General features: G+C 40.6%; 1 long non-coding RNA gene across 2 annotated transcripts; it reads right to left on the bottom strand.

Annotated features, from left to right (window-relative positions):
- Positions 1-2,094: 2,094 nt before the first annotated feature.
- Positions 2,095-21,538, bottom strand: Gm26535. 2 transcript variants are annotated; one of them, XR_871577.1, is made up of 5 exons: positions 21,435-21,538; positions 9,576-10,050; positions 7,856-7,908; positions 3,527-3,659; positions 2,095-3,222 (listed from the first exon to the last, which is right to left on the bottom strand). It is a non-coding gene; the product is annotated as a predicted gene, 26535 (long non-coding RNA). The 2 variants fall into 2 exon arrangements; XR_871578.1 differs by lacking the exons at positions 7,856-7,908; positions 9,576-10,050; positions 21,435-21,538 and adding an exon at positions 7,589-7,812 and having other exon boundaries at positions 2,095-2,760.
- Between the last annotated feature and the right edge of the window lie 39,410 nt (positions 21,539-60,948).

Below are 60,948 nucleotides of genomic sequence, written 5' to 3'. Positions count from 1 at the left end.
ATCTTTCTCCTTTACCACCACCAACCCACCCCCCAACACACACCCAGCAAATAATGCAGGCAATTAGCTCTGCTCTTGCTTACCCATGAGAATGATATAAAAGACCCTGTAGCTGAAGATACCATAACTTGGTTGCAAGACACAGATCAAGTTGTAATTTGGCTGGAAGCTCCCTATCTGCTGGCTAGCTTTCATTGTGCTATACAAGCCAATGAGTGAGAACTGTTTTTAATAGTCTTACTTACTTGGAACCCTGTGATAGTACCAACTGGCCAGGTAAGATGTACTCTTTGGTTCAATGGTGGAAAGTCTGTTGTGGCAGTTACAAACCGCCTTCTGATTGGAATTGAAACCTGCTCAAAAGGGAATTGACATCTGATACTATAAACCCAGTAAAAGTCCATAACTTGAGGAATGGTTATAGGCCCTAGTAGAGAAGCTACCGTTATTAATTTGCTAAACATGGCATACCTGTCAAATTGCTTTCTAATTAATTGTGTTTATGCCCATAAAATAGTGCTGCTATTAATTCTGGCCAAAGAAGCTTTTTTCTTATAGTGGTCAACAGTGACTATAAAGACTCTTAATTGGTTAAAGTGCTGAGCATAAGATGAATATTGAATGTTCATCGAGAAATGGAACATTTACAATACCCCCTTTTAGTCTCAGCGAACATGGTGGAAGATGAGAGAAGAGACCCAAGACCAAGAGAAAGGGGGATAGGGATGACACAACTGTAACACTCCTGAAGTCACAACAGCATAATTACTCAGACATGATTTCCACAAGATGGGGCCAGTTAACATGTGGGGTGGGGATCATGGGATTCTACTCCTCCCTCTGGATTAATAGAAAGATATTATTTAACATGGGGAAGGAGACACATTTTCTTCAGTAGTCACTCATTGGTAAGGTGCACAGGGTCCTGTAAACAGCCCCTCCTGTAAACAGCCCTAATGAAACTTATCGGGTCACACACACACACACACACACACACACACACACACATGCATTCATACACACATACACACACACTTACATGCACACACACAGGCACATATGTACATACACATATATAACCATACACACATATGTGCACACACATACACAAAGCAGCACATACCGGCACATGCATACACACATGTGCACACACATATACACACATACATACACATTCTGCAAGCACTCTGCAGCTGAGCTGCAGCTCGGATCCTGTTTCCTCCTTTATGCTTTTGCAATATTTAATGTTACTCAATGTCATTTCAAAGCACTTAGCACAAAGCTGTATCTTTTCACGTGCTACAGATTGTGCTGTGACAGACCCTCAAGAGGTAAATTCCCTGGTGATACAACATGGAAAACCTGAAACAAACACATATACACATACACACAAAGGTATATACACACAGAGACACAAATATACAAACATACATATATATATATGACACATACACATAGCATACACACAAGCACATCATATAAAAACATACACCTATACATCCATATATATCCTACACAGGCATGTAGATACAAAAATATAAACACACATCTATGTACCATACACACTCATATATACCCATATATACATACCCACAGACATACACAAACATTTATATATATATGTTTATGTATGAACACACACACACACACACACACACATATATATATATATGTATATATATGTCACACGTATACAAATATATGTGCATGTCCATTTACAAACTACACAAACATACAGGCATGTGTCTACACAAACATATACATATCACACACCCATACACACACATATAAATATGTACTGCATACATATAGACATATGCACATATAGCACATAAACATATATACATATATACATACATGTACACCACAAAGAATACACAATTATATACACACATCACATATAAACATAAACATGCCCATATATGCAATGTATTATATAATCACATACACACATATATATATATCCATACAGACATAACCATACCACATATGTGCAAGCACATAAAAAAATACATACACACAAATACTTATACAAACACAGAGATGCAGGCATACATACCATAATTCAATAAACCCATTTAATTAAATTGACTATTTTATTGTGACACATGGCATTTAAATTACAGAAAATTTAAATATAAATAACAGAAAACACTGCAAAAATGAATGAATGTGACTGTGTGTGTGTGTGTGTGCGTTGCAGTTAAAACTCAAAAACAGAATTTGAAGAGTCCACCTATGTGGTAACTCCATCCTGGGGGAGGGCGCCTGCTGAGGTGCTGGGCCATCAATTTGCTTTAGGAATCCCCTGTGATGTTTAGAGGAAGTGAGGACAAGAGCTATACAGCCCCAGAGTTCCCCAAGAATCTCAGAACCCTCTAAATTTCCATTGGTGAGGGAGGAGGGTGAAAGGGAAAGAACAAAATAGGGAAAAGTCAGATGAAGTCATCTGAAGGGGATGATAAAAGGATCAAGGGCTAGAAGCAGAGCCTGGGGATAGTCCCTGGCTACCACCACCGTTTGCCCTATCAGAGGCCTGGAGCCATAGCTGGAAGGGCCAGTTATCTGGAAGAGAGCTGTAAACTCCAGAAGGGAAGGCAATACTTCTCCATGGGACTTCCCTGACAGGGGTTTCAGATCTTTCTCTGAAGCAACCCCAGGGCTTGTGACAGGGTTTCAGGGAAATGAGACAACTCACATGCAAATGTCACAGGAAATTCAGCACTGAGCCTTGCTGAGCAGGAGAAAGCACTCCACAGCCTAAAGGAGAACAGAAACCAGTGAAAGGAAGCCCCAGAGAACCAGAGAACACCTTACCAGGTCCTCTGTAATAATTAGAGTTACTACTGACCACCTACTGTGTGCTTAAACTCTGAGCACCTTCCCACCTATTCTTACAACACGTGTTATGAAACAGACATGATTTCTCCCATTCTCCTCTGTCCAAAGAAAGAAATACTCTCATCACAAAGTTTTATGGTTATGTGTTTCCTTGTGACAAGTCACAGATAAGCTTAGGTCTATTTATCATCCATAAGGTTATAGAATATCACAGCCTAAAATTAGCTGGTCCCTGGCCCAAATCAATCTGTTATCAATTAGTTGTGTAGAAACAGACAACTCATGTAGGTGCTTCAGGTCTCAGCTCTCTCAACATAGAATGGGGCTGCAATGGGGGTCTCTTCAGCCTTTGGCCTCCACAGGAAGTCATTTCACGCCAAACTAAGTAAGAAAATTACAAAATCACCATTAAATATTTTTAAAAACAAACTATGTATTGGGTTTATCATGATCTTGTTCCCTACTGATAACATACACTTCAGGGTAGTTAGCTTAACAAATTAAAATATTTTTAAAGTTGTGTTTTGGAGATGACCATGAAAATGGAGACAAAGTACTCAAAGTTAGCTCTCTGTCAGCAGAAATGAGGCACAGGAAAAAAAAATCAAGTCAACATTCTTCCTCCTACCCCCACCCCCAACCCCGGGAGTAAACCATCACTCACCGTGGGAAAATGATTACTTACAGGAAGTAAGGCTGGTGAGTCATCACACTGTTGTTCTGGGACTCTGAAGTGAAGCAGCAGAAATTAGCAAAAGGACTGAAAGGTTGGGGTGTGGTCTGTGACTTGCCACCAACTCCTTTCTGGGCATTGCAGGCTGAGGAAAAGCAAATAAGCTTTGGGGATATTGAGTCACAAGGCACTAAATCACAATCCTGTGCTGGGCTGAGGATCCCAGGGCAAAACCACACAGCTCAGCTTCCGGAGTCACTCCTTGAGCCTGAGTTCTCAGAACTCCAAAGTGTCATTGATCAGCAAACACCAAGTAATGCCACCTCTGGGCTTGTCCTGACAGGCAACCTGCTAAGTCCTGCCTGTGTAAGAGGCAGCCTCCTTATAGAGAAGATCAGCAAGCCTCAAAGGAGGACTTCAGTCACTTAGCACTACCCTCTCCTTCAATAATGGAATAATATACAGACACCACAATCACACTTCCTATTGTGGTCTTAACAAATAATACTGCACTTCTATTTTCTCCTCTGCAACTAATTAACCTGCTGCGAATGCTTTTTCCACTGGATTTTTCTAGTTGCCCTTTGATGCCCTTAGAAAATGTCTGAACAAGAAGCTGTTCTGTAATCAGAGGAATAGAAATACACAAAAAATTTTAGGATGAATCACCTACTACATATGCAAACTCTTAGGAGCCTGGGGTCCAAGATGGGAACACTGAACTCTTAATGTCTTGGTTTTCTCTATGCCATCTGTGTCTTGAAGCAATGAAAGGAAAAGTTCGGTCCGAAGATGTTTAAAATTCTCACAGGTCAGGACAGGCTATTGGAACAGTTTTTGTTATAGAGCCTGGACTGAACAGGACTCTACGGCTAAGGACACCAGTTCCAGGGTCATTTGCTGTATTTAAGTCTGCCTTACCAAGTTAAAATAATACAATCACAGACCCTAATATGTCCATTTTTTATTGGTGAACTGTGTAATTGTGCTATAGACAAATTATGGGCAATACAAAGCATTCAGAGAATTATTAAGATGATATTTAAGACATATTTGTTTAATTAATTAGTCCTCCCCTGTACCTCACTGAGCCATGGGGTTTCTGTACCTCACCCTGGGCACTAAGGGTCTTATGGCATGACAGAATTAATGTGTTAAGTTAGTTTGTAGACAGTTCCATGTCCAGAGAAATCTTGTTAAACCCATAAATCGTCAAGCCTGCTTGAAAAAAAAACACAATGTAGGTGAGCTTAGACCATGCTCTGGCTGCTCAAAAAGGCATTTCCTCAGATGCTCTGGGATCTTTGCTCCTTAGATTAATTCATTGAAATTTTATACATGTATATATCTTTTAATCATACCCACCTCCATTTTGTCCTGCCAACTCCCTCAAGGCCCTATCCCAACACATTTTCCTCTCCAACAGGTCCCCATCCGAACTTCATGTCTTTCCTTCCTTCCTTCCTTCCTTCCTTCCTTCCTTCCTTCCTTCCTTCCTTCCTTCCTTCATTCCTCCCTTCCTCCCTCTCTCCCCACCTCTCAAATGGGCCTAATTAGTGTTCCTTATATGCACATAAATATAAATATCAGGGCATGGGCCTACACCCTCCACCTCTTCTCCACCCCACCCCCAAATTCTTGGGCCCTCTCTCATCTTGGTACATATACAATTTTCAGTTAGGGGTAGTGCCTCATGAGTCACTCCTACATTCATGCAAGAATGTTGACTGGCTTAATCTTGCATAGATCTGCAGGTATCCACAGCTATTCTGAATTCATGGGTGCAGTGGTCATGTCATATGAAAAAGACAGAATTTCACAGCACTCTGCCTCACGCCCTAGGTGTTATTCTCTTGGAACAAGTCCTGAGTGCGGGGATGGAGTGTTGACACAGATATCTCACTTAGGGCTGGGCATTCAGTCACTTATCCACAGTACTTAGACCAGTTATGTCTTGACTGCTTCTCTCACCAAGACTGAGACAGCCCTGATCCATGGGTTCAGGCACAAATATTCAAAAGGCAGTTTGACAACCTGACCACTTAGCAAAATAAAGAGAGTATAAATTCCCCACCCTCCTAGGACCTATAACCTCTCCAGCTGTGGTTTTGTGGGAACAGCTGAAGGCATCTCCTCGGTGACATCATCCTCCTTCCAGTATATCTAATCTTTCGAGAATTATTTCTACAGAACACCAAGGTCATGTGAAAGTAGAGGATGTTTCACTCTGGTGACCACGCCCTGGTTGATGATTGTGCAGGGCTCTCTACAGTGATGGGGCTGAAGGCAGATGATCTCTCACTTGCCATGGAGAAAACAATGAAGTGTTTCTCATGCCCAGTAAAGGAAATATAGCTCTGTGTCCAAGATGTTGATAGGAAATAGAAAATCTCAGCCCCACACTTACTCTTCACCTAGCTGTCCTGTCCCTGTGCCTAAAATCCTCATGCTCTATACTCATTTTCCACTTAAAAGTGTGTTTGTTTTATAAAGACATCTCAGCAGGGAAACCTACTAAACAGCCACTCACATTATGGTGTGAGTTTTGGGAAGGAGTTTCCTGGGCTAATAAAAGTGCAAGGACTATCAAATCTTGGTGGGGCAGAGGAGGTGGAGGGAGTGGGGGTGTGTGGTGGAGAAGGAAAGATGAAAGGTTAAAACCCATTTGGAAGATCCTCTGATTTGAATGGGGCAGAGGGCAGGGAACTATAGGTGGAAAAAGTAAAACAAACCTGCAGAAGACAGAACACTGCTCAGAAGCCACTCTGGCCAGTCACGGAACTAAAAAGACTACCTCAAAATTAATATATGAAACATGCTGGTTTCCAAAAAAGGACAAGTAGCCCTTCCTTACCCTCAGACCAGAGCAACTGTGAAACAAAGCTCGGGAGCTGGGGGTATGTTGAGGGGGTGGCTCTAAAGGATAGTACACCCAAGGCTTGAGGGCTTGGGAGGTTCTTTCCTCAGCTCAGTAACTCACTTCTACTCTTTAGCTAGTTCTTTCCCTGCTTAATAAGCCATCTCTCTCTACCCATGCCATTTCCTCCTGGTGGCTGCTAGGGTTTTCTTGTAACCTTTGCTGTCTTTTTGTCTTACACCTTGAGTTTCCTTTTGAGTCCATTTCTGGGTTCCTGTATTAATGAGAGTAAGACCATCCCCTCCAAACCTCTACTTCCACCACTGAGGAGATGGAGACAAAAGGAAGATGGATTAAAGGCAACATAGTGAGTTCTAGGTCAGCCTGAGCTACATGAAACCCAGTCTCCAAAACAATAACAATAAAGAAAGCAAAGCAAAGAAACTGAAATCATTCTACTGGCATCCACTCTAAATCTTGGCTATTTGGGGGTCAGTTCCAAGATCACTGAAATGAGGAAAGAAGCCTAGCACTTTTATGGTTTCTGAGTTGACAAGAAGTTACCAAAATTCCCAGTGGGCATGTACTAGACTTTCATAATCCAGTAAGGAAAACCAGGGACATTCCATTGATGAATCACATCTCGAAGACAGGGGACACTATACAAGGCTTTCCCAGACAAAAAATGAATCTTTATAAAGTTGGGGAAAATGTAATCAACTTAACATATTTGCGAGCCATGTGGGCATATTTCCCAGAAAACATGAGAGAACATGAAGTAAGAAATGCTTGAAAACAAAGAGTGGGCCAGGATTGATGCTTGATAAGAACTCGGCGGTACTACAGAGCTGATGCTCAGGCGGATAACGCTGGAGAGGACCTCAGGACTGAGTCAGCCAGGTGCAGGGAGATGCCACCATTTCCTGGAAGTGTTACAGGCCAAGTTCAAGAACTTTGTTAATTTTCTGTTGTAACTGAATGAGGACAGATCAGTTACAATGAATAGTGTTGGTGGGCCAGTTTCATTTCTATGACTTTGACAAAGAGTGACTTAGGGCAAGAAAAGAGATTTATTTTAGCTTACAATTCCAGAACAGTCCATCACTGAAAGAAGTCATGACAAGAATTAGAGGCAGGCCTATTTACTATTCCAGACAGAACTTGGTTCACAACCAAGATGTACAGCAGGAGCAAGGTGAATGATGCTTCCTACCTACCTTGCAGGTAAGTTTATACTCAGCCAACTTTCTTACAGTTCAGGACCACCTGCCAAAGGATGTTACCCCTCCACACAGTAGGCTGGGTCCTCTTACATCAATTAACAATCAAGACAGTCCCTCACAGATAAGTTCATAGGTCAATCTGATTCAGATCATTTCTTTCAGATGAATCTAGGCATTAAGCTGACAACTAAAGCTAATCACAACCATTATTGATGCCATGGTTCTAGAGCCTGGAATGTCCAAGAACATAGTATTGCTTACCTGTTATCACTTGTGCAATGCCTTTTCACTGTGACATCACAAAGCAGGCAACACTACAACAGAGAACAAAAGAAACATGCCTTGGGAACTCTTGTTTCTGTAGCAAATTAATTTGACCATAATTATCCCATAGATAAATTAATTCATTCAGGAAGGCAGAGCCTTGACCAGCCAATTGCCCCCCAAAGGTTACACCTTCAATACCATTTCCCTTAGAGATTCTGTTTCTATTGGATTAATTCTGACAAATATTGTCTATTTAGACAATAGCACTAGAGGTAACACATGAGGTATGCACAGGGTAAGATTCTATAATGTTGAATTTCTTAAGAAAACAGCAGAATATCCCAAGGACAGCAGAGATGACTTTGCCAGAAGTGTTTTGCCTCCAGATCTTGAAGGAGATGGAGACTATCATATCATCAGAGAAATCTGTGTGGATGGAAGATGACTGAAATATGGATGAGAATTTCTCAGAAAGGTTTTTCTGAGAAAAACCTTTTGTAAAGGCTCTGGCATCAAATATGGCATGAGATATACAAATTCAAACTGACAATTAAGCATGTGATGTTATATTGTACATGTTCATAAGTAGCTTTGAACACATAGACTGTCAATGGGAAGGTCTAATCATATCTTGACACTCAAAATATTAGACTATACATGATGTTAAAAGTCTCTGAATGAAAAGAGACAAACACAAGCAACATTTTCCCTGCAAAGACCAAACATCTGGTTATTTTGAATAACTAAACATGTATTTCATAAAACCACTGGATAAAATCTTATATATTACTTTCTATGACCTTGTATTTAGATGTAATTAATTTCCATGGTTTTATGTAAACATAACAAAAATAGTATCAATTCCATAACCAAGAGCTGAGTCCAATGATAGTAATCCACTTGTAACCCTTGTTTGGCTTCCTGTGGGTTGCAACCCCTTTGGGTCACATATCAGATACCCTGCATATAAGAGATTTTCATTATGGTTCATAACATAGCAAAGTTATATTTATGAAGTAGCAATGAAGTGATTTTATAATGAGGGTTCATCACAACATGAGGAAGTGTATAAAGGGTTGTGGCATTAGGAAGGTTGAGAACCACTGCTCTGGAGAAACAGAGTAGACAGAATGAATATATAGATAGACATCTACACATAATTTACTAGAGTGGCTTATAGGCTATGGTCCAGCTAGTCCAACAATGGCAATCTATCACAATCTATCAATGGGAAGCCTAGGAATCCAGTTGTTGTTCCATCCATGAGCCTGGATGACTCAGCTGGCCTTCAGTATATGCTGAAATCTCAAAGAAGTAGGCTCCAATGCCAATGAAGGAGTGAATTGGCCAGCGAAAGGTAGAGCAAACAGGGAAAGAAAGAGCTTCCTTTTCCCATCTGTCCTTTACATAGGCTCACAGAAGAAAGTGTGGCCCAGACTAAAGGTTGATCTTTCCATCTCAAAGGGTCTGAAATAGGAGTGTGTCTTCCTACTTCAAATGATCTAATTAAGAAAACATGTCTCACAGCTGTACCAGGCCACTTGGGTTTTAGTTAATTCCATATGTAGTCAAGTTGACAACAAAAATAGCCTTCACACCCATATTTCATGTGTACACAGTAGCCAATCCTGTCACTCGAAGGCGAGATTTAGAATTACATTCATCTTCTTCTAGAACCCTTGCTTCTCTTATATCTAGTATACACACCATTTACCTTGGATTTGAAGGAGAATATTTTGTCAAGAAAGAAGCGTTTCTGTTGTAATTTTTCATCTCAGGTCATCCTGCTAACACTAGGTCAATCGCTTCCAGTCATGTGTGATAAGCAGCTGATGCTCAGCCAGGGTTCCTCAAAGAAAACTAGGTCTAATTCCCTGAAACAGAGCTGGAAGTTGTCCTTCGGGAGCACAGAGAACAGGTTAGCTCATTCGCATCTTGACTAAAACCAAATCCTCTTCACTTCTTAGCAAAGGAATTTTGTCCACAGTTTTGATTTCGTTGGCTGCTTCATTTCGAAAAAATCTGGAACACGGGGCTTTAGACTGTGTCTGTCATTAAGCTTGATTGGGACTCTCTCTTTTGTGTCTCCTTTTGGTGATTCTTTGCCAGCTTTCAGCACTTCTTACCTTCCACCCTTTGATCTCCTCTGGACAAAGCTAGTTGGTCCTATTTGGTTAAAGATCAAAGTTCTGGGACATAGGGAAAAAAGCAAGCATGATCATTAGTCACAAGGTTTTTCATTTTATTTCCCAAATAAGTTGAAAACAGCTTAACACTATTCTTTTTTTCTTCTCTGACTTGGCACATTGCATAACCTAGACAAGTAGGTACTGGTTTTTAATGTGCTGATTCTGGAATTACAAATATTCAAAACAAGACTCTGGGGGATATTGTTAGATATTTACTTGTTATTCAAAGTCATAATATAGTTAAAATCTTTCACACATACTGGGAAGAAAGAGTGATTTTTGTTGGCCCCTCCTTGCAGGACCAGACTGGAACAGGCTGTGAACTTGCACTTCAGCCTAAGTAGCCCCCACCTTCTTTAAATTCCTTGGTTCTCTTATGGAGAATGGGCTCCATATACCCATGGCAACCACTGGTGTGAATCTCTAATTCCACCCCTTGTACAGGAAATGTAAGTAAAGCTTTTTTTCTCTCTAACTTTGTACAGTTTCTGTTTCAGCCACTCAAGTGTGTAGATTAGAGTAAAATGAGGCCAGACTCTGCCTCCCAAACCATAACTTAGCTGTTAATTCTGACATGTTCTTCAGCTTCATATCTACATGCTAAGTCAAAATGCTCTATGCCATTTTCGACTTCTTTCCACCTCCCGGCTGCCCACCAATCAAAATTAACTCTTAAAAAAAGAAGAAAAAGCATTAGAGGATTCTAACAAAACTACGTGTTGAAATACAAATCTTTCAAAATTGAGCTGCCTCTGATTCAGATCCTACTCCAGAAGGACTTTCTGAGCTGCCTCCCCTCAGGAAGTTCAGCATCTCTGGTCTGTAGCAGCTGCACGGAGCAAGGCTTGGTGGTACTCACCCATAACCCAAGCACTCAGTAGACCAAAGCAGGAGGTCTGCTTGCTCAAAGCCACCCTGGGCAGAAACCCTGTCCCCCAAAGGCAAGAAAAAAAAAGAGCTAGAACTTACTGCCCTCATTAAAGAACTAAATTATCAATGTGTGTGTGCTTATGTATATTTTTATATATAAGCACTACATACACATAGCATAGTCATATGTGTATAATAAATGCACAAATACTTATATGTGGTGATACAGTATGTCATTATATAATACATATGACACACATGAACATGCACACATATCCATAAAGTCACACATACTCATACTCTGTCTTGTGGTGAAGTTAACAGAAGCCATTGCTTCAACATTTTGTAAGTTCTAGGCAAAGAATAATATTCAAAAGGGGTACAATTTTAGTTGCTTCTTTGCAAAACTTAAGATGTGGTTTAAAACTAAAATAAGATTCCTGAACTATAACACATAATTAGGAACTATATTGCATAGATTCACTGTGTATTTTATAGCCATTATAAAAACTATCCATAAAGCTGGGTTATGTTTTTGAAATGTCGCATACATACAAGTCTACTTTGGATATAAATGTCAAGTTATCTAACAGAACCATATCTAAATAGTGTGAAAGAGGTTTCCTGCTTTACTCTATAGCCATGTAGTATACAATTAAGCCCTGGGGACAATGTATATCCAACAGTGAGCTCTCATATCCTTTCCTTTTTTTGATGTTCAGTGGCATCTAACTAGTCTCAAAGACAGTCAGATAAGAGATGTGAGTCTTAAAATCTTACCCTAGCATAAAGCTACTGAACAGATGTCAGTTTTATATCTTTATCCTAAGAATTTAGGACCTTGCACACAATTATCTATGTGGGCTTTTTACGTATGTATTTTATCTGAGAGAAATTAAAATTTTATGAGGGTCTTAAACAACCCCATAATTCATAGCCTGGGTGTGGTGGTTTATACCTTTAATCCTAGCCCTTGGGATCTCTGTGAGCTCCAGACCAACCTGGTCTACATAGTGAGTTCTAGGGCAACCAGAGCTACATAACAGAGACTCTCTCTCTCTCTCTCATATACACACACAGAGAGAGAGAGAGAGAGAGAGAGAGAGAGAGAGAGAGAGAGAGAGAGAGAGAGAGAGAATTACATACCTGTAATCCCAGTTTTCAAGGGATGGAGACAGGGGGATCAGGAGTTAAAGGTCAGAAGGTCAGCCTCAGCTACATCGTAAGTTCTAAGATATCCTGGCTTACAGGAGATCATGCCTTAAATTAAAAAAATAAAATGATCAAGTAATGAAAACAAGAGCAATTACCACTGGACGAACTCGTGTATTTGTTCTATTTGTAAGCAGGGAGTGTCCAGTTATCATTCATTAATTAGGCTAGAAAATGATGCAGTGCTAAAGAAGTAATCAAGTAGGGAAAACAAAGAACAAAAAAGAGAAAGAAACAGAGTAGGATGTCTGGGAATCTCCTATACTCTGGGCCAGTCAGAGATGGCTACTCAGCATGATGTTTTGTTTGGATTATCCAGTCATCCATCCTGCTGTGGAGAGCATCTTTATGCAGGTAATAATCACAATATTGTAAGTACCACAATAGTACATTTATAAGTTCCTTGGGAGGCACATAATTTCAGAAGACATGTCAAACTTGGTAAATGGCAGGAAGGACCCTACAGGGGGTGTCTGCACTGTTTGACAACTAGACTCTAGTAGAGGCCCTACGACTATCTGCCTGGGTTTTTCCTTTAGCAACCAGCACTTGTATTTCAGCTAGTAAGCCCCAATACTCCTATGTCCTTCTGGGAAATAGAGTTTGGCAACCATTTCTGAGGGCAACCAAGCCATAGAAATGAGCTCCTAGTTGTTGCAGACTCCAGACTTCTATACAGATCTACACACACATGACCTCAAAACTGCTTCCTTCCATACTGGACTTTTCTACTAACACTTACAATTAACTGGCTGAGGAAGAACTAGATGCTGTGGAGAGAAGAAAAGGGTGTGTGTGTGTGTGTGGAAGGATTTGTGGGTCACATTTTCATTCTGCTCTCAGACATTTTTAGTGAGAAGTGAGTGTGTGTGTTTGCAATATTGATCTGAAATTTTGAGAAAAAAAGAAATAATGAAGCTTAAGATTTACTTCTGTTGTTTTTACTCTTTAATTATGAGGGAATGGGTGCGTATAGTGTACTGGGAAGCCAGAGGTGAAGTTCCCACACCCCAGAAATGGGAGTGGTGTGCTGAATGGTGGTCTAGGGCCTGGACCTGAGTTCTCTGAAAAACACTGCACAGTCTTAACAGCTGCAACGCTTAAACACAAATGCATAATGCAAAGACGCCCTTAAATCTGTCCAGCCCTATTGAAGACTTAGAATGTTCATGGTGTTTTAATCCGTAGAAAATGTCTTTCCAATAAAAGAACTTAGTGTCACATGAGAGCTGAGAACAATATTATTATAGTCCTTACATCCTCAGCAATAATAAACTAGGACATAGACTATGTGCCCACCCATGTCACTAACGTGTCAGGACGGGACCATCCATTCAAATGCACCATTTCTCCAGGCTGCACACAAGCCTTTGCCTTCCACCAAATCCTTTGTGCCTGGGACTCAGTCGTGTGCATGCATACTCTGAATCTCGGGGTTTGTCTGTTAAATGTTCTGTCCTTTCCTGGCTTTCTACTCTCTGTACATCTGTCTTTGCAGATGTCCCTGAAAATCCAAGTCCAGAAGAGCCTTGATCACATCTGCTGATGTCTTTGAGGTCATTGTTTCTGATCCTAGAACCACTTCACTTTGACACAATTCTTTTCTTTTTGTGTGCTCCATTCTCTTTGTTTTTTACAGCAGGGGGCTTTTTTTTAGAGCATGGTTTCACCATGTTAAACAAAACAAGCTGTTCATAGAGAGGTAGTGCTTGATCTCCTTCCTACAGGAAATCTAAGAGTTGATCTCATACAGGGTGAGAGTCCAGGTTACTAGAGGCTAGGCAGACTACAAGGAAGGAGAAAGATAGCAGGAGACAGGGATTAATGTGTTCAAAGTCACAAGCAGATGAGAGAAAGAAACAGTATAGCCACTGGAGACAATAATGGATGTCTATTTCAAAAGTAGAAGAAAGCATTTTTTTAAATTGGCAAAGAAATAATAAACACTAGAGGATCTGTGTATGTTGTGATTTAAACATTAGATAGTGTCTTCCTGTATAGACTATTTCATGGTGCTCCATTAATGTGCATGTTTGCATGTACCTGGGGAAAATTAATATTAAAAATTCAGCCAGGAAGTAGTCACACATGCCTTTAATCAAAGCACTTGGGAAGCAGAGCAGGCAGATTTCTGAATTTGAGGCCAGTCTGGTCTACAGAATGAGTTCTAGGACAGCCAGGGCTACACAGAGAAACCCTGTCTTGAAGAAAAAAAAATTCAGAGAGAGCTGGGTGTGGTGATGCAGCCTATAGTCCTGTCACTTGGGATGCTGAGGAGAGGCAGGAGGAAGCAGAGAGACAGAGGTGAGAAGAGGAAAAGATTACTTAAAAATGTTTGTTGTGAGATGAAAGCACCCTCAAATGCAGCAAAGGAGGATGTAAAAATACTAAGGCTGGACAGATTGAGTATCAGCCTGAAGCTGGAAAAATCATCTCAAAAGACAAACAACACAAAACCCCAAATCTCACAACTAACAAACAAGGAAAGAAGAGTGAGCCTCTCCAGAGAACAGGAGGGCGGTTCTCAAGGCTCTGGCTGGGCTTCCCCGGGTTGCTAGGCTCACTCACTGGGCTCTGAGCATTCAGAGACCTGGGACCCATGCATTTTGGTAATATTTTTCATTTTCTAACCCCTACAGTCACAGGGATTTGCCAAAGCCATTCCCCTAATGCCAGTCAAACTTGTCATCCTTGAAAAATAACAAATAAAATTCGCAAATATTTTGATAGTGTCTATTAAAAAAAAAAGAAAGAAAATGAAACCTGCTATCATTTTGCCAGAGCACTTTCTACCAAGGGCGATGGTGTTTACAGGAGTTTAAGCAAATATTTGCATGAGGGGCCCTCACCTGTTACAACACTAGGATGGGGTCCAAAGTGCAGCACCTACCCAGGCTTTCCAAGGGTTTCCATGAACTCCCTGGGAGTGACTTTCCTGGCCTATTGCCCACGTCTTTGAAATGGGCATATCAGCTTTACCCCATCACTTATCAAAGAACGTGTCCATTACTGGACCAGATAAAATTGTGTAAGTGCTCATTTGAAATCCTTAGCAGTCGTTCCTTGTTCAGACTCAGAAAACAGTCATTTTAAGTGACAATCTGAATCTCCTCATAGGAGGATATGGGGGAGGGGGGAGGGAAAAAAGAGAAAAGGAAAGAAGGAACTAGAGGAAGTTATCCAGACCTTAAGCACTCCTTTCCCCGCCCAGAATGTGACCTGAAGGTGAGGGTGGGCAGTCCTGACTTTTCACCAGGAAAAGTCAATACATCTGATCGTTACAAAGCAGAGCTCTACAGGAAGTCAGAGGTTTCAGAAGAATGAAATCAATCCAGAATTTTAAAGGAAGAGAAGGGACAGAAATGTCCTCTGTTCCATCACATTTCCACATGTCTACAATCACCACTGGAGTCTCCTTTTATAATATGCTGGGTATAGCATATGACATTCCCAGGGAAAGGTAACTCAAACCTGGTAAACAGAAATGGGCAGTGGCTGCCAAACATATAAGAGAGCCTTGGAAAACAAGACACAAGGACAAAGACAGACAGACGGCAATGGCAACTCCAGAGGGCACTGGCTTTCCTGATCTTTCAGTTCCATGCTTGAGTAGAAAAAATAAGTGCTGTATGCCTAGATACACCCTCTTTTATTTCTGTTTAAAATAACCATAACTTTTCTCTACTTGTAGGCTAGGTTAGATGGTGGCACTTGTATCTACTGAGAAGACTGATAACAAGGAAATTTTACAGCCCAATCTTATTGCTTCCATAAATAATGCTCTAATACTTCAGATTTGAAGATTCTTGCCCATTATTTATCCCCTCAAAAGAATGTCCCAGAAATATGCCCCACTCCTACAGGCCTTGCTCTGTTAATTGCTCTTTTTGTTTCTTAACTGAGATGTGCTTCCTTGTGTCTCCCAGGCTGGCCTGGAACACTTGGAGTATGAAATCCCACTGTCGTCTTCTCCTGGAGAGCTGGAAGCAATGGGGTCACACTCTACTCTAGGATAAAACCTCTGAGCTCACTTACGGGTTTAAAAAATCCAACAAAACCTACTAATCCCTGGGCTTGCCCTAAGCTCAGGACTTGAAACCCCACAAATCCCCACCCTAGAAAGCTCCACCCTAGAAGACTCTGTCCCCCAATAAACCTGTATAATAAGCTTGTCTCTTGCTCAGTTCCCTGCTGCTTCTAGCCCCAGCAGAGGCTACCTCTTGTGTCTTCCCCAATAAATCTGTTGGTGTAAGGTTGGCTGTGCTCTGACTTTGTGGTACTCCTTTGCTCCCCATTTCCAGGATACCTTCCCCTTCAGAGCTATCACACTTCCATTGGGGAAATGTAAGAGTCAAAGTTAACCCGTAAGCCTCAAGGACAGATAATGTCCTGAAATACTGGGCCTATGGTTCTTGGGAAATAACAAGCCACATGTCTTTGCTCCCATAAACAAGTTTATTTGCACCAGATGTACATCATTGGATGGGGACCCATAGGGAGGAAATATGTACACTTGCCCCTGATTGGACCTGATGGGAAATCAGGATGTATGCTTGTCCATGATTGGAGCTGATGGGAAATATGGTGTCCCTACAGTTTTGCCCTTTTAAGTCTCTGCAAAATGTGACTCTTTGCCATTTCCTGGAAACCAAGAAATGGACCTGGCCTGAGTCCATCATCCTGACCAGTATTTAATTAAAGCTTGCTTCAAATTTGGCTCAAAGTTGTGGAACTGATTTTTCTCTCATGAATGTTAAGTTTAACAGAAGCCTTCTTGCTCAGAGCTGTAACGCTTCCATTAGGAAAGCCTTTCCCCTCAGAGCTGTAACACCAGTGCCACCAGTACACTCAACTTAGTGTTTTGTCTTTCTTCCAATCAATGGTAATTGCTATTATGGTTTTTGCAGTGCTAGGAGTCAACCTGGGGATTCATGTACACCAAGAATGTGCTGTACTGTTAAGCTACAACCCAACCCACAACCCACTTCAATTGGCCTAGTGGTTTCAGCTGGAAAGTCTCTGGGTGGAGCTCAAATGGTGAAAGGCCAGAGGGTGTCTATTCAGTAGCCTGGAGAGCATGAGGAAGGGAGAGGGGGAGCGGGAGGGGGAGAGAGAAGGAGAGGGAGGAGGGAGAGAGGGGGGAGGGGAGAGAGAGAATCTTCTTACCAGATCCCCCTGTTTCCTGCTCCCAGTTCTCAAGCAGAAGAAATGCAAACTCCTCATGCAAAGCTGCTACCATAGCTCTGTTCATGGAAGGGAGCTCAGAGAAATACAAGCACAGAGCTTACATCCTCAATGGAACCTTCGCTCACAGCATTGCAGTGAATGGTTCTGGGTTTAGTTCCTTAATGACTAAAAGTAATGGCTACTATGTTTACTATTTCACTTTGCTTTAAGGCCCAAGTGGCTATAAGAAATTTGTGTAAAGTTTCCTTGTTTAGGGTTTGGTTTTAACCAGTGCCCTGGTCCTTTTAGAGACCTAGGCCAGGATCTTAGTGTAGGGGCTCACACTGTAGTCCCAACACATCGAAAGCCAAAGGCTAAAGCCATGGCCTTAAAGAGAATTACCTCTCCTGTCTAGTTCAGAGCCTGGGAAGAAAGCTGAGGAAAGAGGAGAGAAAACAAGGGAAAGGGAAAGACAAAGGCAGGCAAGGAAAAGAAGGAGGAACCTGGAGGCAGACAGGCAACCTGGGAGAGGGCAGGAAGTCCAACTTGTTCACCCCCCTCCTCCCTTGAGGGGAAATAACTTCCCAATGATAAAAGGTTAGTGGTGCCTAGGTTCTCTGTCTACCTGGACTTCTTCCCAAGGGAGCTAGAATTCCAAAACTGTTTTGCATATTCACAGGCCTAGGGCAACCTTGTGGCCTTGGGGAACAACAACATGCATGTCCTGCCGGCCAGCTGACCTAGTACCCTAATGACTCTTTCTTTCCATGCTAAAAAAAAAAAAAAAAAAAGCACCTCCTGGACCTGCATTCTCTGAGTCAGGTGTGTGTGTGTGTGTGTGTGTGTGTGTGTGTGTGTGTGTGTGTGTGTAAATTTACATTTCAGAATTTGAACTACAGAATGCATTGGACATGTGTGAGCACAGTGGTCTATCTAGCCCAGGAACCAAGTTTCTGTTGCACAAGATCCATACTGACTTTGTGGTGACCTTAATCCTTTTTTCTTTTATTTAATTTTGGGCTGATTTTAGAACAATTCATTTTCTGTCATGCCCTAAACCCAGAATATCTGCATGGAAACTTACCATGCTAGTGGTCCACGTGAACCTATTTTCAAGAGTACTTTTGCTCTGTGGTCTGGAAGCTCTCGATCTTCGTTTCCAGGAAGTATTATTTGTGAATACCAGTGAGGCAAAGAGATGTTCACCTTGATGTCTATTCTCAGGGCAGTCTTTCCAGCTCAGTGGTATGGAAAGATCTGTACACTCAGTCATCCCAGTGTCTTAAAGAGACGCAGCAGGCCTCGTGGCTACAGCATTGATACACAGGTACCACATGTACCAGTTTATACAAATGTCCTCTGCTTCCTCTCAGAACTATCTGAATCTGTTGAGATTTCCTTTGTAAGTGGATATATGGAGTCAACTAGTTTAATCTGCTAAAAGCCAAGCTTTCTCAAGCCTTCACCCTGCCAACTGCCCTATAGTTAGTTTTGGGAAACGACCTGATGTCCTAAGACTTGCTTTGGCAAACCTTGGTTGAATCATGGGGATTCTAACAGTTTGGTTGGGGGTGTCTTTGCTTCAGGCTCTTTTGTTCATTAACATGCTAAAGACTACTAAAAGTGAATGCCATGTATCCCAGACCAGCATGTCTATGGAGCAGTCTTTCCAAAATACTTTAGTAGGACATTCTACAGAATCAAAATTGGAAAAGTCCCATCCAGAAACAAATTTCCTTCCTACTTTAAAATTGTATGATTTTATAAAAAGCATCACAGAACCAATAGGAGCTTCTCACACAAGTCTGATGACCTGAGCATAGTCCACAGGACTCATGATGGATGGAAAGAACCATCTCCCAAAAGTTGTTCTTTGACCTCCATACACATTCATCATGGTACTCCCTTGGAAAGACACACACACACTAATAAATTTATAAAATAGAATTTGAAAAGTGGAGCAAGTGAGAGTGCTGCAAAACTGTAATACCACCCTTAGCCACGGTACTTGGAAGCTTGAGGCAGGAGGATCACTACAAGTTCAAAGCCATCTCCATATACTGAGATGCTGTCTCAAAAAGAATGCACACGTTTAATGCAGATAAAAGTTTTCACTGCTGATCCCATAGCATTAATAAAGGCTTTATGTCATCAGACTAAGCAGAAAGGTATTTATTATCTTGGTACTTTTTGGAAAGCAAAGAACTCATCTTAAATGTCAAGAAGAAGAAGCAGGGAGAAAGGCTCAGCCCAGGAGCTGCTCTGCAAAACACAACCTCCACTCTGCTGCTTACTGCATAGCTCCCACAAGCCTAGGAGAGAGAAGTGAAACTCCCTGTATACTACCCAGAGACACTGTGCGTATTGAAAGGTGGTTTCCCTGTGTATAGGCACTACCCCCACTTCAGTTCACTTCTTCCACACTGAGCAGCAGCCTGCTGTGGGAGGCCACATTCTGAACAGGCTCTCAACTTTCCTACTCTACAATGCCTGCCCCACGTACTAACTCTTCTTGAGTATAAGCTGAGCATGTGTATTCGATTGGATGACATCTCATGAGTGCATCCAAATTATACTTCAAAAAAGGATTTTATCAATGTAACAAGCTCTCATTAAGTTGAGTGAAAGGGAAATAAGAATGAAGTTATCTTGGATGAGTCTGCCCTAATCAGGTGTGGATATTCTCTCTCTCTCTCTCTCTCTCTCTCTCTCTCTCTCTCTCTCTCTCTCTCTGTGTGTGTGTGTGTGTGTGTGTGTGTGTGTGTGTGTGTGTGTGTGTGTGTTGATACATGGTCTTCTTTTACCCAGACTGTGACTCCCTATGTAGTCGATGATACCTCTGAATTGATCCTTCTGTGTCTAACTCCTGAATGCTGGCTTTATAAGTGTACACTACCCTGCTTGCTTCAATCTCTGATGGTTCAAAATCACCAAACCTGTGAAGCAAAATAAGCCTTATCTCTTCATGAATAATTCATCTCCCACATTTGTCATAGCAACAGAAAACACCACAAGCAGTCACAGAAAGTTACCAGCATATGCAAAAAGCCCAGGGTTCTCCCAAAACTCAAGTTGCAAGGCTTTGAGAGGATATCATTTCTAGTTTCCCATGATGTTAAATGCAGTCGGTGTTGTGGCGCACACCTTTGATCCCAGTACTGGGGAAGCAGGGGCAGGCGGATCTCTGTGCGACCGAGATCAGCCTGGTCTACAGAGTGAGTTCCATAGAGAGGCCCTGTCTCGTCCCATTCTGCACACCCCTTAGAATAAAGTCCATTTAAGAACTTAGAAGCAATTGTTTAGTTAGTCCTGAGCTGAACTCTAATATTGGCTATCCCTTCCTTAGAATATTGCTCTCCAAAACATATTTGGGAGGCATAGGACAAGTTAGAAAAGTCTCTGATTGGTTGTATTTGGTTCCTCGTTGGTAGTTTTGAGATGGCAAAGGTCAGCCAGTCCATTAGCGTACTCATGAAGTCAGTATTTCTGTAGGGAATCCCCTAGATGAGTCAACTGTTTTGGCTCATGCACTAAGTAATATGCTAAAAAGGGCCTTCTTCCTAAGGCCCTTCAAGGAGATAACTGCTGTTCCAGGGACAGTTTCCACAAATGGATTGTTCACATGGAGATTTAAGGACCTTCTTTTGGTTTTGTTTGCTTGCTTGCTTTTGAGATGTCATCTTGCAGTGTAGCCCTCACTGATTTAGACCTCACGGTGCAACACAGGGTGTCCTCACACCCACTACAAGCCTCCTGCCTCAGCCCGCTGAGTGCTGAGATAACAGGAGGGCCGCACAACATCAGCTTTTCTGACCGCACACACACATTACTGTGTGTTCTCAGATTCCTGTCAATATTGTGCATAGTGACGATATTCCCAACTGTTACTTACTGAGAATCAAACATCCCGTTCACAAAACAGAGTCAGTAAAACAAAGATGTCATTTAAAAAAAAATCTTCCTGAAGAAAAGCAATAAAATGATTAGTTTGATTTTATCTTACAATGGTCCTTCTCCAGGCAGTGGAAGAGGATGACAACCCACAGCATTCCAGAAACATAGGGTTTTTTGTGAAGATAAATTTGCTTTTCAATGCATATATATCATTCCCATAACCAAATGCCCAAATGTCCTACCTTCCACGCTGACATGCTTCTGTTCTCATATCCAGTGTGTTTGAATGATCTCCCAAGCCTTTCCAATACCTCCAGACCCGACTTCCTCTCACAGCAGAACACCACTGGTGAGAAGTGGTAAATGTTAAGAATGAAATTTAAGCAACTGTGGACTCCATGAGCAAAACAGAAAGCCTCACTTGCTAGACCTTGTGTTGTGATTTCCTACATCAGTACTTCAAGGACCAGCGAGAGGTCAGGTGCTTTCTCCTTGGGACAATAAGCAACTTCTTACAAAACCATACTTAGTGGGTTTCCCAGGTGTCTGTCACTTCCTGAACAGTACACAGGAATGGAGAAGTTCCTTAACATTTACAGTGGTATGAGACTGGGACACATTCTGTGAAGCTTAGTGTTTATTGGTTATAAATAAGGGACGTGCCTCTAGACTCACCCTCTAACTTAACATTGAGGATATGACTCAAGTTTGGGATTGGGCTGCTGGTCCTGTTATTGATGCCATTTTGAACCTAGAGCCTGGTACATATTCCCCCTTGTACTCCATTCCTGAGTGACATTCCCTCCTCTGCTAATTCTGACTCCTATTCCTGTAGCAAACCCATCAATGAATATACATAAAGAAATATTCACCAGTCAATATTCCACTAGTCAGGCCCACTAACACATTCCACACTCATGAAGTGAGTACATGGATTCATTGGCCTAGTGCTTTTAATATGTTTGGCCCAGGGAGTGGCACTATTTAGAGGTGTAGCCTTGGAGTAAGTGTGTCACTGTAGGTAGGTATGGGCTTTAAGGCCCTCTTCCTAGCTGTCTGGAAACTAGTCTTTTCCTGTTTACCTTTGGATGAAAATGTAGAACTCTCAGTTCTTGCTGCACCATACCTGCCTGGACACTGCCATGCTCCTGCATGGACTGAACTTCTGAACCTGTAAGCCAGACCCAATTAAATGTTGTTTTTATAAGAGTTGCCTTGGTGACAGTGTCTGTTCACAGCAGTAAAACCAAAACTAAGACAATTGGTATGACCCAATGTCTTAAGCATCAGTCTAGATCCTGTCTATCTTGGAGGCTTTATCCTTTATCCCCGGTAACAGGCGCACACATAAGAGGGCAGAGAACAACTTGGAATATTGATTCCCAGGTGTTACCATGGGTATATTTTGCTGTTGTTTTGATTTTCGTTTTGAGATAGGGACTCTGATATGTCTAAAGCTTGCCAAATAGGCTGGGCTTGCTGGCCAGGGAGCCCCAGCTATGCCAGCTTCCTCCAAACTGTGATTAAAAGCATGCCACCATGCCCAACATTTTATCTTATTGTGGATGCTGGTGATCCAACTCAGGCCCTTGTGATGTAAGACAAGAGCTTTACTGGCTGAGCCATCTTTCCAGTCCCAGGAACATCTGTCTCTTTTGTCTGTACTGATGCTTCCCTGCTTCAGTCTGGACTTGCTGAGGCTCCCTTTTTGTCTAAGTTGCCTTTGTCCCCTGGAGACTCTGTCAGCCTCTACCTAGACTGTCTGTAACAAGTCTATCTCATAGACCATTGTTACGACTCTGGCTAATACATGCAGGCTTTCTTTAGTGTACTGTTCTTTTGTATTTTCTGTATTAAATACATGGCCAGGAATGCTAGCAGTGAAATATTAGTAGGATTGGGATTTCTAAAAGATACATTTTGTATTGGCTAGTAAAAAAAACAAAAAACAAAAAACCCATAGGTCAGCCTTAAGATTGTGGCTTCCTACTCAAACTTGTTCAATAGAGATAGGGTACAGGAATCAATTAAAAGTGGGATTTGTCAATTCTTTCTGACAAATTTTGGCTGAGCTGGACTGAAGTTTAAGAGTAGAGAGACAGGGAATCATGACAATGATCCTAGGAAAATCCTTGGAAAGGCCCTAGAATTCAAGGTCTCCTTACCTTTCCAAAGACCTGACACAGGGAGGAAAGGCATATCTTTTAATCCACTGAAGCCTTCAAAGTAGGTTCTTCTTCCTCTGGGTTTCACCTAGACAAACAATCCCAGAGTAGTGTGAGAAACAGGGCCAGGCTGCTCCTGCTGCCTGATGTACAATCCTTTAGCAGCAGATCAGTATGTCATACTCAAGGACACCAGAGTCCTGGTAGACACATTCTCAGAACTGTAGTGTGACTCCTGCAGCTCCTTCCAACATAGTCTTCCATCTGCTCCTGTCACAGCCTTAGCCCAAAGGCAGCAGGCTGCCTTCCCATCCCTGAAATGTTCTTTCTACTTTCTTCTCCACATGTATCCCTCTTCTGCACACCAAACCCCAGGTATAAATCAACTGGCAGAATGCTGATATAGCATTTAGGAGACCCAGAATCCCATAAACCAAACATAGTGGTATACACCTACAACCTCAACACTCAGGAGCTATAAGCAGAAGGAGATGAAGTCCAAGGTTATCCTAGGCTATATAAAGAGTCTGAGGCCAGCCTCGGATAGGAAACCCTGTCTCTAAACAAGCAAGCAAATAATCCACGGACCTGCACTGATAAAAACTGATGGAGGTAGTTTTTAAGACTTTGGTCTAAAGGCATACACCATGTCAAGTACCTGTCATTTCTTAACTCAAGAGCACGAGGAAGGAGGATCACCACACGCTATGGGACCTGGCTACCTAAGACAGAAAGGCCATTGTAGTGAACTGCTGCAGTCATGGCTTTATTCTGCTTTCAGGACCATGAGCTACTCTGCACTCAGCCTCCACAGTGTGACCAGTTTCTTCACTCTCCTGCCAACATGCACTGAGGCACTGAGGCAGCCATACCAACTGTGACAGACAGAAATCCCTGGAAACCATGAGCTCCCTTAAGTTGCTTTTGTCAAGTGTTTTGTCTTATTCACAAGAGAAGTAAGCGGCATACATACATCTAAACTCTGCTTCCCAACTACAAGATTGCTTTATAATGTCAAATAAGCTTTTCAAAACTTTAATTGTCAAAAGAAGATACTAGTGTGTTAGGTTACTCGGTCCTGAATAATTGAGACTTGTTGGTCTGGGTCTAACATTCTTAATTTATAGATCAAACATATTGAGGTCATAAATTACAAGAGCAGCCTAAAACCGTAAATTGATTTTTTTAAAAATTTCTGAAATTTGTACATCAGATATTATTGTATGGATTTACCTTGACCAATTTGAAAAGATATGCCAAAGGTTTTGAGAAACAATGAATATGATAATCAAAATACAATTTCTATCCCCAAATGAGAAAAGTGATATTACTTTTGCTATAGGATCATGTCCTTCTCTCTGTAACAAGGGATGGGGAGAGTTTCTCTCTCTAAAGGGCCTGACTAAATAGACCAGTGAATAAATGACATCACTTGATGAAATGTTTTTGATTAATTATTTTTATTTATTTATATTTCAAATGTTGCCCTCCTTCCTGGGCTCCCTCCATGGGTTTAATGATGGGGAATGCAGGGTGCTCCTGAAGGGCAGAGGAACCAAAGCCACTGTTGAGGAGAGCTGCAGGAACGGTCCACACTATAAGGCAGGATGCTGCCTGCAACTGCTTCATCTGATTGAACAAGTGGCCCTCACTAGCATGCTTTGCTTGCTCACTGTTACCCACACCCTGGCACTTTTGCATAACAGTTTCCTTACACAACACCACAGCCTAACAGTTCTTAGAACTGTGTAGACACCTTCAGGATTATCCTCAATGCTTTTGTTTGTTCAAATTTCTTCCTCCTTCATTAAATGTATTGAACTGCATGATACAAGAAAGAGAGAACACTCTCATTTCTTTTATCTTTAAGGGAAATTTTCTTTCATCACCTCTTCCATCTTATTTATGAACGCTCACCTCCTTTAGTGTGCTGTGTAAATAAAAAATACATCAACAGAAGCATGGCTCAGTGGTCAAGCCCCTTACTGAGCATGTAATAGACCTTCGATCTTCCCAGAACCTGGACCAAATTAAATGTGAGAGCCAGGTATTGTGTTACTCACCGATAGTCCTAGAATTTGGGATGGAGAAGCTGGAGAATCCAGAGTTCAAGGTCATCTTTAGCCAGTTTGAGACTAGCCTGAGTCATATTAGACCTTGTCTCCAAAAACCAAAAAGAAAAAAATTCAAAAATATTCTATGCATAGAAATCTTATCATTGCAAAAGAGACTCATTAACTAAAATTTCACAGCAGATGGACAGCCTGGTTTATTTTGCTCACAGTGTGGATGGAGTAAGAGTTGACGAATTTTGGGGCTGTGCTTTTATGTTTGCAGTTTGGTCAGCCTCTACTTCCTTCCCGCCTCCTCCCCACTGGCTTAAGCACTGGCTTGGGTGAGCAGTGTGCCAACACAGCCCTTTGCTCAGAATACAAGAATCATGCCACCCACAGACTGGTGGCTGGAGGCCAGAGCCCTGCCAGCAGTACAGGCAGGAGCCAGGCTGTGGCGAGAGTAAGAATTTCTACCCATGGTTTCTTCCCAGGAGACATTGGGTGTCACTACCACCAGCCGAAGGAAGGCAAGACTAAGAAAGAAATCAGGGAACTGCCTCCCACCTGAGGCCTACATGGGAGACCATTCACATCCCTCTCCATTGTTTCTGTCTATTTGAAGGAGCTGCTGTGGCAAGAATGTAAACCAAGCCAGAGAGGTTTAGGCTGCAGGGCTGTTGGTGAGGGAGACAGGCAGTCTCATAAGTCCTTAGTCAGAGAACAGAGAGCAAGGCTCCCTGGAGAACAATTTGACAGCAATTATCAGGCTTCCAAATGACTAGGCCTGTGGCCTAGTGGCCCATCTTCTGGAAACTCAGCCTCAGCGTATAATTAGGAAAGCACAGAAAGACTATGTAAAAGGATGTTTATCAAGGAGCTCTTTGCAACAGAAAAATATCAGAAACAACTAAATATCCAGTAAGAGACTTATTTGACAGTGTACTATGCAGCTATTTTAAAATGTGAACATCTTTACAGGGCACTGATATGAGAAGATGTATAAAATATAATTATCTAGCATAAAGCAACTCATAACTTTGTTGATAAGGGTAGCACACACATGCATAGAAAGGGGTGTAGAATACGCTCACCAACCTATCCAATCGAATTACTTTATTTTTTAATCAACATATTGTTATAATTTTACATTTTATCTAATGTATATATATATAAAGTATTGTATTCCTATTGTATAAGGAAAAATAACTTTACACTTAAGAAGTTAGATAAAGGGAGCTTAAGCGTGTAGCTCTATGATAGGGTACTTGTCTAGTATTCATAACTCTGGAACTCTATGCCTAGTATGCCCTCCCAACCACACATACACAAAATATATATATACAAAAACATGTAAAAATTATTTTAAAAACATGGCTATCTCATGGCTACTATCAAATGCTACACTTACAGCAGATACAAAAGAGTTTATAAGATGGCCTATCTTTCTTCATGGCAAAGATGTGTTTGTTCTATCAGTTTGTGGCTGAAAAACTACAAAATCTTTTTCAATAGTCAAACATTGTTCAATACTTAAAACTCTGGCATATATGTTGTTTCCTTAGGGTGAGCGTTTGTAGTAAATTTCAGCACGGTGTCAGAGAAGGAAATGGTGGCACCCATGCATACATCACTGTAAACAAGGAAAGTCTACTCATTTGTGTCAGTTGTGATCCATGAGATATGTCACATTGTGATTTTACAGCAATTATTTCATTTGCAAATGGGAAATTCTAGTTCTGTGGCCCACTCCTTCAAAACATTTCTGCAGAACCCCAGGCATGCATAGCCTGCCCATGCTAGATTCAGCTCCTCTATGGAATGAAGTTCATGTTGGCAGATCCTTTGAGTGAAATTTAGCTTATGAACATAAAACTCTTACAAGCCTCCTAAGAATCAAGGAGGAGCCTTTGGACAATGAAAAGAAGAAAGTTTAGATGACTCAGGAGAGAATCCAGGGCTGTTTCACAATGCAATGCTACAAAATTCCTTTAATGGGCCAATTCCAGAGCTCTTAAGACAACCAAGTCTTCAGCCCCTGCTGGAATCTGTACTGTCAACATTCACACCCAACTTGTAAACACTATTATTTTTATAAGTTTTAAAGGAGTTTCTTACCCAACATTAATTCAGAAGTTATTTTTTTAAACAGTACATATACTTTTAAAATAAAACTATTTAAAGTACATAGTAGTCACTTTCTAAAATGAAGCCAAATACTGAATCAGAGTATATTAAATTATCAATACACATAAATACATGGAGACATGGTGTGGGAACTAAAGGGGGTGTAGGAAGATGGGGGAGAGAATAGCCCATGTCTGGCCAGAGTTCCTCCTGTGCTCTGGGCAGGCAGACAAGGGGAGGGCTGCCAGACGCTTTCCACTTGGCCCCAGGTGGGCATCAAAGCCACTGACCCCACTCAAAGTGGGGGAGTGGACAAGGGGCAGCCCCCAACTGGGGGCCCTGGGGCTATGGGAGAGAGGGCTGAGGGTTAGTTAGTCTGGCTTATCTATATGGTTTATCTATCTTGTTGATATTCTCAAAGAACCATCTCCTGGTTTGATAGATTCTTTGTATAGTTCTTTTTGTTTCATCATGGTTGATTTCAGCCTTGAGTTTGATTATTTCCTGTCGTCTACTCCTTTTTCTTCCCTTTGTTCTAGAGCTTTTAGGTGTGCTGTCAAGCTGCTCATGTATGCTCTCTCCAGTTTCTTTTTGGAGGCACTCAGAGCTATGAGTTTTCTGCTTAGGATTGTTTTCATTATGTCCCATAAGTTTGGATATGTTGTGGCTTCATTTTCGTTAAACTCTAGAAAGTCTTTAATTTCTTTCTTTCTTTCTTCCTTGACCAAGTTATCATTGAATACAGTGTTGTTCAGCTTCCACGTGTATGTGGGCTTTCTATTATTTTTGTTGTTATTGAAGATCACCCTTAGTCCCTGGTGATCTGATAGGACACATAGGATTATTTCAATATTTTTGTAACTGTTGAGGCCTGTTTTGTGACTGATTATATGGTCATTTTTGGAGAAAGTATCATAAGGTGCTGAGAAGAAGGTATATCTATAGATATCAGTTAAATCCATTTATTTCATAACGTTTGTTAGTTTCACTGTGTGTCTGTTTAGTTTTTGTTTCCATGATCTGTCCATTGATGAGAGTGGGATATTGAAGTCCCCCAACATTATTGTGTGAGGTGCAATGTGTGCTTTGAGCTTCACTATAGTTTCTTTAATGAATGTGGATGCCCTTGCATTTGGAGCATAGATATTCAGAATTGAGAGTTCATCTTGGTAGATTTTACCTTTGATGCATATGAAATGCCCCTCCTTGGCTTTTTTGATAACTTTAAGTTGAAAGTTGATTTTATTCGATATTAGAATGGCTACTCCAGCTTGTTTATTGTGACCATTTGCTTATAAAATTGATTTCCAGCCTTGTACTCTGAGGAACTGTCTGTGTTTGTCCCTGAGGTGTGTTTCCTGTATGCAGCAAAAAGTTGGGTCCTGTTTATGTAACCAGTCTGTTAGTCTATGTCTTTTTATTGGGGAATTGAGTCCATTGATATTAAGAGATATTAAGGAAAAGTAATTTTTGCTTCCTGTTATTTTTGTTTTTAAGAATTAGAATTCTGTTCTTATGGCTAACTTCTTTTAGGTTTGTTGAAAGATTAGTTTCTTGCTTTTTCTAGGGCACAGTTTCCCTCCTTGTGTTGGAGTTTCACTTTATTATCCTTTGAAGGGCTAGATTTGTGGAAATATATTTTGTAAATTTTGTTTTGTCATGGAATACCTTGGTTTCTCCATCTATGGTAATTGATAGTTTTGCTGGGTATAGTATCCTGGGCTGGCATTTATTTGTGTTCTCTTAGTGTCTGTATGACATCTGTCCAGGATCTTCTGGCTTTCATAGTCTCTGGTGAGAAGTCAGATGTAATTCTGATAGGTCTGCCTTTATATGTTACTTGACCATTTTCCCTTACTGCTTTTAATATTCTTTCTTTGTGTTGTGCTTTTGGTGTTTTGATTACTATGTGACGGGAGGAATTTCTTTTTTGGTCCAGTCTATTTGGAGTTCTGTAGGCTTCTTGTATGTTCATGGGCATCTCTTTCTTTAGGTTATGGATGTTTTCTTCTGTAATTTTGTTGAAGATGTTTACTGGCCCTTTAAGTTAGAAATTTTCCTTCCCATCTATTCCTATTATCCTTAGTTTTGTTCTTCTCATTGTGTCCTGGATTTCTTGGATGTTTTGGGTTAGTATGTTTTTGCATTTCATATTTTCTTTGATTGTTGTGTCAATGTTTTCTATGGTATCTTCTGCACCTGAGATTCTCTTTTCTATTTCTTTTATTCTGTTGGTGATGCTTGCATCTATCATTCCTGACTTCTTTCCTAGGTTTTCTATTTCCAATGTTGTCTCCCTTTATGGTTACTTTATTGTTTCTAGTTTCATTTTTAGATCCTGGATGGTTTTGTCCAATTCTTTCAGTGGTTTGGATGTGTTTTCCTGTAATTCTTTAAGAGGTTTTTGTGTTGCCTTTGTAAGGGCTTCTACCTGTTTACCTGTGTTCTTTTGTATTTCTTTAATGGAGTTATTTATGTCCTTCTTATAGTCCTCCATTATCATCATGAGAATTGACTTTAGATCCATATCTTGCTTTTCTGGTGTGATGGTGTATGCAGGACTTGCTATGGTGGGAGAGTTGAGTTCTGATGATGCCAAGTAACCTTGGTTTCTGTTGCTTCTGTTCTTACTCTTGCCTCCTGCCATCTGGTTATCTCAAGTGTTTCCTGCCCTCAATATATCTGATTGGAACCTCTCCTTCCTGTCAGAACTCCTCAGAGTCCAGCTTTCTCTGTGATTCTGAGATTCTGGGTGTGTCAGAGTTTTTGGCAGTCAAACTTCCTCTGAGACCCTGAGATCCCAGTGTGAGCAGGCTCCTGGGATCCTGAGATCCTGGGATCCTAAGATCCTGTGTATGTTAGGACACCTGGAAATGGTACCTCCTCTGGTGACCATGGGGTTGTCCTCTAAGTTCAAAACCAAGGTATATCAGTGTAGACTGGATGGAACCTAAGCCACTGATTTGGCTGGGTTCCTATGTTCCTGCTCCTGCTGGCCCCAGGCCCTCCTGGTTGTGTTGGAACAGATGTTGTGTTCCACTCACCAGTGATCCTAAGATCCAGGCGTGCTAGGGTGCCTGGGGAGTTGAGAGTCCTCTAGGGAATGTGCGACTGTCAGCTGAGTTTGTACCCAAGGTGGCCCAGTGCTGGGACTGACCAGAAGGAATCCCTCAGGTCCTCAATGCTTACACCCTATTTTACTCTAATTTGCTGCTGGTGGTGGTTTTTGTTCTTTCAACATGGTTTCATCTTGTAGGCTAGGTTAATTTATAACTTATTACATAGCCAGGGTAGCCTCCTCTCCTGCCTTATCTTCCTTATACTGGGACCACAGTATAAATCCCTATATCCTATTCTTTGTTTCTGAAACAAAATTCTCACTGTATGATCCAATCCTCCTGTCCAAATCTACAACCCTCCTGCTTCAGCCATGCAGTACCTTTGTTTACAGGCCTGGATCACTGTGCCTCATTATTTGTTTTTTGGTTTTCGTGAGACAAGGTTAGACTCAGCTGGCCTCAAGCTCATTATATAATTGAGGATGGCCTTGAACTCCTGATCCTAGTATGTACTCCTCCCAAGTGTTAGGACAGCAGGCATGAGGCACCTAACCTTAAATTTTAACTTTTCACAAAATAACTTCTCTCTCTCTCTCTCTCTCTCTCTCTCTCTCTCTCCCTCTCTCTCTCTCATTATTCCTTTCTTTCTCTCTTTCTTTTTCTCTTTCTTTCTTCCTCCTCTTCCTTCTTTCTCTTCCTGCCTTCCTCCTTTTTCTTTTGCATATAAAAGTGTAGTACAAAATTGGCAACTAGCTAGATATGAGCTCTACAGTCATTGTTTACCCATCTGTGGCCTAGAATGTTTAGGAGACCTTCAGCGATGATTCTCTATCTGTCGGAAGAAAAGGAGACATAAAAGAAGGGAGGAGGGAAGAGAATGAAGGGGGCAAAAGAAAATGGATTTCATCTTGTGTAACTCAGATCTCCCTACTTGGGCCAAGAGTTGGCATGATTATGTATACTACAGCTTTAGTCCTCAAAGTAGTTTATGTGTTTGGCTGTTCATGGGACTACTAGATTGATACTCTCAGTCATCCCAATCTGTGGAATAAGAAGAATACAGGTAATCTTTCATTTATCTTGGCTGTAAAAGGTAAGTAACTGGATCAGGTTCTGTATTTAAAAACAGACCATATATTTGAATTCCACAATATTTTTGTTGTAGTTACTTAAGAATATATTGCTCTTAAAATATATATCCTGGCCAAGGGAGGTGGCTCAGAGAATAAAGCACTTCCCAAAAAAGTATAAGGACCAAAGTTTGGATATCACATCGAAAAGCCACGTAGACATGGCAGCCTCCTATATTCCAAGCACTGGGGATACAGAGACAAAGAACTCTAGAGCATAATAACTAAACTAGCTGGCCTGGCAAGCCCTGGGTTCAGTGAGAGATCATGCCTCAATACATGAGGTAGAGATCCATTGAGAAAGATACACAATATCAACCTTAGGCCAACATATTTACACATACACACATAGATATACATATGTGTGTCAACCCATAAACACATATACACAGATATACTTATATACCTTCCTTCTAATATTAACACATATATATGAGTAAAATCTTCATAATAATTATAGATAGAATACTTTCATCTTTTCTCTGACTTCCCACTTCAAATGATTGGGGACATATGCTTTTTGCTAAAAACAATTTGTTAAAAAAAGTAAAATTTTAGGAGTCTCAAGTCTCAAATTAGAACTTTTAAATGTACCCTTTATTCTCAGGCATGTTTCTCTATGGGCAGACATTGTGTATGTGTGAAATCCAGCTCTACCCCATTTAACCACATCTACTTCTCAAAATATTTGAATCAATGGAAGACTTCTGTCCCTAAATTAAAATGAGAAGAAATGTTAATTTAGGGACAATAAAGATACAGGACAAGCTTCAAAAGCTTGGTTTTTGTTTGTGTGCTTGTTTGGGGTGTTTGTTTGCTTGTTTGTTTGTTTGTTTGATACAGGGTTTCTCTGTATAGCCCTGGCTGTCCTGGAAACTCACTGTGTAGATCAGGCTGTTCTCTAACTCGCCTGCCTCTGCCTCTGGAGTCCTGGGATTAAAGGTGTATGCAACCACCACCCAGGTCAAAACCTATTTTCGATGAAATATAAACTAAATCATCTTTCTAATAAGTCAGATAAAATCCCTCATCTGAGATTAAATTTAGCTAAAAGTTTTGGAAAGCAGAGCCAGCATCCATTTGTACAAGTGCTCAATGAATGAGTTTGCAGAGGACATTGGCCTTTGCTGGAAATAAGTACCAGAAACCGTGGCTGACTTGGGAGCAACCAGACTCCTCTGCTTCAAAGCTATCCCTTCTAAACGTGAGTCAAAGACCAGAGAACTTTTGAGTGATTTCTTAGGCTCTCCCTAAGATGTATTTCATATTTACAGTTTTCAGTCCTGCTCTGATTAATAAAGTACATAATGGAGTTGCAGAGGCCAAAAGATTTTATTCATTTTTGTAGGCTTTTCTCAGAAAGAAAGGGGAGAAGAAAAGAGAAGGATCTTTTGTGGCAAGTGCTTTATCCTTTGAGCCATCTCCCCAGCTCAGGATATATGTTTAAGAGTAATATATTCTTAAGTATTTTTATTAAAACAACCACATGTTGGAATTCAAATATATGTTTTGATCTTGAGTACAGTACTCCAGTTAATTACCTTTTCCAGACACAATAAACCAAAATCTCTTTGCCATCCTTTTCAATTTGAAATGTAAGACAGGATTCTGTCAATAGTTTTATTGTTTGAGTGCACCTCAATTTCCTAAACTTGAGTTTCTGAGAACTTCTTTAAGTCTAACTTAGCTTTTGTTTTAGACTGGCTAGGTTAGGTTAAACAGTGCCTCATGTAGCATAGGCTAGCTTCAAAGTTACTATGTTGCTGTGTCTGTCCTTGAACTCCTGATACTCCTGCCTATCTGGGATTAGAGGCATCAGTTGTCACACCCATCATAAGGCTTGTTTGCTTTTCTTTAGTATCTGTGTGGTAGCCAAGCACTGAAAAGTCCCAAGGCTATATTGATAGCCTCTTTTACACACCAACATGTACCATGTGCTGCCTGGTTCATGGTGAAAGATAGGGAAAGTGCCCCTATTTATTCTGTGTGCTCTTACAAGAAAATAAGCCAAAGCTGAGACTCTGACTCATCAACTTCCCTAGCTTAGTTTGCCCAATAGATGGTAATGAAGATGGAAGGGTCAAATAGTAGAAAGGATTCCAAGTTGGAGATAAGAATTTCTTTGAGTAAGCTAAAGAAAGGATATCAAAGATTTAGATAAAGCACAACCCCTTGATAAGATTGGGCTCCTAGACAATTAGAATCTGTGTTCCTAGGACCAGAAACTGACATTTTGATAGAAGCATACTTAGAATTCTCTCTAATACTTTTTGAGTTGATTCAGGAAGATACTGAAGAGAAACCCCACTTGTTGGGAAAGGAGGAATCATGGAATATCAAAGAAAATAAAATTTATTCAAACCGTTAGTTTACAAATGGGAAAATTGAGTCTAAGAAAATTTGAATGACACCAAAATTCACTTAGAAAATTAGTATCTGCAGTGGATAATGAGATTTTCATGCTCATAATAATGGACAGTTTAGGTGTTTGGGGCAAGCAGAAAATGCACAACACAGTTTGTATAGATAGTCAAGTTATACACCAGGCATACACATTATGTAAATGTATTTTAAAATTCAAATTCCATAAATCCAATCTTCAGTGTTATTATAAACAAAACACAAGAAAGGACAAGAATGGCAGCTGCTCAAGAACAACTCTGAATGACTTATTGTAAGAAGAACTCAAAATACTACTTACTAAGGCTGTGGAGCAAAGTGGTATGACTCTCTTAGCCCTCACCTTTCAAGGAAATGGATCATATCTCCATGTCTTTACAATAATCAACAACAACAAACCCTATGCAAAAGAAGGTAAGGTCAGAGTACCCAAATACAGCTATTGCCTCCGTCAGTCTCCACACTACTACTATATATAACTTCCAAATTCCTAGAATAATTTGTATTGCTTTTTAAAAATTACACACACACATACACACAAATTCAAAAAAGGAAATTTAAACACATGCTAAAGCAAATTTTCACAATTTCCCTGTGCAAAGAAAAAGAAGCAAATCTCATGAGATGGCTCAGTCTGTAAAATGTCCATCAGGCAAGCAGAACGACCTGAGTTCAAATCACATAGAAAAGCCCAATGAGGTTATGCATAGCTATATTCCAATGCTCTGAAGGAGATGTGGAAAACAGGTTGGTCTCCAGAGCTCACAGGACAGCCAGTCTGGCCAATCAATGAGCTCCATACTTAGTGTGGTGATAGATCAAGACAAAATAAATGAGGACAAAGAGAAGAAGGAGCAGGAGGAGCAGGAGGAGAAGAGATGGTGAGTCAGACCCTTTAACATATTAACTAGAGTAGGAAGAAACTCAATTTCCATTGACTTCTCATTTTGGCTTCCCAGAGTGACTACTTTCAAGGCCACTGTGCCAACAGTCAAGAAGCCCCTCCTAGGAAGATGTATTTTAGAACAGCCTGAGCTACATAGTGAGTCCAAGTCTATAGTAGGCTATATAGTGAGACCTTGTCTCAATTTAAGAAGACAGATGTAAATACAGTGTTTGGAATGTGATTGAACAGGGAGATGAGGCCTGGAGAAGAAAAGGCAAAATGCCACTGGAGGTTCTGAAGTGTTCTGAGATGAAGCAGCTTCCAGGGTGGGATCAGCTACTCAATGACTCACTCTGAGAAGTACTTCAGATATTACTTACTAAAGTCACAGAGTGAAGTGGTGTGACTATATTAGCCCCAACCCTTCGAGGAAATGGATCATATCCCTGTGTCTTCCCAAATGAAAATAATATTGTGACATTTATCTTGACTCCCATCAAAATTTCTTGTTCTCATTTCTTGGCTGAAACATGGCATACTGCTGAGGTGGAAAAAGGTGTGTTCCATATGACTAAATTTAGACTTTCCCCAGACTATCCTCTAACTTGTGTCTATCTGCCTCTGCCTCTGCCTCTGCCTCTGCCTCTGCCTCTGCCTCTGCCTCTGCCTCTGCCTCTGCCTCTGCCTCTGCCTCTGCCTCTGCCTCTGCCTCTGCCTCTGCCTCTGCCTCTGCCTCTGCCTCTGCCTCTGCCTCTCTGCCTCTGCCTCTCTGCCTCTGCCTCTCTGCCTCTGCCTCTCTGCCCCTCTCTCTCTCTGCCTCTCTGCCCCTCTCTCTCTGCCTCTCTCTCTCTGCCTCTCTGCCTCTCTGCCTCTCTGCCTCTCTGCCTCTCTGCCTCTCTGCCTCTCTGCCTCTCTGCCTCAGCCTCAGGATGGTTGGGATTTTAAATGTAAGCAATCCCTCTTCGCTTTATATTGATTATATTGATTTTTTTTCAAATAATTCTTACTCGTTTTTCCTCAACAAAGCCATGCTTATATGCACTCAGCTTTTTAACATATGAAGCCTTCCTATGGAAGGATTAAGCACCTCCAATGCCAACCATGGGAAATGCTAAGAATCAAAACCAATGAGAGAAAGCTGCAGCTCCTCACAGCTGTAACCACAGGCCTTCTCACAGTTGAACTGCAATTTCTGTAGGGTAAACATCTGAGAATACAAAGAAAAAGACGTCTGAGAAACATGCAGGTTGACTAGTGCAAAGTAACCAACCTCAGAATAAATACTAAAGGCTACAGAAATGTAGTTGTTTCCAAAACCAAGAGCTGGGAGGTGTCTTAAGAGCTATGTTCTTACTGATTATAAACCTGGAAAACCCTAACAAAATCCCCTAGAACATTTTCCCCTAGCCCCTGCACAGAGAGAGAGAGAGAGAGAGAGAGAGAGAGAGAGAGAGAGAGAACACATATGCATTTAATTGGGAACATAGAGTTTCAGATGATTAGTCCATGACAGCATGATGTTAAGGGAAGTGGCTGGCAGGCAGGCACAGCTCAGGGTCAGAAGCTGAGAGCTTTACATCTTAATCTAAAGATAGGATGCAGATATAGAGAGCAACTGACTCTACCATGGCATTTTAAAACCTCAAAGTCTACCTTCAGTGACACACCTCCTTCTTTTTTTTATTATTATTACGTATTTTCTTCAATTACATTTCCAATGCTATCCCAAAAGTCGCCCCCCCCCTACCCACCCATTCCCATTTTTTGGCCCTGGCATTCCCCTGTACTGGGGCATATAAAGTTTGCCTGACCAATGGGCCTCTTTTTCCAGTGATGGCCGACTAGGCCATCTTTTGATACATATGCAGCTAGAGTCAAGAGCTCTGGGGTAGTGGTTAGTTCATAATGTTGTTTCACCGATAGGGTTGCAGATCTCTTTAGCTCCTTGGGTACTTTCTCTAGCTCCTCCATTGGGGGCCCTGTGATCCATTCAATAGTTGACTGTGAGCATCCACTTCTGTGTTTGCTAGGCCCCAGCCTAGTCTCACAAGGGACAGCTGTATCACCGTCCTTGCAACAAAGGCTTGCTAGTATATGCAATGGTGTCATCGCTTGGAGGCTAATTATGGGATGGATCCCTGGATATGGCAGTCTCTAGATGGACCATCCTTTTGTCTCAGCTCCAAACTTCTCTGTAACTCCTTCCATGGGTGATTGTTTCCAATTCTAAGAATGAGCAAAGTGTCCACACTTTGGTCTTCGTTCTTCTTCAGTTTCATATGTTTTGCATATTGTACCTTATATCTCGCTATACTAAGTTTCTGGGTTAATATCCACTTATCAGTGGGTACATTTCATTTGAGTTCTTTTGTGAGTGGGTTACCTCACTCAGGATGATGCCCTCCAGGTCCAACCATTTGCCTAGGAATTTCATGAATTCATTCTTTTTAATAGCTGAGTAGTACTCCATTGTGTAAATGTACCACATTTTTTGTATCCATTCCTCTGTTGAGGGACATCTGGGTTCTTTCCAGCTTCTGGTTATTATAAATAATGCTGCTATGAACATAGTGGAGCATGTGTCCTTCTTACCGGTTGGGACATCTTCTGGATATATGCCCAGGAGAGGTATTGCAGGGACACACCTCCTTCAACAAGGCCACACCTCCTAATCCTTCCTAAACAGATCCTTCAACTGGGAAACAAAACAGTCAAGTCTAAGGGGCTATAGAAGCTCTTCTCATTCAAACAACTACACATGCTATCCTTCACTTGTGTGTCTCACAGAGTCTTAGTCTGGTGAGTACTGAGAGGGGTAGTGCAGGGGTGCGGGTGGGGGTGAGGTGGGAGTGGGGAGTATCTTTTCAAAGTAACACGTAAACAAGAAGTGATGTTTTGGCACCTCCTCTCTGAATGATACTTCAAACATATAGGATTGGTTTTTCTGGCTTTTGTTTACCACCACCACCACCCTTTATTATTTATTTATTTATTTAGGCAGATTCTGGCTATCTAACACCAGCTGATTCTGCCTCGTTAGTCTCGTAGTGCTAGGACTGAAGTTGTATGCTACCATGTCTAGCTATGGCACTTCTTTTTGGAATTCTCCATTCCTCTGTAGGAATGTGTCAAACTATAAGAGAGCTAGAAAACAGGCATTTGTTCTTCAGCCAGGCGTGGAGCATGACCTGACCCTAAGGACAGAACAAATTTTCCTTTAAAACAATTTAAACATATCAGAATGTCAAAACCAACAGGCAGACATAAGATAAGTAACTCAGAAGCTCAGACTTCTGCTACCTGGGCCATATATTCATTAAACTCTATGTCTATCTGAATTAATTAAAATAAATGTATTTCAGTTATCTACTATTTACATATACCTGGATAGTTTTTTTCCTTCAAATTTTGGTTTCAAAATGATAATATCTATGCAAATCATCTATAGATTTTAAATTTGGGGTCTATTATTCATTGAAGATGGATTCAGGGAACACATTGTTCTTTAATACAATTACACATAGTATGAAAGTGAGAAATTGTAATTTACTAGCAAGAGCCACTGTTGAGATTAAAGACAAATTTTAAGAGCATCTGCCTCCTGTCAAGGGTTGCTGAGGGATGGCAAATACCAAACAAATTTATATTGTAAACATAAGGATTATGAAGCATGGATTCACGCCCTGACAGCTGTGCCTTTCAGTCTCCTGTACTGGTTTCCTGGTTTCCCTATATATATGACTCTATACCTGGTATGACTCTTTACAAGATGAGTCTGGGGATGCATCATGAAAATAAAAAGTAGTTCCAAATAGTGGTAAAAATCAAGTAATATGGCATAGTTAGCCATCCAACTCTATGGAAAAACATAGTTCTGCAGTTTGCAAATAAAAACTCTAGTGTTGGGTGTGGGATACCTCCCCTCCAGTTGCTGGTCAGAGGTGTCCTAGAAACCCCCCAAACAATAGAGGCTGTCTCCATGAACTGAAGGTTAAGCCCATATTGTTAAAAACACCAAACACACTTGTACCAGGACATAGAGAACTCAAGTGTACTGAAAAAGCTTCCCCCCTGCTTTTTTGGTGTGGTGTTACAAGGTATCCTCAGGCTTCTGAGAGAAAATAAAATGTTACCAACCAGCTGTGCATCCTGAGAGTCCATGGGCAAAATAGTGGCAGGAATGCTATAAGGACAACCAGTTGCTTTCTGATTGGATTTAAACTTTAGTCTACTGAAGGCAATGCATGGTACAGAAACTCTGGACCAGAATGCGTGGTTGGGGAGCTCACAGACTCCAGTGATGAAGTTACTACTATTGTTATTCTGCTAAATAGAGTACTAAGCTGCCCTCTAAATGTATAGCTCTTTTCTCACAGAGTCTCAGAATCTATCAGAGAAATTTCTTTATATAGTAGGCAGTGGTTAAAACAGAAACTCACAAATGGTCAAAGAGATGGGTGGGAGGGGTGGGGGACAGGTTCTGTCTATAGTTACATTCCAACCATTCCATTCACCCTGTATTCCAGCCCTGGCTTAAGGGCACGAGCTCAAAGATGGGGACATCAAGAAACCTTAATAGGACAGACAGGACCTTGATGTTGAGGTGTTCTGTTTCCCAGTGTTGTTTGACTTTCTCCGTAAGAATGGATCATGTCTGCATCATATTGCTCTAAATAAAGAATGCCTCGAGACCCTGAGAGATAACCCATCTATCTAGTAAAGTGTTTGCCACCAACCTTGACAACTTACCTGCCCCTATGTACATAAATAAATAAATAAATAAATTGATAATATTTACTTGTCATTCTATATATTTCGGATACTCAAAACGGGTTATATATTGTAATCTGCTTAATCTTTATACCAATCTTACTGGGCTAATAACATTATCTTATCCACTTTTAAGAGAAGAAAAATTATGCCCAGTGTCATGAAAGTGCTCAAAACATGAAAATACTAGTTCAATTGACCAAAGTAAATTCCTAATTAAATTATAATAATTATAGTAAGGGGTAGAAAGTCCAGGGTCTGTCCTCAAGCCCTATTTGACACACTTGTATCTTGTTTTTAATTATTCTGTCATAGTTTCCCTTAAGCATAATCATTACAATGGCATTGTTTTTTCAGGAGGAGAAGTTGCAGCCTTAGCAGGTGATTCTGGGTACCCGCTGTCTTCAACAGCTGGTTACTGAGCACCCACTGTCTTCAGCAATATTAGCACCAAAATAGAGCCCAAGGGTGAAGAGTCACCTTTGTCCCTGTGCACCTTCCATCACTATAGGGAAAAAGGCATTCCTTCTGGACAGGACTAGAACAGCCTGAATCCTCTGACACTGGTCCTCAAACTTCTTTACCCCACAAGCTACCACACCTGTTGAGCTAGTTCTCTGTTGAGTTCTCTCAACATCAACAACAGTGGAAGGCTTATCTTTTCCCACATCCCATTTTTAAATTAAACCAATGGATAGAATTTTCTCCAGGCTCCATTTTCCTTCAACATTTGGCACCTGTTTCTACATGTCTGGTGACAAGCACTAGCAGATGACAGCATGAATTAACACGTCGCATATTAACATTAGCAGAGAAATGGAGACACAGCCGATCCCGTGAGCTTGGTAGCTTGGAGTTATTTTTGTGGGGCTGGGTGTTCACAGTTGTGATTTCACAGTATGGGTATATTTAATTTAAGTAGGCATGCTTTCTCTGTGTAAAAGCCAGCCTGGCCCTTGTGGTGAAATATAATCTATCAGCATTCCATGGTGTTCAATGGCATCAACAGCCTCCACTCTCTGCACATTTAAGTATTCCTGGACTGCATCTCCCTTACTTAGGCCCCACACATTGCCACCACCACCCCCGCCCCCACCCCTGCCCCCCTCAAGTGCACCAGAGGAATTTTCCTTTAGCAGACTGAGTTCCCAAAAGGCTGGAATTGCTTTGTTTCTATGTTTCTCCAGTGGCACCAATGGTTAGGGACCAACAGCCCTATTAGGTATCCTGTAAGCTTCTTTGAATTTAAGTTGATCCCTGGGTTTGTAAGTGACCTAGACTTTAACTTTAGTCTCTTCTCCTGTCAAAAGCATCCACAAATGGTGGCTCTCAGCCAAGTCAGAACAGAGTCAACTTGCAAGCTGCAACTTTAAATCTTAACACCACCAATAAAGCGATAAAACAAAGATCACCCCCTTTTCAAAACTTAGTTTTTAATCCAGTGTCCACTAAAGATGTCTTAAATCTAGTCAGTGATCTTCTAATGCTTAGTGTTTCTAGATATAGATATATTCTCTTGAAATAAATCAATTAGAGTTAGAACTCCACCAAGACTCAAAAGCAAGATTTTAACCAAAGAATGTTTTTTTCTGCTGAGCTTTTGGGTAGAATACTCACTAAAATGAAGTAAAACTACAAGTGGATTTTCAGTATCCCAAATGATAATTTGCAGTGCATTCTCTTAGCTCAGCCATCTGTAAGTCTTTATGTCTGACTCTATCTAGCTGATAGAAGCATGCTGTCCAATCTTTACTCTCAGAGTAAGACATAGTAAATCCTCCACCAAAATATTGTGTCAGTCAAAACATATAGGAGTTACATGACAAAAGTTCTCTGGCTCCTCAGACTTTCCGTTTAACTGAGGTTGTACTGCTAACAGAAAACTTAAAGGGCAAACAACAGCACAATTATATTTCTAACAAAAGATCTACAGGGAAATTCCCTTCAGACAGCAATTTCCCTGATGAATTTCAAATATAATTTGTCTTACATGAGTATGATATTCAAACTGAGTGGAAATCTGTTCACCCAGCTGGGTTGTTTCTTGTGCCTAGGGATCCTTTTAACTTCTCCAATGGTACACTTGCCCCCAAGGAGCAGAACAGATTTTGAAATATTCTACCCTAGTCATGCTTTTTTTTTTTTTTGAGAAGGAGTTGAGATATTTTGCCTTCTCTTTGCATTTAGTTTGGACAGTACCTCAGTTCCACAGAACGGTAGGACACAGGAAGGGGAATGCTGTTGGAGCACCTAAGTTTCCTGCCATGACTCCTCAGACTAATATAGCCACACACCATCTGGCTTCAGTCCACAGGCAAGAATGACCCTCAAAGTTTGAGCACTGCCAGCTTCAGGAGCCACAGATTGTGTTTGTTGGTAAGTAGAGACATTGTTGCTTATCAACTGAGCATCTTTTTTCAAGTGCTGAAAATTCCGTATGGTGTGAAAAATTCTGCATTGGAAATATCCCCAAAGAGTTTTAAGCAGGAATTTCCAGAGAGCTCAATTATCATCTGTTTAACTGTCCGTTGACACTGGCAAGAAATGACTTCTTGATACTGTTCTCCACACACACAACAACGGGATTTGTTTTAGAGATTTAACGCATTATTATTATGACATAGGACATGACAGTATGCAGGCAGATATTGATACTAGAAAAGTAGTTGAGAGCTACATTTAATCCACAGGCCACAAGGAAGAAAAAGAAGTTGGGCCTGGCATGTGCTTTTGTGACTCCTCCAGTGTCACACTTTCTCCAACAAGGCCACACCTCCTAATCCTTTTAATTCTTTCAAATAGTACCACTCCATGGTGACTAAGCACTCAAATCTATGAGACTATAGGGGCCGTTCTTACTTAAACCACTACTCTCTGTGTCTGTGTGTGTGTGTGTGTGTGTGTGTGTGTGTGTGTGTGTGTGTTAGTGTGACTTACTATTAGATGTATGGCTTTTAAACATGCTAGAGCAGCACTCTACCACTTAGCTGCATCCCCAGTTGTATGAGTTTCTTTCCTATCTCTATGATGAGGCACTGTGACCAAGGCAATTTCCAAGATGAAGTTTAATTGGACTTACAGCTTCAAAGGGTTAGAGTCTATGTTGGCAGAGGAAAGACATAAGAATAGCACCTGGCACAGAAGCTGAGAGTTCACATCTTGATCTTCAAGCAGGAGGCAGAGAACACAACTGGGAATATCGTATGAGTCTTTTGAGAGCACACTTCCTAATCTTTCCTAAACCTTTCTACCAACTGATGATCAAGCATTAAAACGTATAGACCTATGGAAGGCACTCTCATTCCAACCACTTCATCAACATTAGGAACATAAGCCTTTGAGAGCCACTGCTTAAAAAAAAAAAAAAAAAAAAAAAAAAAAAAAGTCAGCTGGTATGATGTGTAAGGAAGCTAACTTCAATATATCAACCTATACACTCCTAAACTCTGACACAAGAATAGAGTGGATAGTTCTCAGTCCAGGAAAGGGAAGAGAATAACAGTCCCCACTCCTGCCTATAAGATGGAAAACCCAGTGGCCCTGGAGGAGCTAGGTTGAGTTATTTTTCCTGATGGGAACAGTTCTGCCTTGGGGCTCTCGAGTAATGGAAAAGATCAGGCTGGAAAATGGAGTGCTGGGAAGTTCTGATGGAGAATAAGGCAATGATTTCTTAACCACAAGCATAGAAACAGTGCCCTAAAACTCTATCATTGTACATCCACCATAATCTTACATCTCTAACGTTGGTTCCTTAATTCTAACTCCTGGAATCAAGCTGCACTTTAAAATTTGGTGGTTTGTATAAGAATGTCCTCCACCTCCAAGTTCATACACTTGAAGGCTTAGCACCAGGGAACTGTTTGACAGGAATGGAAGGATTAGGAGGCGTGTTCTTGTTGGAGTAGGTGTGATCCTGTTGAAAGAAGAGCGACATTGGAGATGGGCTTTGAGGTTTCAAAAGCCCCTGCCAGGCCCAGCCTCCCTCTCTTCCTCTAGGCCTGTAGATTAGGTTGTAGCTCTCAGCTGTTTCTCCAGGCCCATATCTGCCTGTGTGGTGCATTTCTCCCTGCCATAATCAAATAGATTAGAGATCTGAAACTGTAAGCAACCCCCAATTAAATGCTTTCTTTTGTAAGAGTTTCCTTGGTCATGCTGTCTTCACAGCAATAGGACAGTGACTAAGAGAGTCATTTTGTTCATATCTTAAGGCCCTTGGGCTGTAAATAATTTAGGAGACAATATGTTGGTGGAAGGGAAAACATCTAGTTATAAAATGTCATTTGTTTAGTAACTCTAACCTCCAAAACAATATTTTCCAGAGAGTCCTTTTGAATAGTTGAAGAAGAGATTGTCAACTCCAAAACTATTGTGCATGTAGTATATGGTCTACAGATGTGTACTATTATATCTGTAAGCCTGTGTGACATCAAATATTCCCCAAGTCAAAGTCCTTTGTGACCACCCATCATTTATAAAGCCAATACTATGCACATGAATTCTTCCACACTTTAATATTCCTGGGTTAATACAAAGTTCTCCCTATTGATTTTCTTTGAGGGGCCAATGGTTGAGTGAGACAGGCTCTCATTAACTCATGATCCTCCTGCCGAAGAATCCAAAATGCTGGGATTATAGGCATGTGTCACCAAACAAAGGGTTACTGTGTGTCTGTGTGTGTGTGTGTGTGTGTGTGTGTGTGTGTGTGAATAGATTGAGATATATATGTGTGTATAGAAAGATAGAGAGATATGTGGGTATGTATCTGTATATGGTATGTGTATATTTTATGTGTGTGTATAGAAAAATATAGGTATGTGTCTTAGTCAGGGTTTCTATTCCTGCACAAACATCATGACCAAGAAGCACTTGGGGAAGAAAAGGGTTTATTCAGCTTACTCTTCCACATTGTTGTTCATTACCAAAGGAAGTCAGGACTAGAACTCAAGCAGGTCAGGAAGCAGGAGCTGATGCAGAGGCCATGGAGATGTTCTTTACTGGCTTGCTTCCCCTGACTTGCTCACCTTGCTCTCTTATAGAACCAAGACTACCAGCCCAGAGATGGCACCACGCACAAGGGGACCTCCCCCCTTGATCACTAATTGAGAAAATGCCTTACAGTTGGATCTCATGGAGGCATTTCCCCAACTGAAGCTCCTTTCTCTGTAATAACTCCAGCCTGTGTCAAGTTGACACAAAACTAGCCAGTACAATTGACACCTTGTCAACTTGACACACAAACACATCACTATTAAACCTCAACCCTTAGTTTCTTATTCATCCCCAAGATCTAAATAACTTTAAAAGTCCCACAGTCTTTGCAAATTCTTAAAATTTCAATCTCTCTTAAAATCCAAAGTTTTTACAATTGAAAGTCTCTTAACTGTGGGTTCCACTAAAATACTTCCTTCAAGAGGGAAAAGCATCACAGTCACAGTGGAAAGTAAAATCAACCTCCAATTGTCCAATGTCTGGGATCCAACTCACGATGTTCTGAGCTCCTCCAAGGGCTTGGGTCACTTCTCCAGCCTTGCCATTTGTAGCACACACGCTGTCTTCTAGGCTCCAGCTGCCTGTACTCCACTGCTGCTGCTGTTCTTGGTGGTCATCTCATGGTACTGGCTTCTCCAAAACACTGCTGTCTTCTGCTGTAACTAGGCTTCACCAACAGCCTTTCATAGGCTCTCTTCATGGTGCCAAGCCTCAACTCCTTTGCATGACTCCTTCTGTCCTGGGCCATCAATTGCAACTGAGGCTGCACCTTCACCAATAGCCTTCCATGGCCTATCACAGTGCCGAGCCTCAGCTGCTCTGCGTGACCCCTTCATGCCTTCAAAACCAGTACCACCTGGGTGACTCTTACATATTACCAAGTCCTGCTGCTGCACGAGGTACAACTTTGGCTATCTCTGGAACACAGCCTTTTTGTGCTCTCAGAAAGCACTTCCCAGAAGATGTCATCTCAACGATGCTGGTCTCTTCTTAATCACCACTAATTTCTTAGCTCCAGCTGACCAGCATCAATAGTCCCAGTAATGCAAAAGTTTCGCTTTAGTAGTTCTGGTATCTTGTTAATCACAGCTGATTCTTCAGCCCCAGCTAACCAGAACCACAGAATCTTCGCAATCAAAATATCAATGGCCCTGAAAAGAGTCTATAATTTTCTCTCTGAAATTTCACAAGCCAGACCTCTCCATCTTCTGCACCATTCTCAACATTATCTTCCAAGCTCCTACACAACATCTGACAGAGCTCTTAACAACAAATGGATCTTCAAGCCCAAAGTTCCAAAGTCCTTCCACAGTCCTCCCCAAAACATGGTCAGGTTGTCACAGGAATACCCCATTATGCTGGTATATATATGTGTGTCTACATATGCATATATATGTGTATATGTGTGTGTCTGTGTGCATATATATAGATATATGTGTGTATATATGGATAAATAGATGTGTGCATATGTGTGTGTCTGTGTGTTATATATCTTTATGTGTGGATATATGTAGGTATATGTTCTTGTGAATATTCATGTGTATATTGTTAGATTTATGTGTATATATATGTGTGTGTGTGTGTGTGTACATATATATACACATATATGGTATATTTATGTGTGTGTGTATAGATATATGTATGTAACATAAAAATACCATTTTAACCATAAAGTGTAGAAGCTGGCCTTTTAATCCTCATTCTTCTGCTACTGCCTCCTAAGTACTGGTACTGCAGGCAAGCACAGCCATGCCCAGACTTAAGGCAACTCTATTTCATCATGTCAATAACTGTATTGCTTAAAAGCCTACAGTGATCACTCACTGCCCACAGGGCTCAGGCCAAAGAAAGCTATTCTTCTGCCTGACTCAGTCACTTACTCAATTACTCCCTCAACTATCATGCAACCACAGCACAGCACCTACACCTAAGCCACTCATTAGACAATTCTCTTTTTGTGTTTGGAGGAGTAAGAGACTTCAGGTGGAGCAGCATCTATTACCTACTAGGTCTTAGCAAATGCTCTTCTCAAAATTATTTGAAAGAAGATAATTCATATATCCACCTAGAGTAAGAGAAGTCAAGTTGCCTGGTTCTTCATGCTGCCATGGAGAGCCGTGCTTCTGCTTGCAACAAACTTCTCAATCCCAAAGAGAACTAAGTCCCCCCGTGCAAAGATTTCTCTAGAAATTGCATTACTTTATACACACACACACACACACACACACACACACACACACACACACCAAGCACTTTTCCTTTCTCACAAACATTCATATCTACACACCTACAGTCACATTTAACATCAAACAAGACTCAGACAAATATATGCACCCTTTTTGTTGGCTTCTAGGAATTTAGGGTTTGAGCATCCATGCTTGGCTTCTTCTGTTTCTCGTTTGCTTTTTAATCTAGAGGGTGATTGCTCAGATCTAATTCCTAGCAATAGTGTAAAAAGTCTAAACCTAGCCTTAAGTGTCATCACAAACTCAACTCATTTTATACCCAAAAACATCACCACAAAATAGTGCTCAAGTTCCCAGAGCTAAGGAATCTCTCATTTCGTACAGTCCTTTCAGACAGGCTCTGCAAACTCCACCCTGTTTTTATCTGGGAGCTGTTAAAGGCTCGCTGTAGGCCTGGAGGCCACAGAATTAGCAGAGGTCAAGTGACTTGCAACAGCAAGGACTTAGGAACCAGACAGTGCTTTGGTGAGGATTAAATAATATAATGTGTCAAGAGCCAAGGGACCAGACAGTGAAACTGCTAAGCCAGTGTTGGTTACCCTGTACCTCCTCCATCTAGAGACAGCTTCTCCACTGCCCCTTGCCTCTTCCTGAGTTTCCTCCTCCACTTCCATCTCTTTATTCAGCCTTCTTTTGCTTTACATTCTGTGATCTTAAAAAAATCTGTTCCTTGAGATGAAAAGATGGACCATCTAGAGACTGCCATACCCAGGGATCCATCCCATAATCAGTCTCCAAATGCTGACACCATTGCATACACTAGCAAGATTTTGCTGAAAGGACCCAGATATAGCTGTCTCTTGTGAGGCTACACCAGGACCTAGCAAACACAGAAGTGGATGCTCACAGTCAGCTATTGGATGGATCACTGGGCCCCCAATGGTGGAGCTAGAGAAAGTACCCAAGGAGCTAAAGGGAACTGCAACCCTATAGGTGGAACAACAATATGAACTAACCAGTACAACCTCCCCACCCCCCCAGAGCTCGTGTCTCTAGCTACATATGTATCAGAAGATGGCCTATTCGGCCATCATTGGAAAGAGAGGCCCATTGGTCTTGCAAACTTTATATGCTTCAGTACAGGGGAACACCAGGGCCAAGAAATGGGAGTGGGTGGGTAGGGGAGTGAGTGGGGGGAGGGTATGAGGGACTTTTGGGATAGCATTGGAAATGTAAATGAAGAAAATACCTAATTAAAAAATTGTGATATAAAAATAAATTAATTAATTTAAAAAAATCTGCTCTTATGTCCTTTAACCAAAGTCAAATGACTAACTGATGACGTAAGATATGCTTCCCTTCAAGACTGACGTCAATCTGACTTCTTGCAGAGACACTGAGAGCTGTTTATGTGTGATGCTGTGCTTTGTGGACCCCAGAATCAGGCCTTTTCTACCCAGATTTCACATTCTCCATTCAACTGCTGTGTAATTGAGGTAAAGGTCTTAGCACTTCTGCATTTACCATTCATCTAGAGAAATAAAAGCACTCTCCTGGAGCTGAGTATTTGCATAAGCAAGTCCTTAGGTTCAACCCTGAATCTCAAAACCAAATCAAATGCAAAAAAAAAAAAAAAATTATCCCAGCATTGTGGTAAACACTAAAAGCCAAAGCAAATAAAACAAACAGACAAACAAACAAACAAACAAACAAAAACTCCACAGATGTTCCTAGAAGACTCTACATACTGGAATTCAAGCTTCACTGAAGCTACAGGCTGTTTGCCAGGTTCATGGCTGTTCTTTGAAACTTTGACCAGAGCCCAGTTCAAAGTGGAAGCTCTAATGATTGTTGCATGAGTAAGCACATAAAATATGTGTAGCTATTAAGGAAGTTATTAATCTTTCATATAAAAATGTACAAATAAAGAAAATATTCTCCAAACACTATACCAAACCAAAGAGATTACCACAGTATAAAAATTATATATAACAATGAGGAAGATTTATCCCTGGAATAAAAGGATGGTGCAACACACAAACCAAAAAATGTGGTACCACATATTTATAGAACAAAGGAGAAGAAAATGATTACATCTACAGACAGTATATCATATATCAGCCTTAAAATATAAGGCTATGCTGTTATTTGTCACAATATGTACAAACTTAGAAGACATTTTGATAAATAGGTATCGTGGTTAGTTTATTGGCAACTTGACACAAGCTAAAATCATCTGGGAAGAGGGACTCTCAATGCTAAAAATGTTCCAAACAAATTCCTCTCGGCAAGTCTGTAATCTGTAAGATATTTTCTTGATTAATGATTTATATGAAAGGGGCCATTCCACTGCAGGCAGTTCTATCAGGAGCTACTGGTTACTATGAGAAAACAATCTGAGCAAGACTTGGGGAGCAAGCCAGTAAGCAGCACTCCAATAAAGCCTCTGTGTCAGTTCCTGCCTCGAGGTTCCTGCCTTGAGTTCTTGCACTGTCTTACTTTAATGAAGGATTTTGACCTGTCAGATGACAAAATGAAAAATCTTTCTATGTTTCGATAGACGTTTTCTGTAAAGAAAAACATGCTACATTTCTTGTCGAAGAAATAAAAACATATTGTTGATATACCATTGTCTGAGGTCACGTTAGTTGAGTACAAGGAGACCAGAAAGCAAGAGCAAGTCTCAAAACAAAGTAGAGGAGGAAGCAGGGGAGGCAAACACTAGAGCTAAGATAATACTATTTTATAAGCTGCTTCGGCTTCTTCAAGCACAATAATAAAGATCTACATAGGGTTCAGAACACAAGGTGGTAATTGATTAGTAATGTCTTTTATGGGTAACAATCACATGACATTGCTGGTACTAGACCAGAGTCTGCTTTTTAAAATGAATGAGGAAATAGTTATGACTCCTGATCCATTTCAAGATCTTCACAATATATCTAGATTGTCTTTATGATCATAGCATGACATTAGGCTGGGTTCATTGGAGGAGCAGGAACAGAGTTGATAAGATATAGATATATATTATAAAAAGGACCCTATTGAAGTAACTTAGACCATAAAGGAGGAGCCCAATAACTTCCATTTGCATACTGGAGAAGCCGAGAACCTCATAGCTTCCTCAGTCCATGAAGTTGAGAGCCTAGAAGATTCCTGGTGAGTTGCTGGTCTTCAGTAAACAATGGAAGACTGAAGAGGCTGGAGTCTGATGTTAACAAAGGAAGCAGGCTACAACAACAGCAGAGACAGATACACATACCTGCAAGAAGCAGACAGACAAATAATAGTGCCTATTTCTTTGGATCTATTTATATCTGTGTCAGCCACTGATTGGTGTGACTCCCTTGGGAGTGTGTCCCTTCAGCTAATCCTCTCCAGAGATTCCAGACTATATCAAGTTCACAGTCAAGATTAACCACCACTGTCACAAAACAGCATCAGTTGAGGGAAATGCAGCTCAAAGAGACCCAAGGAAGAAGAGACTGATTTGGGTCATATAACTGAGCACCCCAGGGAAAGTCATGACTGTTTTCTGTCCTTTAATCAGGAAAGCGCATCTGTTCTCAGCTATGATAAAATAACAGCTTTCTCAACAGTCTTAAGCTTTGTTGTACTGTCTTGGTGTCTTTCCCATTTGTGCCAGCAAATAGCCATTAGCCAACATGCTGGATACCTGGGATCACATGACCACATGAGTCATTTCTGACCAGAATAGTCTCTGTAGACCACACAGACTACCATATTTGAGACACCAGACAGAGAAGTCTATCTGAACAACTGGGCCAGAATGAGGAAGATTCCCCAAAGTGTAGTGAGCATATGACATACAGAAAAAAGGACAATGTATAGACAGCACAAACAACAGGCGTACAACCCAGGGCCCTTTGACTTAGAAGAGGAAGGAAGCAGTGAAGGGCATGCGCTGGTCAGCCCTAGGCTGCACACTTCATTAGATTGTCTCACCCAAACTTTAGAGCAGAATGCAGACAATGGGAGGTCAGAAGCACTGTACCACAAAGTGTTTTGGAAAAAAATAAAAGCCAACTCTCCTTTGTTTGAAAAGAGGAAGTTGCTGTCATTCATGTGCCCAGAAATAGAGTATATTTATCTCTGAATATCCACTGCTCTGTATATATTAAAGATTATTATATATTGAAAGCCAGCAAAGACAAATAGACATCAATCTTGTGTAGAAAGGAAGATATATAATTTGATTTTAAATTATGTAATAAATTCTTATTTTTAAGTTCACATGTATACTGACAGTAGCTCCTTAGCCAATGTAAATAAATGCATTCATGTTATCAGGGAGTAAGGAATAGTGTGGACCAGATACAAATTTTATTGCTATGTTGTTTTATTTTCTTAGCATCTGCTGTGAAAATGTTTAATTCCAAATGACTCAAGATGAAAAAGATGTTTATATGGTGCTTGTCTGTAGTCTTAGCCCTTGGGAGGCAGAAAACAGGATTAAGAGTTAGAATTCAACCTCTGCTATACAGTAAATTTAAAGCCAACCAGGGATATTGTAAGACCCAGTCTCTAACAACAACAACAAAAAAAAAACCTCCTCCTCTTAGTTTATCCTCAATTCTACCCTTCTGCAGAGTTTTCAGAGGATGATAAAACCGGGATGAGTTAATCTGCTGTTAAACCTGTTTAACCTCACAATTCTTGTGTCTGAACTATAAATTGGAAACATGAGAACCTTATATGGTAAGTTTTAATGATTAACCATTGTCAGAGAAATAATTGGTGTATGTTGTTTTGAGTCCTGTCTCTGAAAACCAGGCTGGCTTTACATTTGTAGTTATCCTCCTGCCTTAGCTTCTCAAGGGTTAGTATTAGAATAAAGGTGCCTAGTGAGAAATACTTTCTTAAATAAGATTATAGACTTCTAAAATAGGTTTTACTGCATGGGAAAGCTGTGCATACCAACAATACTAGCACTCTTGAGGCTAAAACAGGTTGATCATATATTTAAGACATGCTTGAACTACATATTGAGTTTCAGGCCAGCCTGGCTATGTATCCAGGTCCTGTGTTTGCAGCTTTATGCTGATGGGAGGATACTTTCAGTGAAAGAGACTGATTTCTCAGTTCTCGATGTCAGAGATAAGGAAATTGGTACCACTACACATAGTCGTTGGGAAATTCCACAATAAACTAGGTAAACTTGAGTAATCAACTAGGCCATTCTCTCAACTCAAAATGTTCTTTAATGGCCACTGATGGATAAAGAACAGGTTCTCCAGAAGATCAAGGTCTGCCTGGGCTACAGGATGAATTCAAGGCTACTCTGGGCAATTTGGTGAGATACTCTCAAAATAAAATGTCTAAAAAGTAAAAAGAGGTCATAGCTCCAGGGTAGAATGCTTGCCTAACATGTGCAATAAGGCCCTAGGTTCAATCCTTAGTATACCGCATGCATGCAAATTAAGTAAAAGGCTTCCGAGGGCTGATGACTCAGTAATAGAGTTATTCCTTGCCATATGCAAGGACCTGGGCTGATACTCAATACTACAAAGAATAAGATAAACAATTTGCTAGATCATCCATGGTTGCCTTAGGCATTTCATTCCAGTCTTTAACAAACTTTTTTCCTTAGACACTAAGAGCTGATTTGCAGTTGCATGCCTGTAATCCCTACTACTCAGGACACTGACACAAGAAGATTGAAACTTCAAAGCCAGCCTGGCTACAGAGTCAGTGCGAGAGTTGGACAACTTAGTGGGACCCTGTCTGAAAATAAAGAATGGTACCTGCCTAACATCTATGAAGTGCTGGGTCAATGTCTAATTGCTAGGAAAGGAGAAGAAGAAAAGTGAGTGACAGAGTGGGGTTGGGGTTAGAAAGGATAGAGGAGCACAGGGGAAAGAAGGGTTGAAAAGAAGGGAACAAAGAGATTTTCTTTCTATTTATCCATCAGTATTTTACCTAAAAGCTTCTCATTCAACATTCATAAAAAAATTTTCAGAAATTTTTTATTGGAAACAAAGAGACTTAATTCTGTAAGTATGTATGAAGATTAAGATGTATAGTACTATAATAACAATAATTTCAACCATCTGATAACTAAAGTTTATTTTAGTAGAGATATGTTTTGTGCTATGGTCAGAGGAAGACTTTGGGGGAGTTAATTCCTTCCATTACCCATGTTTTGAAGCTCAATTTTGCTTATTTAAGAAATTATCGGGCTGGAGAGATGGCTCAGCATTTAAGAGCACTGACTACTCTCCAAAGGTCCTGAGTTCAAATCCCAGCAACCACGTGGTGCCTCATAAACATCTGAAATGAGATCTGACACCCTCTTCTGGGATGTCTGAAGACAGCTACAATGTACTTACATATAATAAATAAATAAATCTTTTTTAAAAAGAAGAAAAGAAAGAAAGAAAGAAAGAAAGAAAGAAAGAAGGGAGGGAGGGAGGGAGGGAGGGAGGGAGGGAGGGAGGGAGGGAGGAAGGAAGGAAGGAAGGAAGGAAGGAAGAAAGAAAGAAAGAAAGAAAGAAAGAAAGAAAGAAAGAAAGAAAGAAAGAAAGAAAGAAAGAAAGAGAGAAAATGATTATCTTGCAGATGACCTCTGTACTCTAGGGTAGCTGTTTCTTGGCCAAGTCTGTACCATAGGAATTTTTGCCATAGGAGTTCTGGGATTACGGATGTGCACCACTGTATCCAGCTTTTTACATGGCTCCTGGGATCAGAGCAACGGGTCCTATATTCATTGAGCCATTATCCCAGCTGCTTAATAATCCTTTTTATCCCCTACTTTGATGCTGTTTTCCAGTTTAGATTTTAACTATATGCATCCAATTTCTCAAGATGTCCCCACTGCAGAAATGTTCCCAGGTATGCCCTCCCACCTCTAGATGACTGCTTTGGTGGCAATCGAAATAACTTCCTGGCAAGCTTTCCCAAGGGTCCTTTGTTCAGTCACTATTTACAAATTACCTTCTTTGTCTTTCCTCTGCAAATAGAACAACAGAGAGACAGTGACATGGTGAGGGTGCTGAGATTGTGTGTGGGTATGAAACAGCATCCTGAGATGAACCAGATACTGTAAAGTTATTTACTAAGTCCGGTACAGTAGGATGGGATATGTCTTCTTGTAACTTCGGAAGCAAAGCCTTTGGATTATCATCAATTACCACACGGGTGACACAGCTCTGCTTACATTTTTCTATTTTCATTTTTGCCTTCTCATTGGAGCATAACAGGTATTCATATAGATAATGGGAAATTTTCCTGCTATCATTCATGCCTTGGCTTCTCTTGAGTCTATACACTCTGCTAATTATTAGCAAAGATAAATTAAATGGGTCTCCGAAGAAGAGTCAACGAAATAAATACATTTGGTTCAAATCAAGTTGGTTCAATTCATTGGCATGTTGAAAGAAATTTTAATTCTCTCATTTTCTGCTAGATTCTTTGTGTGTGCGCGCGTGTGTGTGTGTGTGTGTGTGTGAGAGAGAGAGAGAGAGAGAGAGAGAGAGAATATAATCCATCTGTGGAGGACAGATGACACATGGATGTTTTCATGCCTTATCGTTTTAAGACAGAGTCCCTCGCTGAATCTGAAACTTAACAGCTGGCTTGGATGACTGATTAATAAGCCCCAGATACCCTCTAGTCCCCATCTCACAGGGTTGGAATTGTGTTCCAGTTCACCCCACACAGCAGAGTTCCATCTTCCACTTTCTGCTCCCTTCTTAAATTTGACTCTAATGTATGCAGAGGTTTCTTTTGGTTTGGTTTAAATATTTCTTTGTTTTTCCTTCCTGCGATTTTGTCTGCATGTATACATATGCACCACATGCCTACCTGGTACCCTCAGAAGCCAAAAAAGGGTGTTGGATGCCCTGGAACTTGAGCCATCATCCGGGAACTGGGAATCAAACCTGGGTCTTCAACAAGTATTTGTAACCACAGAGCCATCTCTCTATCCCTGTATACAGTGTTTAATGACTACACACTTCGCTCAAACTACCTGTATTAGTTTTATGTTGCTGCTATGACCAGAGACCACAAACTGAAACAGCATGAGTGCATGCTTCCATTCGCAGAGATCAAACATCTGGCAAGGCCTGCATTCCTCCTGGAGTTGCAAAGTACAGTTTTGTGCCTTTTCCAGCTTTTGAGAGTTGCCAATAGTTTTGTTCATGTTCCCTTCCTACACATTTGAAGCCATACACTTCCACACTGTTATACTTCTCTCTCAACTGACCAGACAGGGGTATCTAGAGTTCAAAGACACCATGACTACTCTGGCTCCACTCTACATAATCTGAAGGGATCTTCCCATCTCAATGTGTGATCTGTAATCACATTCTTAAAAAAAAAAAAAAAAAACGTATAAAGTAACAAACTCACACGAGCTACTGGAAATTAGAGTATGACTATTGGGCGAGGAAGTGGAGTCACTGCTGTACCTGCCATACTGACTGCCTTTAACTTTCCTCACCTATGAGGCCTTTCTGTCAGAAGAGCAGTTGACACACAGAAGGGACCCAAAGCCACACGTAGTATATATCTTTGTAAGCAGTGGGTACCACCGTGCAGAGAAAGCCACCGCTGAAACAGGCAGATGGTTGTCAAATGGGAAGGAGATCTGAGGGAAGAAACCCAACAGTAATAGGACTGAGATCACCTCCAAGGATGAGCAGCCCACTAGCCACTTGGAAATACTCAGTAATATTTGAAGTCCAAAGGGGAGTGTGGGATGCTTTTGTTTGATGAGAGATGATAGGTAATCTTAATTATCTTTTGACAATTATAATAAAATTGGTTGTATTATATGATATATAAGATGATATGTGATATGTGATATATATTATGTATTTCATATTATATAATGTATTATGTATTATAGCAATTACATATTATAAAACATATAAATATGAATAAACATGGTATAGAAATGTACAGATTGCTTTTGTAAATTCAGGCTCTAGTTTAAGAAAGGCTCTGTCTTAGAATGTAGCTGAGCTGGGTAGGTACAAGAGAGAAAGAAAATAAGAAGAATGCTAGACCAGTTACCAGGGCCTGTGCAAATCAGGTCGGATGGCTCTTGTCTGTTATTACAGCGCTCAGCTCAGAAGCCCAGCGTGGAGAAAATAGCAAGATACTGCTTCAAAAAGAAAATAGCATCTGTCCTCACCTCTCATCCTACCGAGAACAGTTGTGAGAAATAAATGGCTTTTCCCACTGAAAGTGACCTGAATGTAGCCAGAAAACCTAAAGAGGGACAAAGCAAAGATGAAATGGATTATTTTCCAATAAGTTTCATTTGAAATTATTTTAATGATTTATTTATTTTATGTGCATGGGTATTTTGTCTGGATGTATCTCTGTGTGAGGGTTTCAGGTCCCCTGGAGTTACAGAGAGCTGTGAGCTGCTATAAAGGTACTGGAAATTGAACCCAGGTTCTCTGCAAGGGCAGCTAAGGCTCTCAACCCCTGAGTCATGCCTCCAGTCCCAACTTTCTAAGAAAATAGTGTATTATTTCTCTTTTGTTATTTTACCTTTTACTAAAGTATATTTGTTCAGTACATTTGGAGTCTATAGATTTCTGTCTGCTCACTATGTCTTATTTGAATCTCAGTTAAATACCAAAATATTTCAAGAAAGTTTCTGTAGTTAATCTGTTCCTGATATCAACCACTATTTGAGTACCTAAGAAGTGTTAGAAGAGTTTCCACAGTGGTAGTTAAAGTCCCCAGAGAGGTATGTAAAGGGATTCGTGCACTCCGTGACATTAACCTTGACCTATAAGTGAAGTCTCTCTGGATGAAGATTCATGGAGAAACCAGCTTATCATTAATCTGGCTAACCATTGTGTCAATTCCAGAACTTCGTTCTACATCAAATATTAAAGCAAACTGTGGAGAGATTATTATTTTATAATAGATTGAGCCTCCGTAGTTTACCTTTCTGGATTCATTATATGGAAGCTCTACAGAAATTTATCCTCAAAACTGTAGATAGGTATGATAACATCAGTCAAACTGTGATTAGCACTCAGGTAAGACTAACCTGACTGGCTTCAAACTAGAATATTTGTTTCCCTTTGTTTTTATTCACTGCTGAAGAGTTTGAACATAGGTGAGTGTATGCAAAAAGCCCACATGCAGTTTGTATGTTTTAACATCAGGTTTGTGTGTGTGCGGTTTCAGACTTACTTTATGCAGAGAACAGGGATGCAGTCACGTCTTAGCTCCCTAGTACCAAGTGACTGAAATACAACTGCCATACCTTTGACAAGCAGACGCACATTCCACAGAACCTGCTGAAGGGAGCACATATTTGTGAACATGGCATGCAGACACACATCTGTAACCTCGGTTCTTCAGAGGTGGAAGCAAGAGAATGAAGATGGGTCATGTCAATTACTACACAGCAAGTTGAGGCCAACCTAGGATGGTTTAGACACTGTCAGAGAGAGGATGGGATAGGGTGATAACTCATGAACAGACTAGTGAAACGGAAACTTGTTCTGTTGATTAACCAAAATCATGTAGACTGAACTGAAGTATTTTCTGACTAAAGAAACTGATAAACTGTTGCCTAAGGAGACTAAAAGTTTTCCTATTTAGATTTAAAAAAAAAAACAAAAACAAAAATAAAATACCATTAGTCTAAACTGATCAGCTTCTATAAAAACAAATTTTATTACGCATACTAAAAATTCTAAGAAATACAAGTGGTGACTAAAAAAACTGTACAATGATGGAAAGTCTACAGTGTGTGGGAACTTGTGTCTGTGTGCAGACCAAGCAGAAAGAGCCCAATGGAGTCATTTAAAACATCACTTGGTGATTCAAGTGAGATCAGTTCCAGAGGCAAAGCAGGTGGGAAAGCATGCTGTTCCTACATGCCAAACAATGATAGCTGAATAACAAAGCAAACCATGGAACAATCTAGCTATTTCAATGACTGAAACATCTAGATCATTCCATCCACAGAGCCATCCAAATGATGTCATAGTAACCACTTCCAGCTGGCTTCAAAAACTCTGTCTAAACAAAAGAGCTTCAACTAACATTGACTCAGATAATGGATCTGTATCTTTTGATAAGGACAAAGCAACTATGAATGTCATTGTTGGTGTGGTAGTTACAGATTTTCATGTTTGAACTGACAAAGACTGGATTTATAAAAAACATATTCAGCATAGTAGCACTAGGTAGCTAAAGATAATTAATGTATTAATAATTTTATACCAATTATATATTTTAATTTGCCAAATTAATAAATAATTATCAAGCACCTATTATGTTCTCACAGTATTTGCTCATAGAATCTGTCTCCCTTTTCTATTGTTGTGATAAGACACAATGATCAAGACAACTTATAAAAGAATATGTTTATTTGGGGCTTATATTTTCAGAGGGTTATAGCCCATGGCTCTCAAAGTGAGAAGCACTGCAGTAGTCAGGAAGATATGGCACTGTAGTTGAAACACTAGCTGAGAGCTTAAAATTGATTCACGAGCACTGAGGCAGAGATATCTAACTGGAAATGGAAACCTCCAAGCCCACTCCAGAGAAACACCTCCTCCAACAAGGCCATACCTCCTAATCTTTCCCAAACCATTTCACTAACTGGGACCATGTATTCAAATATAGATGTCTACAGGTTATATTCTCATTCAAAACACCACATGATCCTTGCTCAGAGAGAACCTAAATCACTTTCAAAAAGTCATAAAAATGATCTGAGAACTTTATAGGATAATTTTTCCACAGATAAAACACACAGAAAACAAAGCAGTCATTTAGAGAAAGCTCACACGCTGTGACCAGATGACATGTAGGGAATCACACAGAGAGGTGAAACCTGAGAGTGAATAGCGAATAGGAAAGCTTTCGGATTCGTGAACAGGGTAGGACATATAATGGAATGTGATGAGTGAGCAAAGAGATATTCAGGAATCAAGAAAATTGGTCCCTCAAAATATCTCACTCTTGATCTGGAGTGGCAGAGACAGACGAAGACCAGGCTCTCTCCTCAGCATCATCTTATCACAAAGTATACTGTGATGTGTGACTTCTAAAGACTACCCTAAAAAGACTGAAGAGCTCTCTGAGGAGCCTCTGAGAACTAACATGGCAGCAGGGTTTCTGAATGGCTTGCTTTCACTGAAAGAATAAATGTGAGCAAAAGCAGTAGAAGACTTTCCCTTAAAAGGAAGGCTTTTATCAAATTTCATAGTAGTCATATGGGATGACTATATGGAAAAATGCTCTCGTTTAAGAAACACATGCCAAGTACCAGGCTGGAAGTTTTCAGATACTTCAATAAAACCATGTGTATATAATGTGCCATTAGCAATGATTGACAACTAATATTAATTCATGTCTATAAAATCATACCAATAACAAGCTCACTGAGAAACCAGGAGGGAAAATACCCAATTCACAATAGTTCAAAAGCAATCTGTGAATAAAGTTAATGAGGAGGTAAAAGACCTCTACCATGAAAACATTGAAACAATGAAGAAAGCAATTGAAGAAGACAGTAGAAAGCAGAAAGATCTCTCATGCTCAAGGAGGAGGTTAATTAACATTGTAAAAATGGCAGTCTTACAGAAAGTAATCTACAGATTCAATGCACTCCCATAAAAATCTCAATAACACTTGTCACAGGACATGAAAATACTATATATACATACATATACATATATAGAGAGAGAATTCAAAAGGAAACCAAACAGTTAAAACAATCCTTAGCCAAAATAAATCAATACATGAACTATCACAATATCCAATCTCAAATTATGTCACAGTGCAATAGTAACAAAAAGCACAAGATACCAGCATAAAAACAGACACATGTAGAGAAGTAAAATAGAATAAATTAATCTACAGTTACAGCCACCTAATTTTTCCACACTTGACAAAAACATGAATTGGATTAAAACAAAACAAAGACGACGCACCTTCTAACAAACAGTGCTGGGGAACCTGATTTCCACGTATGAAAGAACAAAATGAGAACTGTGCCTCTTATCTCGCACAAAAATTAACTCAAAAAAGTCAAAGAGGCTGGGCATAATATCTCAGAACTCAGGAAGGCCAAGGCATGAAGATCTATGTGAGTTTGAGACTAGTGCATTCCAGGACAACCAGGGATGTGTTGTGCCTTTAGATAGATGGATAGGTTAGTTAGTTAGATAGATAGATAGATAGATAGATAGATAGATAGATAGATAGATAGATAGATAGATAGATAGGCAAACATACATAAACAAAATCAGAAGTCAGTACATTAGGGAAATTAGTACCATGTAAATTAGTATTATGTGCTAGAGTCATTGAAAAGGTGATCTGAGAAATCAAGTCAAATTGGCTACATAACAATCTAGGCCTGCAAATTCCTTTATTTCTAGGCTCAGTTCCCACCAGCAGTATATCTCGCCTAGGCCTTCCAGCTATCTGTTGTCCCCACTCTGGAGTACAAGACCTTGTGTGAGGCAGGAAGAGCTTATCTACAGAGCCTGCCTGCCTCAGGACTTCTGGTGTTTGTAACGATGAAAAGAAGTCCTTCTTTCAACTGGCTTTTTAATATTTATTTTTACTCTTTACAGCTTCTCTCTCTCTCTCTCTCTCTCTCTCTCTCGCGTGGTGTGTGTGTGTGTGTTTGTGTGTGTGTGTGTATATTGTGTGTCCCCGTACACATGTGCTAATGCCCCCATGGAACATGAATGGAACAGAAATGCCTGTTGGAGTTGGACTCCTTGGAACTGAAGTTCCAAGTGTGAGCTGCCATGGTGTGTGGTTCCTGAACACATGTGGTACACATGCATGCACACAGGTACATTACATACACATAAAGCTAAGTATCTTTTTCTTTTACAATAATATGGAGTTTGTTCTTTCATTCAGTCAACGAATATTGATCAGGTGCCCATTCTATGTCTATTCTTGTGCTAAATATATAAATAAATGTTATCACCATGACTTTCAAAGCCAAAGTTCCTTCACAATGAGC

This window comes from Mus musculus, chromosome 10, assembly GCF_000001635.26.
Source record: "Mus musculus strain C57BL/6J chromosome 10, GRCm38.p6 C57BL/6J".
NCBI lineage: Eukaryota > Metazoa > Chordata > Mammalia > Rodentia > Muridae > Mus > Mus musculus.
The sequence above is the reverse complement of the archived record's forward strand: the minus strand, read 5'-3'. Positions and strand labels throughout refer to the sequence as shown.